Source organism: Sarcophilus harrisii, chromosome 2, assembly GCF_902635505.1.
Source record: "Sarcophilus harrisii chromosome 2, mSarHar1.11, whole genome shotgun sequence".
Lineage (NCBI taxonomy): Eukaryota > Metazoa > Chordata > Mammalia > Dasyuromorphia > Dasyuridae > Sarcophilus > Sarcophilus harrisii.
The window spans coordinates 427,535,693-427,607,781 of record NC_045427.1 but is presented as its reverse complement, the minus strand read 5'-3'; the positions used below and the strand labels follow the sequence as shown (position 1 = coordinate 427,607,781).

At 40.1% G+C, this 72,089-nt stretch overlaps 1 protein-coding gene across 1 annotated transcript; it reads right to left on the bottom strand.

Moving 5' to 3' along the window:
• Positions 1–32,501: 32,501 nt before the first annotated feature.
• MAFB (MAF bZIP transcription factor B) lies at positions 32,502–67,704 on the bottom strand. Its single transcript, XM_031954021.1, has 3 exons — positions 66,192–67,704; positions 53,009–53,062; positions 32,502–32,896 (listed from the first exon to the last, which is right to left on the bottom strand). Exons 1-2 carry the CDS (start codon positions 67,121–67,123, stop codon positions 53,059–53,061), a joined length of 936 nt encoding a protein of 311 aa, XP_031809881.1. The 5' UTR covers positions 67,124–67,704; the 3' UTR covers positions 32,502–32,896; positions 53,009–53,058.
• Between the last annotated feature and the right edge of the window lie 4,385 nt (positions 67,705–72,089).

Below are 72,089 nucleotides of genomic sequence, written 5' to 3'. Positions count from 1 at the left end.
GAGATCTCTTCCAGATCTCTATTTATGATATTAGAATAATAAAAACACCTTGTATATATTAATATGAATATATGTAAGTATGATGTTTTCCTTTTACCAGACACAGGGACTCTCTAGATGAAAGCAAATGGTATTACCTCAACGAAGTTATCAAATGTTATTAGAGCTTATTGAGAGCATATATCTATATATCAGTCCTGATGCTTTTATTTAAAAATAAGGAAATAAGGCTCAGAGAAGTTAAACAAGCTGAAGAACATCCAGAAGAATCAAAAGAGGAAAGGATCTTGAGTTAATGCCATGTAAATTTCAAAACTGTAAAATCTTCTAAAATCATTATTTCAAAATGTTTGCTCCTTTAAAAGTTAATGTTTAGAGGAAAAAATAGATTGCCTCACCCTAGGTACAACTAAGAATTTCTTTTATGATATCCCTGATAACTGATTTGGTTATTCAGCTTCTGATTAAAGACTTAGAGTGATAGGGAGCTCAATTAAAAAGAATGTTGGATCCAAATTCAGGAGGCCTAATTTTGGTCTCTCCAGGAGATTCTAATTTTGAATCCTGTCTCAGACATCACCTAGTTGTTTGACTGTGATCAAGTTACTCAACCTGTCAAATGCTGTCTCTCATCTGTAAGATGGGCATAATACTTGTGCCACTTACCTATCTTATATTGAAAGAAAAGTACTTTGGAAACTGTAAAGTCACACACATACATATACTCATATTTTTACATATATATGTGTGTGTCTATATTTATATTAATTATGTGAATGATAGTAAAAAAATCTTGTATATGTATGCATTTATAAATGTTTAACACACTATTACAAATTATTATTATAAATACATTTATGAGTTATGGGAAAGATAGCAAAAACAACTTTGTGTGTATATATATATGTATATGTGTATATATATATATATATATAAATGTATACATATATTGACATGTGTTTATTAATATGTGAAAGGACCTCAGTGTCTAGTACTTTATCCTGGCAGATGATCTTCAGAATCTTCCTAAGATAATTCAAATGGAAGTGATTCAGTTTTTTGGCATAATACTGTTATGCTGTCCAGGTTGCACAGATAGACAACAATGAGATCAGCACAATGGCTCTGCAGACCTTCAGTTTGTTAGTCAGTCTAATATCTTTCCTCTCCCACACTTTCCTGCAGAACCTACCAAATACTGAGCTAGCTCTGGTAATGTGCATATCAACCTCATTATCAATATGTATATCCTGGAAAGAATACTGCCAAAATAAAAGAACTTCTCCACAGTATTCAGAACCTCTCCATTTGCTTTCTCAAACTAAACTACCAAGCATTCCATTTCTACTACAAAGAGTGCAACTCTGTTGGGCTAGCCACATTGTCCAAATGCCTACGTATGCTTGCCAAAAAGATATTTTTATGAAGAACTCACGCAGGGCAAGCTCTCACATGGTGGTCAGAAAAAAGCAGTACAAGGACACTCTCAAAGTCTCTCTTAAGAATTTTGAGATTGATTGTGCAACATAGGAGACATTGAAACAGGACCACTTAGCATAGTGTGCCCTCATCAGAAATGGTATTGTGTTCTATAAGCAAAGAAAAATTGAAATAACTCAAAAGAAACACAAAGTGTGTAAATTTAGAGAATCCACGCCAAATGTTCACATGGATTATTTGTGTCTGATCTGTGACAGAACATTCCAAGCTCATATTGATCTGATCATCCACAGTTGGACACACTGTAATTTGACTCTTACATAGTGATGTCATTTTAGTCCTCTTCAAAAATGAAGAACAACCATTATATTAATATATGTATGAATTGTGGAAGGGATAGTAAAAACACCTTGTATATATTAATATGAATGAATTAATAACTATATATAAATTCACATGTATGAGAGGTTTTTACAATTATTATAATAGAAAAATTTTCAACTTATTTGGTATAGTGGAAATAGAACTGACTCCGGAACAATTCTATCCTGTATTATTATGTTATGTTTAATGATCTATAACTATTGAGGATAAAATAGCTGGGGAGGTGGGGTCTGTAATTGAATCAATGTTTTAGAATATAAACTCATTCTGTATTGGCTTACTGAAGTAATCCTTGGTACAATTACAGTAGCAAAAAGATTAGGGGAGAATATGTATCTTCTTTTCCTACATGATTTAGATGTTATAAACTGTCTCTATTTTCTTTTGGATTCTCCATACTTTGGAGATTATGATTATTTGGGATGGTGACAGTTATTAAAATTGTTCTAAATTGTTTTTGTGGATCTACAGTTCAGTTTATGACGATACTCATGTTTATTAGTGTTTTATTCTCATCTTTTTGCTATTGTTGGTGGTTATTGTTGATATAGAAATGAATTATCATTATCACCATTTTGAGAATCCTGTTTCACTTTTGTTTGGTACCTGTTTGGAAGATTTTTCTAACATCATGTCAAAACTTATAGAGATGTAACTTCTATTCTTGACTCCTGGTTTTGCCAGCTACGGCCAACAAGAAAAGATTTAATTCCTCTTCTGCATAACAGTCCTCCTATATTCAAAGACAGAGGTGATGTCCTCCTCTAAATTATCTCTTCTCCCAAATTAATCATGTCTAGTTTTTTAAATATTGCTTGGATTCAAGTTGCATGTACTGGAAATACTCAAGATAGAAGTCACCCATAGGATAGCTCCCAGTGCTGATGCCATCCTTCACATACTTTTCTACCACCAAAAGAGACAGAAAGATAGAAACAGAGACAGAGACCTCAGAGAGACAGACACAGACACAGACAGAGAAAGAGAGATAGAGAGAGTTCATATCCCTAACCTGAGTCCCTGCCCACATATCAGGTAAAATGAAAGTTTCCAGAGGCCCAAGAAGTAAAAGAATCCCTCCCAGCTTCATTGGTAAACATTGTCAGTCTCCCCCTTACCACTCACATAGCCCTTTACTTACTGCACTGTTAGGGTCAAAATCAGCAAAATTATCAAATTTAAGAAATTGTTTTCAGTTGTAAAAACTAAATTAGAAAGTAGAAGTTGAGGTTTCACTCTTTGAACAAAAAACGCTACCCCAGATTTTATAAACAAATTCTTCAAGCAGGAATTCTCATATCTTGGATAAATGGGAAGTAAGATGGGATAAATGAATTATGCCAGGCTAAGAACTAGATAGATTTTTAATTCCATTTGTACAAGGAACTTCATTTACCAATGAAGGACAGCATCTTCTATGCAATTTAATTTTTTTTAAACTGTCTAGAAAATGAAAAGACTAAGTGGCATCCTCAGAATTCTATAGTTATTATGGGTCAGAGGTGAGACATCAACCTAGGTCTTGCTGTTTCTGACTTGCTCCATATCCACTACTCTATGGTACCTCTCAGATAAAAGAAGAGTAAATGAACTTTAGAACACCCACTTGCTTAACTCTCTGCCCTGATACCTTTCAAACACACATCCCAACACATCCCTTTTACATATGTTTATATAATGAAAAAAGGTCATTATAGTCCCAGTGTACACTGGGGAAAAGTCTCTTTTAGGAGAGACCTTCTTCCTAGAAGAAGGAAGCATGGAGCAAAGAGGAACGTACCAAGGCTGCTTCCAGTCAGCCATGCAATGGAGCAGGAACCTCAATGGTCGATGATAATTGTTAACAGCACTAAAAATATTCATTTGATCTAGAGGGAAGAAAAAAAATTTGTGGACTCTAGAACCCAGTAGATTTCCCAAGTCATCTAGTAGAGCCCTAGCCTCCAAGAATAAGTATACAGGTACATCCAAATCAAATGTTATTCTTGTGTGTCTTCAAATCTCTTGGGAGAGAGACTTTATCTCCCATCTATTTTCCTGAAATCTTTTGCTACTGTATAGGGTGTTTCCTCAGCCTCTGGCTGCTGGCAAGATGGAAACGGATTGCGCCACAACTTCTTTAAAGGAACATACCCTTCGAGAATCCAACAGCAATCATCATCAGCCTTGCTCTAAAAGATACAACAAAGGATTTCCTATCACCCATGACACTGGACAAGTCTCCTCTAGATCTCAATTTCCTTGTTTGTAGAGTTTGGGGTAGAATTATTATTTCTATATATCTCTCAGCTCAAATGATCCATGGCTTTATAGTAAGTCCAAACTCTTTTATCTACCATTAAATGCCTTTCATTCTATCCATCATCATTTCCCACTCCTGCCCACAGCATGGTTGTTTTGCTCCAAATCAATCAATTGACTTGCCATTCCCCATAAAAGCTTCAATACTTCCCACTACTGTGCCAGATCACAGACTGTTCTTTCTATCTGGAAGGTTTTCCTACTTTCCACACCCATCTTCTTTAAAACCAAATTGAAAATTAGTCTGCTTTTTAAAGCCTTCATGAATGACTCCCATCACAATTGTTTAAATGTGCAGCATCTCTGCATTTCATAGTTTTAACATAAGACAACTATTTCCCCAGTAACTAACACATAATAAGTGACTTATAAATGTTTGCTGAATAGATATACTTAAATGAATGAAGTAATCATCAGAGCTGAAAGAGATTTTGAAGATTATTGAGTCCATTTTATCAAGGGAATAACTGAGTTCCAGAGAGTAGAGTGAATTTTTTCAGCATCACAATCAATAGGAAGATGCTATAGTTTCTTGAGTAAAAAGATAATGTTTGCCTTAGGATATTGGGAGGTTTGGTTACTTTAATGAGACTAGAGACAAATTATTTTTGCCAGAGATGGGAAACAGGCTTTTAACCTCCAACTAGACTGGAGGATCTCTAAGGAAAGGGTTTGTAGCCTCCCAGTTCTCTTCCTCTAATACTTGACTCTATGTTTTATAATTCTTCTGATGAGGAACTGAACCCAAATCAAAATAATGGCTTTTAGGGGGTAACTAGGTGGTGCAGTGGATGGAGAGGTGAACCTTGAATCAGAAAGATCTGAGTTCAGATGCAGCTTCAGACACTAACAGATCTTGAACAAGTCATTTAACTTCTGTCTACCTCAGTTTCTATAAAATAGGGACCAAAGCACATCTCTTACAAGGTTGTTATGAAATTCAAATATTTGTAAATCACCTAGCACAATGACTAGTACAGAGTAGGTACATAATGAATTATTGTTTCTTTTCCATCTTGATTTATTCTTTGTAAGAATGACTTATGAGAGGGCTTTTCAAATCTAAGGATCTATAGTACATAGTGAACCACATACCTTAGAGATATGACTTCTGAGATCAGGGTAGGGATGTGTGAACCCAATGCAAAAGACAGCCTTCAATGAATGGTGTGACTCATAGAAGATTTCAGATTTTTAAAGGACCTCCATAAGGAATAGATGAATATAAAATGATAAGATGTTATAAGAAGAGTATCATTAAGAGTATCATTGCAAATGGAGCTGAGACTTTTAGTGATGCCAGATAAAATGAAAGGCAGAGTTGCTGCTTGTTTATTTGTTTTATTTTACTTAAGTACATTGAGGAAAGAGTAAGATCAAGAAAGGGACAGTACTCTTTTTTTTGGTATGAATGGGAAGATGATAGATGTCAGAAATAGGATAGAACTAATCAATTTTTTTTCTCTCTTCTCTACCATGGAAAATTATATTCAGATTGAAAACAAAATTAAAATGGTTAACAGGAAATTTAGGCAGCACAGTGGAATAAGCACAGGATTTAGAGTCCAAAAAAAGCTGATAAAATCTTAAACCTGTGGGAGCTTTCCATCTTTGTACAAAACCTGCTCTGGTTCCCAACTCCTACTCTTACTGGCAGGCTGGGTCTCCAGGGAGCAATGACTACTTCTCCCACATAAGGAGATCATTGGTAACCCTGAGAAGAAAGAATATTCTAATGCTATCATTCATAAACTCCTATCATATGTACTCTTTCTCAACTCGTTGATATAAATTAGTTTTCATAAAGAGATATTTACTAAGAAAGTATAGCAAGGACAGAAGTATAAAATCTTCCTTCTACACCAGTATGTGCACTCTCTCGTGGGGAGAAGTATGCTCAATATTAAATGGAAGTGAAGCATCCTTCTTCAAAATGGAACATATTCTCCCTTCTACACACACACACACACACACACACACACACACACACACACACCCCACACACAGAGATCAAATTCCTTGGAAAGAGTAGACCAAACTTGAAGCACAAAGTTATTCAGAAACACATATAGGGAAGAAGTAGAGCCAGAAGATCCCTTGAGACCACTCCCGGTTAGCCTTTGGGGTCTTTTTCTCCCTCAAGGAATTCCCACAAATTTAACTTTTTGAAGGAATCAAAGGAGTTTCGCAATTGGGCTAGCTTCCTTCAGATTTTAGTGTCTTGGCCAATGGGTAAATCCAATGCAGTCAAGCAGGTCACTCCTCAAAATTAATTGCACTACACTCATTTCCTGGTTTCTGAGGAGACTTCTGAGAAGCTCAGAACACCATAATTTAGTCTCTTTGAGTCCATTCAGTCTCCAGATACTTTTTTCAACTAAATTTAAGGGGGAAAATTCAAAAAAGGTGAAGCTATCATGTACTCAGGGGCACATAGTGTCCTGGTGGAAAATAAAGTAGCTTGCTTTTTCTCTAACTACTAAAACATAGGAATGTTCCTTACTTTAGACAGGAAAGACAGAAGCATTTTTTAATCCAGGGGAGGAGAATGTTGATTTTTTTGTATTCAAACTCAGTTCTAGCTCTATCATTAAACTGTCAGGCTTTGAAGTCAGCTGGAAAACTCCTCCTCACCACAACATCATCCCATCCTCCAGTCATTCATGACCAAAAAATTGCTCTCCAAGCCTCCATATATTGGGCTGAAACCATGCAGGAAATATTGTGCATCCTCTGATTAGCTTACCAGGAAGAACAAATTCACAAATGTATTAAGGACTGGGTCCTCATTGGCCATTCTCCTATTACGTTTGTCAATTGAAAAAGATGGAGTGGATGAAATTAAAGGTTCTTTCCATCTTTAAAACCCAACTATCTCCAGGGAATGACTCATGAAAGGAGGGCAAGCATGCTGCCTTTCTGATCCCAGCTGCCCCTCCTGCTTTAGTCTCCGCCTAATAACTATGTCACTATTTCTCCCAAGTCACATTTCCCTCCCAACTCTTGTGTTACTGGCTTTAAGGCTTCTCTGTCTATGAAATGGGCTTACAGACAAAAGAAAAGGAAAAATAAAGCTTAAAAAATTATTATTGAATTTTAATTCCCAAAGGGAAATAAACAGGACATGGAAGTGAGAAGATATAATTATGTCAATCCCTCATGGATAAGCCTTCTTTTTCCCATGAAAGCAAAAACCTTTCCAACACTCAGCTCATCTTTCCTTTAGATGTACTAATGTTGTTAGGAAACAGACTAAGAGAATTCACTGGAAATTTAGTTTTTTAAGTCCTGTGTCTTTAACCTTCAGGGTAACCTTGTTTCAGTATGCTCTCATCACTGGACCACTCCTTGATGAGCTTTTGTGCATGATTAATTAGCTCTAGGAGTGGAGGCTGCTTTCTTGAGCACCCTGCATCTCCTTTGGACTAATCTGCAATCCCTCCCTGCATCTCTGAGCAGCTCCCCCACCAGTCTGTCCCCTTGCCCTCATGCTTCAAAACTGCTCCATGGGCGCTCCCCCTCGCCCTGATTGTGAAGTGGTACCCACACCAACCCATAACTTAGTCCTGGTGCAGCAGAAATACACTGGGCAGTCTGAAAAGCATTGGATTTAGAGTCAGGGGACCTAGGTTCAAATGTAAGCCTTGCTAATTATTAGCTGGGTGAACTGGAAGTTGCTTAACAAATCTGGTCCTCAGTTTCCTGATCTGCAAATAAGGGAGCTGGAATAAATAGGCCCCTTCCAGTTATAAATCTATGATCCTGTGACCCACCAGTCTGCCCTTCTCAATGTCACTTTTACCTTACCATATGGTCCTGGTCTTTAGCATTTAAAGCTAATAATATCGGGGCAGAGGGAATATAAAGAATAGAAGTGTCAAAAGTTCATTTGGAGAGCAGTGGGGCACAGCAGTAAAGAGAAGGGGAGAAATTGGATTCAGATTCAAAAGACACAGGTTGAGAACAGACTGCCATTTTGCTATTGAATGACTATGTAATATATTTCCTTTCTCTGGGGTTCAGTTTCTTTAGCTTTAAAAAAAGAAAGGATTGGAGAAGATGATCTCAAAGGTCCTTTTCAGCTTTTTATTCTATGAGTGTAGTGGACAAGTTCTTTTCCCCATTTTACAGACAAAGAAATTGAGATTCAGCTAGTTTAGTGATAAACTAAACTACTGGGTTTTTGTTAGAAAAGTGCTTTGTAAACTGTTATTTAAATGTGAGGTTTATTTATTGTTGTTCTTATTAATTATTATGATACTATTTCAGCTTTCATTAGACCCACAATACAATGTAAGCATGTTAATGAACTGCCACAGGTATGGGATTTACACTGTCCCAAGAGAACTGGAAAAGAGAACAATTTGTTCTCTCCTAAAACATAGGGATGGGGTCAGTAGTTCCTGGTAGAGATGATAGATTGGATCAGTGGTTTTTTGTTTTAACTCCAATTTGACCCCAAAAGTTCAGTTGTCATGCATTCACTAATCACACCAGGAGAGGCCTAAGTCCTAGTTGCAGATGCATTGTTCAACTAATGCCCCGAACATCCACATTCACTGGTCAAAGCTCCTCTTCACTTAAGAAACATTTCTTCAAGTAGAGGCCAGACCACTACATCTCCACCAGGGAAAAGATCTTGGGCTTTCTAGGAAATCTGAAAGGGATGCAGGAAGCTAAACACAGAAGTTGTGGCTGTTTGTTTCCAGCCCTAATCACCCTGTACCCCCACCCCCCAAATCTGGAGTGTCTGGAGAAGGTTTGGGGGAGGAGGGAGGGCCTCTATGGAGGGAACAGTGAAGGAAGGTGGGGAAAGGAAACTCCACGCCAAGCGAGCTTCTAATTAAGCAGCTCAACTGCCAGGGAAGAATGGTGTGCAAACCACACAGTGAATCATTCCTGTTGTTTTACCCAAAGCTGGAGAGTTCAGGCAGGTATTATTTTCTAAGCCCAACCTGAGCCTGAAGAATTCTGTTCTTTTAAAAAAAAATGTGGTCCACCGTGATAATTGGTACAAGCCAGAGATTTTCTGTGGCTCTCTTCTCCTGCTCACCCCAAACAGAGGTTCTTTCCCTTTTCTAATTATTCTCAGGACACTCCTATCCCTGATAGTTGGGGTGGGCCAGGAAATCACCTGCATCCCACTAGCCTCCAGGAGATGAAGGGCATAGGAAGGAGGGGCTTGGAGTCTTATCCGTCATATAATACTGAAAAATGAAGGCCAGGAAGAATTTCTGGATAGCAGGTTCATCCACTGGAGAGGGCATGATTCAGGGACCTCCTGCCAGGGAGAGAAGGCACACTGGCCTTGACCTCCTTCATCTAGGAAGCCCATCTGGCAAAGATAGGGACACTTACTAGGCAGGGATCCCCAGTGGGTCAGCCGCCAGTCTGGGCCCAGCAAGCTCCAGCTCAACAGAACAGTTACTTGAAAGTTGTATGAAGCTTGAGACAAGCCCTGGCCAACCTCCTATCCCTAACCCTCTCCATATCTTGGCCTTAATGGTGTAATCACACCCTCCAAACCTGCTAGACAGGTTCCTACTGACCCAGGCCCCGCCCAGCTTGGGCCCCTGAGGCAGGTTAAGGAGGAGCAGAACCTGGAAGGCTGAAAACATCAATTATCTCTGCAGTTGGCCTGCCTTTGCCTCCCCACCTGTCAATTACTGAACTCTGGGCTGACTCTCAGGGCCCTCGGAAAGTGGGGTTTTCTGGCAACCCTCTTTGCCATCCTTAACCCTTAGTTGAATTTAAGAGGCCCCAGTTCTCCAGGACTCCGCCTTCCACACAAAGTTCCCTGAAAGGGCTCTCCCCAGGATATTTGGAGACAAAGCATACTTTCTTCCCCTAGAGAAACCCCAATCTTGCAAAGCCCCAGGAAGTTGATCTCTCCTTTTCTCCTCCCATCTCCCTCCTCCCTGCTCACAACAAGGGGGCCAACTCTTGGGAGCCCTTTTTTTTTTTGCATTATCTCCCCTCAGAACTGGAAAGGAAGAAACTAATCCATCAATCATCAAGTATTTATTAAGATTACTATGTGCCAGGCACTCTTCTAAGCACTGTGTGCACTCGCGCGTGCACACACTCACACAGGAAACAATTTTTGTCCTCATAAAGCTTGCTCTATATTAAGGAAGATAAAGGAGCTATTAGGGGAACAATATATACATAAAAAATAAACTAAGGCCTTATGCAATAGGAATTCAACCAGGACACTGGGAAACTAACATATGGAAGCACAAGGATGCGTCCAGACCTAGTGGAAGAAGCGATCCGAGAAGCCAATGAGTCCATCATTTTGCAGAACAAGAAGCATTAGCTCAGACTGATTATGGGACAGGCAGTGGTCTCAGGCGTACGTAGTGAGCATCAGAGGCAGAATTTTACTTCGGGTTCTCTAATTGGACAGTAGGGATTCTTTTCACTCTTCCACATGTCCTGGGTTCCATCATTCCTGATGATCAGTGTTTGACCTGAAGAGGGAAGGACAGGGAAAAAGAAGAAGAGGTGACTGTGGAATCATAGTGGAGGGAGGAGGGAGAAAAAGAGGAAGAATAGCGCATAAGTCTAAAAGTTATAATGTGGTTGAGTGAAGAATGCAGATGGGTCCCTCCCCGATGCATCTAGGAAAGTTTTTGTGAGTGTGTCTGGGACTTAATGTTGGGAAATGAGTCTGAAGGGCAAGGTGCCCAATCTAACCTGGGCATTCTCTTCAGCTTAGCTGGAGAGCTCAGTACTAGCCCCTCTCAGTCCTCAACCACACAATCTGGTACTGGAAAAGATCCCAGAGAAATTTTAATAAATCTTCTCTTTAGAGAAAAGGAAAGTGAAAGAGCAGGGAGAAAAGACCTTCCTAGGGTCTTTTCCCACTAGTTAGCTGTGCCTTACCCCAACCACACACACCCCAATTCTCCAACCTCAGTGGGAAAAGGCTCTCACTTCCTCTTATGGTTTGGGGTCTGCATGAAGAAGAATAGCAGATAAGGTTACTCCGAGGCTCTTCCTTGGGTTCTGGAGAAAGCTGCGGGCTTCTGGAGGAGTATCAAGCCTACATCTTGGCTCAGCCCAAATCTCTGTGTAGGCTGAAACTTAGATTTGTTTTTCTTTCTTTTTTTACTTAGCACATAATTACTTAGGGGATTTAACATGGGATTTTTAAGGGGTCTGGGTGAGTGATTCAGTGAAGTAACTGGGGTTTCTGAATTATTGCTATTGTTTTATCTTACCTCTGTAAAGTTCTTTCCAGGATACAAGAGGGGAAATACATCTGATTTTTCATTTCTTAAAATGAACTATAAACTTCCTTTTTTTCTTCTTCTCAAAGAAATTAAGTCACAGGTCTGTATTCATCAAGTCCTAGGGAAATGATTAAAGCTGGTTAGTGATTCCAGACAATCCACAACATTGGGGATTATCAATGAATGAGTATACAAATGTACCAATGTATGAATGAGCTGGTATGTATGCTACTATGTTAGCATATGTTGTGAGTTGGAGAAGGAAATAATATTTATAAAGCATTTACTATGTGCTAGGCATTGTGCTGAGCTCTTTACAAATATTATCTCATTTGATCCTCACAACAACTCCTCAAGATAGATCTTATTACCATTGCCATTTTCCATTTAAGGAAACTGAAGCAGTCAGAGTCTAAGTCAAAACTAAGCCACTTTCCCAAGGGAGCTAAGTTTAAATCCCACCTTAGATACTTACTCCAGATCCGGCACTCTATCCACTGTGTCACCTAGCTGGGTCCTAGGCCAATGGTTATGAATATACCAGTATATGAATGCACCGGTATGAGTAAGAAAAGTGCACTGTAACCAGAATGCCATTGTATAAGTGATCCAATATGAATGAACCATTGCACGAAAGTCCCAGTGTGCAAGTGTGCAAATGCACATAAGTATGCCAGCATGCAAATCCCCCAGGGTATGACTGTGGCAGTATGTACAAGCAATGCAATGACCCAGTGTAAATGTCAACAGGTGATTATGTCAGTGTGCAAATGTACAACAATATGGAAATGCCTTCTGTATTAGTATTAAAAATGAGTGTTTCCCAGGGTGAGTATGGCAGGAGGTAAATATGCCAATGGGTCAGCATAAGTAAGTGTTTGTATTGGAATGTCAATGTGTATTGAATGTGCTTTGCCCAAAAATACAAGTATCTACCAATGGAAGAATGTAATTAGAGTTTTAATAACAGAATATATTCAGAATGCCCCAGAAGATAGATTGACTAACTGACCCGATCAGTTAGATTATGGGAATTATTGTCATGATTATTGCCTTATTGCTAGATAGATACAGATAGAGACTTAAGAGTTTGGACCAGTGAGGTTCTGAACTCCCTCATTCATCACACTGTTGACTAAAGAAAGCTACATTCAGGGCTTCTTTTCTACATGTCTCTCAGCTCCATGCTAGATGCTTCAAGGGATGAGCCTAGCTTTAAGGAGCACAGCACACAGTCTAAAGAAGACTGTCAGCCTCTCACTGTGCTCTAGCTAACAACAAAAGTCCGAGCATGTGATAGAGATATAAAGTTCTAGAGGAAGTTGGAAAGAAGGCACGGCAGTGTGGGCTGGAGTAGTTAGGCAACCTTTCTTAGGAAAAGTGGAATCTGGCGAAGACTTGTGCATAGGAAGCAAAAGGGAGAGGAAATCTGGGGAAAAGAGAGGAAAGTACCACATGCAAAGGTACTAAGGCAAGAATGAGACACAGCCTGGCAGAGAAACAGTAAAAGATAAGGCTAGAAAGGAAATTGGAAGCCTGGAATGTAATTTGGATGCATTTGGATTAGGGAAGGCAGGGTAAAATCCAAATATCCCACAAGAGCTACGATTATATGTGTAAGAGATAAACTAGATTCCTTTCCATTAAAATCAAGGAGGAAACCAGGAAGGCCATTGCCACAACTTCCACTTGACATAATAATAGAAATGCTGGCTACAGCAATACTGTAAGAAAAAGAAATTGAGGGAATAAACATAGATAGGGAAGAAACAAAACTCACTTTTTTGCAGATGACATGATGACATGTTTTAAAAAAAAACTCCAGAGTCAACTAAAAAATTAATGCAACAATTAATAACTTTAACAAACTTGTAAGATATAAAATAAATCCATTAAAGTATTCATATTTTTACATGTCAATAAAACCCAGCAGAAAGAGATTAAAAGACAAATTTCAATTAAAATATCTATAGAATATATAAAATATTTTGGAGTCTCTTTAACATGATATATACTGGACCTATATAATAAGCAAAACCACAAACCACTGTTTATGGAAAAAGGCAGAGCTAAATAATTGAGAAAACACTAATTATTCATGGGTAGGATGAGTTAATATAATAAAAATACTATTTTAATACTACTGACAATAATAATACTAATAATATAATAGGCAATGCTATCTAAACTAATTTATTTTTTAATGCCATGCTAATAACACATGCACAGGATTACTTTATAGAACCAGAAAAAAAATAACAATAAAATTCATACAGAGACACAAAGATCAAAGAACCTTAAGGGAAATAATGAAAAAAAAGTATGAAAGTAAAAAGTATCTAGCTATGCCAGATCTTAAATCACATTACAAAGCAGTAATTCTCAAAACAATTTGGTATCAGTTAAAACATAGATGAATCAGTAGAACACATTAGGTACATAACATGTAAAAAGCAAAAGTATTTAACATCCTTATATTTGATTTTTTAAAATTTCAGATATTGAGATAAGAAATCACTGAAATGGCACTTGAAAATACTTCAAATGGTATTTGCAAATTTGAATAACAGCATGAAAGAAATTAAATTTGTACCAGCAAGTATTTACTATCTTTCATCAAGATAAGTTCCAAATGGATATGTCCTATATATGAAAGGTCACATAATAAACAAATTAGAGAAATATGGGGGGAAATTACACATCATATCTACAGACAAAAGAAATTGATAACCAAACGAGGAATATAAAATTAAAAAGATTTTGCATAAACATGAGAACTAGCGTTAAAAGACAAATAGTTGAGGAGGAGGGCAGGAAATCTTAAGATGTAACAACTTTTTCTCATAAAGATTCTATCTAAGATATATATATATAGAATAGATTCAAATTTATAAGAATAAAACCAATTCTCCAATCGGTTCTCAAAGGGATTATCAAGAGAAGAAACCCAAATTTTAAAAAATGCTCCAAATCATGAATTAGAGAAAAGCAAATTGGAGCAGTTCTGAAATTCTACCTCTAGCCTATCAGAATGATAAAGTTGATTTTAAAAAAGGAAAATTATAAATGTTGGAAGGGATATGGAAAAACAGGCATATCAATGCATTGCTGGTAAAACTGTGAATGAATCCAACCATTTTGGAAAGTAATTTGGAATTTTGTATACAATTTTATTAAATGGCACATATCCTATACCCAAAAGAGGTCAAAGAAAGAAGACAACATCATATATGTACAAAAATATTAATAGCAGTTCTTTTGTGATGGCAAAAAAGGTAAAGAAAAAAAACTTACTAACGGGATGCCCACCAAAAAAGGATAGCTGACTAAATTGTGATCTATGCATGTGATAGAACAGTTTTGTGCTAAAAGAAATGAGGAAATAGATGATTTCAAAGATTTATATGAACTGAGACAGAGTGAAGTGAGAATTGGAAAATAATTTATACTATAACATCAATAATATAAAAAGAAATAATTTTGAAGACTTTTATAAACTGATGAATAATGAATTGAACAGAACCAGAACAGTTTATACAGCATCACTCTGGAGACAAATAATTGTGCAAGACTTAAGAGATTTCACCAATGCAAGGACTGAATACAGTTCTAAAGGACTCATGATGAAACATACCAATCATCTTCTAACAGAGAAGTGCAAATTTAGGGTACAGAGAAGGGTATATATGTATGTGTCATATATTTGTGAGTATATGCATATATATGTGTATAGCCAATGAGGACATTTCTTTTTCTTGATTATGCATTTTGGTATGAGAAATTTGTTTTTCTTTATTTTTTTAATGAGATAAGGAGTAGGAGTGAGAGAAAATATATTTCTGTTAAGTAAAAATACTTAACATAGGTGGAGGAGTACTTCAGATGTAGGGTGTTACATACACTTTGAGATAAGGTCTCTGTATAGTTAGTTTTGTTTAATTGTCTTATTTTTTTAACAGGAAATTTTTCAACAGAAAGGGTCATCTGTAAATGTTTGTAAACAAACAAACAAAACTCAATAAAAATTTTTGAATGTTAAAATAAGATTAAAATATTAATCACATCTTAAAGGGAAATAAAACAGGTTTCAGAACTTATTACATTCATTCATTACTTTATTCATTCCATTTCTTCACTCATTCCCCTGTGAAGACTCTACTTGACTCTTATAGTGTTATTATTTTGGGCTTTATGTTCATCACAAACAGAAAAGCCACAAGCACAGGTCCCTGACGCAAGGCCTTCCTCTTCTTTCCAGGTACAGCTCCCACTTTCTCTCTACTACCACTTCATGGATAAGCAGATCTGCTTCAACTGCTGAACTAAATAATCTTGCTAAAGCAAAGGTTCTTAATCCAAGACCCATGGACCACCAAAGGTAGTCCATTAATTTGGAAAGAAAAAAAAATTATTTTCACTAACTTTTAATTAAAATTTAGCATTTCCTTTTATTATGCTTTTCAAAATAAAGAACTCCCACTCTAAAGTTAATCCCCTAACTTTGAAACAGTCCTACACATGAATGTACACAAACATAATCAATAAACATTTGTTAAAAGCCTGCAGTGTTCCAGGCATTATCCTACATGCTGGGGATACAAAGAAAAAGGCAAAAGATAGTCCCTGACAGCAAGAATCTTACAATCTAATACAAATATATATAAATCAAGCTCTCTTCCCCTTCTTTTCCCTTTTCCTTTCCCTTTCCCTCTCCCCCCTCCTTCCCTCCCTGTCCCTCTCTCTGTCCCTGTCCTTGTCCTTGTCCCTCATCCTCTTTCCCTCTCTCTCTCCCTTTCTCTTTCCCTCCCTTCCTCTTTCCCTGTCTACTTCCCTCTCTCCCTCTGTCTCTCCCTCTGTCTGTGACTCCCCACCTCTTCCTCTCTGTCTCCACTCTCTCTGTGTGCCTGTCTGTTCTTCTGGCTTTGTCTATCTGGCTCTGGCTCTGTCTGTCTCTCCCTCTCCTTCCTCCTTCTTCTCTCAGTCTCGATGTCTCTCTCTGTCTCTGTCTTTCCCTGTCTCTCTTTGTGTCTGTCTTATCTCTCTCTCACACACACACATACACTGTCTCTCTCTTCCACTGGAACCTGGGAATGCAATACAGTAAATGTATTGCTGCTTTGTAAATGAACAATTTACATTCTGGCCATAGCCATTTGTATTACCAGGTGACCATGGGCAAGTAAAAGTCCCTCTCTGGGCCTCAACTGGTAAGATAAGTGTCTTAGATAAATGTTCTACCTGGTCTATGGTTCTCTAGCTTTGAAACTCAGCAACCAAAGATGTTATTTTGAATTTAAGAGCAGAAGCGAAGTGTCCAGACCCATGGACGGAAACACCTAAGGAGGCTACAGTTGCCAAGGACTGAGGCTTTGGCACCTAAGCAGCACTGAGACCCATCCCAGCCTGGATTCAAGTTTCTCAAATGTGGTGCTTCTCTTCCAAATCAGAGGGCGAGTGAGGACGGGTCTTGGAAGCTGGAGCTGCAAATGGCCAGAATGGCTGCAAATTGAAGGTCTCTGGCATGATTGTACTGTTATTAGCCCAGCTGGAGCAATCACTGACCAGTCTCTCATTTCTGTTAAGCTGGTCACAACACTCAGAAAGACTGGCTTAGAAACCAGCAGCCATGGGAGGTCCAGAGTAACTTGGACTCTCTTTCCCCAGCTGAACTGTGGATGATTTGGGGGAGGATCCATGAAGTAGAGGAGTCACAAGTTTGTTTATGCCATTCAAATTTTGGAAGAGTCTTCTTGTCATAGAAGTCAAATTGAATAAGCTTCCCTTCTGTCATTCTGTCCAGCTCCCTGAAGGCAGGAAATGGCCTAAAGAAGTAGGAATTATGAGATTACAATCCTACTCCCTTGATGCATTCCATACCGAACAAACCAGAACTCCATTGGGACCTCCCACTGTTTCTGCATTCTTCAAGCCCAAGTCTGGGCACCCTCCAGTGGGACCCATATCTCTATCCTCCTTCCCAATGGAGTTTTGTGCCTCTGGTTTGGAAATCTGGTAGTTCAGAAAAACAGCAGCCAATCTAAAGCCTCCTAGCAAGGTCAAGGAATCACTGTGGAGAACCTTGGCCTAAGCAGAGATTCAAAATTCATCCACGCAGTGCCTCTCCTTCCCTTACAAGAATTCTTCCCCCTCTTACACACATGCCTTTCTTCTGGAATTGGAAGAGATTCATGAAATCATAAGTTTTGGAACTTGAAAGCTTATTGGAAATCATGGCGTTTCCTCAGAGAGAAAGTACTCGTAGTTTTAGAGCTAGAAGCAACCTCAACTAGTCCAAGTCTATTATTTTACAGATGAAGAAACTAAAACTCAAAGAACATCAGTTCAATTCAATCCATTTCAGTGAATTGCCCAAGGTGATGTAGATCAAAAGCAACATCACTTAACTTAATCCCCACCCTTTTCCACAGATAGAAGCTGTGGTTCCCAATAAGTTAACAGACCTGCCCATGGTCAGTCAAGTAGAAAGCAGAACAGGTATTGCAATACAAGTCAGAGAAGAAGGAATATATTTCTTAAGAAATTTTTCATTCTGAGTCAAATATTATCCTCACATGTATTGTCACCATCAGTTCCCCAGAGAGATTTCCCATTAATTTTCCACACATGTACACACACACACACACACACACACACACACAAACTCAGCCTTTTAAATGGGTTGATTATTCAAGAAGCATTTATTAACATCTGTTAGATATAGAGCACAGAGTTAGAGATACAGAAACGAGTGAAAAAAGTCCTAATATCCTAGGGAGAGAGTGACTAGTATTGAGATTAAAAAAGACAAAATATATATGAAATAAATACAAAGTAGTTGTGTAGAGCAAGGGAGGAGGCACTGACTATTTGGGGCAATAAGCAAAGGACTCTGTAGGAAGCTGAGCCCTGAAGGGAGCTGGGGATTGATTCCAAGAGCCAGAAATGAGGGAGAATCTGATTATTCTTTCTGTCCTTTGAGAAGAGATAAGTCTATTCTCTCTTCAGCAGCCTTTAGAGCATTCCCAGATGAGTTCTGACATCATTGACATAGCATTTTCATGAAGGTGAAATGTTTTCTCAAATCCCAATTTCTCCATGGAAACATTGTTCTTACAAAGTTACAAGACCATGGTAATCTGTAGCATAGTACAGTCAACAGAGAACTGAATTCAGTCAGAGATCATTCTCTCTGTGTGTGTCTCTCTCTGTCTGTCTTTGTCTCTGTCTCTCCCTCTCTTGTGTCTCTCTCTGTGTATCTGTCTCTGTATCTCTCTGTCTCTGTCTCCCCCTCCCCTCCCCTCCTCTCACCCTCCCCCCCTCTCTGTCTCTGTCTCTCTGTCTCTGTCTCTGTCTGTCTCTTGTCTCTCTCTCTTTCTCTCCCTCTCTCTCTCTCTCTCTCTCTCTCTCTCTCTCTCTCTCTCTCTGTCTCTCTCTCTGTGTATGTGTGTGTGTGTCTCTGTCTCTCTGCCTCTCATTGTCTGTATCTGTCTTTCTGTCTCTCCCCCCCATCTCTTCTTTTTTTCTGTCTCTAATTCTCAGGGTCTCTCTCTCTAATTCTCTCTCTCTCTCTCTCTTTCTCACGCACACACACACACACACACACTTAATGCAAGGAGAAATTGAAGCCCAGAAAATCTATATGACTGATCCAAAGTTCCACAGCTAGTACTTATACAATTAGGATTTGAAACCTCCCTTTTATCCTTTTATCTACTATTCATTGGCAGGTCTAGTCCATCACTGGGCTTCAATGATGGGCTTGGCATTGAAAGCCCTGGTTCAAATCCTACCTCTCACTTTCTATCAATGTAACCCTTGGCTCAGCACTTTACCTTTATGCCCTTTGCAGCACAGTATATTTGCTTATTTATGCCTACTCATATGTGATTAGATAGATAGATATACATTCTATTGCACACAGACACAGACACAGATATACAGAATATAAGCTTCTTGAAGGCAAGGAAACTCACTTCTTTCTCTGTGCCCCCAGTACCTCACGTGTTGTCTTCAACATAGTAGGTGTTTAATAAATATTTGTTTATTGAATGATTGATGGATGATCTTACCCTTCCTACTGCCCTACTGAATACCACACTAGGGAGTTCCAGTTTTTTTGGCTCACAGTCTTCCTGGTGGCTCCCTATCACAAGTACTTCCACCTCCCCAAAAATATCTGGTCCTTTAGCTAGGAGTGACACTACCCAAATACACCCACTGTACCATCTTGCAGCCTTTATCACATTCTGTCTTGCATCATAGACATCTGAGTCCAATGGCTTATATCTCCCCAATAGACTATGAGCTCTCTGAGAGCAGAGACTTAGAGAGAGACTAATAGAGAAAAGGAGAAAAAGAAGAAAGGAAGGAGGGAAAGCGAGAAGACAGGTAAGGGAAAAGGAAAGAAGGAAGGAAGGGAGGCAGGAAAGGAGGAAAGGAAGAAGGAAGAGAGAAAAGGAAGGAAGGAAGGAAGGAGAAAAGGAAAGGAGGGAATGAAGGAAGGAGGGAAGGAAGGAAGGAGGGTAGGAGAGAAAGAAAGGAGGGAATGAAGGAAGGAAGGAGAAAAGAAAAGGAAAGAAGGAGGGAAGGAAGAAGGCCTGGAAGGAAAGAACAAAAGTACTTTCCAGTACCAGGTACAAGAATAACAAAAGAAAAAATGAAGCAGTTTCTGCTCTCAGGAAACATACATTTTTTAAGACAGATAGCACAAAGAGGGCAGCTAGATATCACTTTAGATAGAGTTTGGGACTATGAATCAGGAGGCATGAATTTAAATCTAGTCTTAAGCACTGACTAACTGTGTGATCCTGGCCAAGTCACTTAACTTCTCTGTGTCTCAGTTTCCTCATCTCTAAAAGGAGGGTAATAATGGTACCTACCTCACAGAATTGTTGTGATAATCAAATGAGACATTTGTAAAATACTTTGTAAAAACTTTTAGAGCTATATAATGCTATTATTATTATTTTATATATACATATATAAACATACACAAAATACAGGATAATTTTAGGGGTAAACATTTAACACCTGAGGGGATCATCAAAGACCTCACACATAGGAGATAGCATTTGGAAAATAGAAATTCTAACAAGCTGAGGTAAGTAGGAAATGCACCCTAGACATGGAAGATAGCTTGTGGATTGGCATGAAAATGGGAAATGGTATGTCATCTGTTTAGCTAGATTTAAGATTGTTATGAGGAGGAATAAAATATAACCAGCCTGGACAAAAAATAAGTTAGGCCCAATGTTTGAAGGATGCCAAATAGAGGCATTTGTATTTGATTATAGAGATAATAGGGATTCCCTAGAGTTTATTGAGCAAGTGAGTGACATGGAAAGATCTGTGTTTAAGGAAGATCACTTTGGCAGCTGTGTGGCAAATAGATTTGAAAGGGTAGAAACTTGAGGGAGGGAGGCAAAATAGACGGTATTGAAGTAATCTGAAAGGTGCTGAGGCCCTGGAGTAGGGTGAGGTCTGTGTGAATAAAGAAAAGGGGATAGATGGGAGTTATTTCAGAGTCTATTAAACCTGACAACTGTTTGAATACTTAAAGTGAGGGAGTGTGAGAAGCTGAGAATGATGACAATGTTACGATCGTGGGTGACTGGAGGGATGATGATGTTCTCAACAGAGAAAAGAAAATCCAAGAGAGGAGTAAGTTTGGATATGATAATGAGCTCTGTTTTGGATCTGTTGAGACTGAAATGCTCCCAAACAGTGAATGTCCAAAAAAGCAGTTCATAATATGAGCCTGCAGCTCAGGACCAAGACTAGGACTGAGTAGATAGATCTGCATGAATATAACTATTGATCCCATGGGAACTGAAATCACCAAGAGAGCCTTGACCTCAGAAAGTATCAGAATTATTTATGAGCTCTCTCTGGACATGAACTGTCATGAAAACACAACTGTCTTACATAGAAAATAGAAGGGAAAATAACTCCATAGTCTGTGTTTTCTCATTACATACATTGCCTGATTTCTGTAGGCCCGGGGGCTACTGTTTTTTCCATGACTGTAAGAAGGCGTACTCCAGTGGCCCGAAAGAGTTAATGCAATTTCCCAACTACCTCCCCTACTCTCCTAAGGGAACCGGCTCATAAAAATTACCCCTCACATGCCGGGGACCCTTTCATACTGGCCCTCTGAGGATCTGAAACAGGGAGTTCTGTTTTGCCCTGGTTTTGTCCATGGTCACGTGAAGATTTCGTGTGAAGTACCTAGTTCATGCCCACAGGTTCAGGAAAGTCACCCGGATAGGACTCCCTGTCCAGGCAGTTCAGAATCCACTCTCCTTATCCTGTCCTAAGAAAATGCTAACGCTTGCTCCCAGATCTCAAACTGTCCAGATATCTATTGTCCATGGAAGAGAGACTGTACAAACTGCTCTCCTTCCTTCAATCTCAGATATTGAAAAAACTGAGGGTAATTGCTAAAGCCACCCTGGGATTTAAGAAAGCTCAATGAGAAGAGGGTAGAGATTGCTGACGATGGGAGAGGAGAAGGACAGCGGATACTGAGCACCAACCAGCTTAGCTAGCATTCTCTCCTGCAGAAACTGAGGTCTCCTCAAGCTTGAGATGAGAGTGTTTATGTCCCAGCAGAGCCAGGAGGATGAGGGAGGGAGGAGTGGGACAGAGTCACTTGCCGAAAGTGTAAATTAAGAATTTTCTAATCATTATCCAGGAAGCCAAAGGAGCAGGACTCTAGGGAATAATTTGACCATGGTAGTGTGAAAGTATAAAGGAAAGGGTCCCTAACCAATGTTGGGGAGACTAATCTAGTTCTTGGGCTAAGTAATTCAACCCCTCCATTCCTCAAATTACTTTATCCAATTCTTAATTTTACAGATTAAACTAAGGTCTTCCTGAAGACTGAAACCACTTAATGAATCTATGAAGCCTGGGAAGAGATGAGGAGGGGGTAGTTTTGCAAAGTCTCCCCTTTCCAGGAGCCACAAATATCAACTGACATTCTCATAGTGCCTCAAATTTTGCAAAGCACTTCACAAATATCATCTTTAAGACCTGCTACAACCTTATAAAATGATTTCTTTGGGGGTGTTTGTTCCCATTTTACAGATGAGGAAAATAAGACTCAGAGAGGTAACTTAGAGGGATCACACAGCTAGTAAGTGTCAGAGGCTGGATTCAAATACAACGTCATCTTGGCTCCAAATCCAAAGCTCTATCTGCCAAAACCAGCTCTAAGGTTAGCATTCTAGCTCATATAATAGGTACCTGAGACTGCCCTAAATCTGCAATAAGTCCTCCCGTTGCGGATCAGGGTCCGTGCACAAATAAAAGGGATTTCTTGTTGGACACACTGATCTCTGAGGCCCCTTCTAGTACTGTTGGTTCTGGGGTAAAATCTACCAAGCTCGGGGACTGGGGCATGGTGAGAAAGGGGAGGGACTCGGCAGCAGGAGCCGGCACTATCTATCCTCGTATTGCCATTGACGTCTCTCGCTAAGGGACTAGCTGCACGAAGCCCAGATCCAGCTTGCCTGGAGAGCCTGGCAGAAGTCCAGCTCCTGGGTGTAGTGGGTGGCACCACAGGGTGGAAACTGGCATACCGTAAGGGAGGGGGTGCCATAATCGGTGTACAGCTGGGTGGGGGAGGGCAATAAAACCTTAATTAGAAGGGGCGAGCAGCGCATCCTTGGAAGGGAGGAGTGAGGCTCCTTTGCTGGCAGCCTGGGCCTGGGGGGCTGGGACTGGGGTTGGGGCTGGGGCTGAGCCGATCTGTTGAATTCACCAGGGAGCCTGGCCCCAAAGCTTCGGGCAAAGCCCAGCCATAGGGAGCGGAGCCTTTCTGGGTAATTTATTCCTTCAGAAAATTGGGGTTTCTCACTTCTGCCTAATTAGCAGGCTTCTTACCAATATTAGCATACAAGGAAGTTTTCTCCCTTGCAGCGGTTTCATAGCTAGATCGCCGTGTGCCCGGCGATGCTGTTTAACCGCCCCCCCCCCCCCCCCCCCCCCCCCCCCCCCCCCCCCCCCCCCCCCCCCCCCCCCCCCCCCCCCCCCCCCCCCCCCCGTGAATCGTTCTCAAACAAAACTTCCCCAAAGGCTGAATTTAGCAATAAGAAATACCCTGAACTGGGGACAGAGGTGAGGTGCTGCGCAAATGGAAAAGCAGAGACAGAGACAAAGAGAGAGAGATAAAGACAAAGACAGCTAGAGACAGACAGAGAGACAAAAGGAAAAAGAGAGACAGAGAATTCGAGAGAAGAAAACAGAGAAACAAAAAGTTAGAGACACAGAGACAGAAGCGATAGAGACAGAGAAAGAAAAACAGAATTAGAGACAGAAAGATAGAGAAACAATTAAAGACAGAGAGAGACAAGAGACAAAAAGACAGACGGGCAGAGAGTCAGAAAAATAGAGTTAGAGACAGAGACAAAGAGACAATAAAACAGACAAAGACAGGGAAACAAAGTTAGAGACAGAGAGAGAGAGAGAGAGAGAGAGAGAGAAGCAAAAAGACAAAAGTTAGAGAAACAAAGAGTTAAAGACAGAGACAGAGAGAGAAGTTAGAGACAAAGAGAGAGAGAAAGAGAATTAGAGACAGAGAGAGATAGAAAAACAGAATTAGAGACAGACAGACAAAAGTCAGAGAAACAGAACTAGAGACAGAGACTGACAGAGAAACCGACAATTAGAGACAGAGACAGAGACAAAAAGACAGTCAGAGAAACAGAGAATTAGAGACAGAGACGAAGAGACAGGAAAAAAAAAAAAAAAAAAAAACAGCCACAAAGACTGAAACAGTTAGAGACAGAGAGAGAGACAGAGATACAGACAGACAAGCAGAGATATTTTACATTATTTTCAAAGGAGAGAAGTAGGGAAATGGAACCAAGAAACCATGAAAAGAGTCCTATAAAGACAAGATCTATTTGTGATGGAGAGAGCCATCTGCATCCAAAGGACTGTGGGGACTGAGTGTGAATCACAACGTGGTATTTTCACCTTTTTGTTGTTCGCATTTTTTTTCTTTCTAATTTTATTCCTTTTTTCTTTTATTTTTCTTGTGCAGCATGATAAATGTGGAAATGTGGATAGAAGAATTGCACATGTTGAACATATATTGGATTATTTGCCATTCTAGGGGAGGGGGAGAGGGAAAGGGAAAGGGAGGGAAAATTGGAACACAAGGCTTTGCAAGGATGAATGTTGAAATTTTTCTATGCATAGGTTTTGAAAATAAAAGTCTTTTTAAAAAAGACCTAGAAAGAGAGGTAAATGGGAACTGACAGACACTAAATGATACTCTATAAGACTGAAAAAGTCTTGATAACTTTCTTCTGGGAAGCAGTATGGTGAAATGGATAAATTGCTGGACTTTAGGCCAGCTAGATATGGGTTCAAATTCTGTCTCATAGCTTGACTAACTGTATGACTACATATATAAATCACTTAATATCTTTCTCAGTTTCCTCCTCTGTAAAATGAGGATCTATCTCAGAGAGCTGTGAGAAACAAATGAGATAATATATTCAGTGTTTTGTAAACCTTAAATCCCTACATAAATTTTAGTTATGATTACCATTAAATATCTCACTAATGAATCTAATTGTCCTCAGGGAGTGATAGATGATACTCTGAAAAAATTGGCATCTACTTGTAGGAAACTTCATGGTAGAGCATACCTGTGTATGTAGTGTCATAGGATCATTGAACAAAAAGAGGGACTTTGAAGGTCATCTGTTCCAATCCATGCATTTTACTGTGGAGGAAACTGAGACACAAAATTTAAATGGTAAAGAAATCAGGCTTAAATAAGAAGCAAAGGCAGCATTCAAATCCAGATCCTCTGACTGCAAATCTGGGTTTCTTCACGCTGAAGTATGGGAGCTAGTCTTCTTCAGGATACAGAGAGATTAGAATCTTGGGATCACAAATTTAGAGCTAGAAAAGACTTAAAGATGACCAAATTCTTCATTTTACACATGAGGAAACTGAGACTTACAGAAATAATAATTTTCCCAATATCACAAACAGACTGACAGAGATCAGCAGTGAAGGCCCTAAGTCCCCAAACCCTTAATCTAGAGCTCTTTTCTCTGCATCTCACTACAAACTGGTTTGTACTTGGCACTCAGAGGAGTCAAGGATTTAACCATCAGATTTCTAAGTGCTTAGGAAGCCTCCAGATAATGATCTTAGGTGTCATGCATCACTAGGATGATAGAGTAGGTCTGTAAAAGACTTTAGAGATCATTCAGGATGTCAACTCATTTGATAGATAAGGAAACTGAGGCACACACCAGTAGTAAGTAACAGATCTGAGATTTGGACTCAGATCTTCTGATTCCATACCTAGAACTCTTTCCACTATACCATATTGTTTTTCCTGTGCCTGGTGAACTCGACCACATTCACATTAGTGCTATCTCCAAATGTTAGAGGGGCTGGAATATGGAAGAGATACTAAATTTATTCTGTATGGCTTCAGAGGGTTGTACTAGGTAAAAGGCAGAAAGACATATTTTGGTTGAATGTAAGAACAAATGAGAGATGTCCAAAAATTGACAGAATGACTTAAGAGGTGATGAGTTCTTTCTCATTGAAAATATTTAAGCTAAAACTGAATAAACTGCCATCAGGAACATTGTAGAGGAAATAGAACCTAAATGTACTTTAAGGTTTTCCCAAAACTAAGTTCCTGTGATTGCATACATACACATACACATACATACAAAATAAGCAAGAAAATATCCATACTTCACATGTGCATGGAGACACATGCAAAATAAGCATATATAATATCATACATGCATATGTGCATGTAGAATATACATATACACATGCATGCAAACAAATCTTATATAATACCATATATACATGTGTGTATGTAGACCTATATATTCACATATATACATACAAAATATGCATATCTAATACCCATACATACAGATGTGCATGTAGACATAGACACACATATATACACACATACATACAAACAAAATAAGCTTATATAATGCCCATGTGTACAAATGTCTCAGAGACGCAGATACCCACAAACATATATTACTATATCAATGCATGCATAAACATAAGACCTGGATCCAAATCTTGATTCTTTCACTCCCTAGCCCTGTGACTTTGGGTATCACTTATCTATTGTGAGGCTCGATTTCTTTATCTGTAAGATGGGGATAAAAATCTTTTCCCTGCCTCTTTCACAATATAATTCAGTTGAACAATTCAAGTCACAAATGCAATAGTGAACATTAAATTACCTTGTAAACTGTGAAATTCTACACAGAGATAAAGTTATTATTATTACATATATCATAAGCATTGCTGTGCATATATACAGAGACCCCCTCACCATTCCCTTTGGAGCATGTACACATGCATGCATACACACATTCTCACATACTGAATTGTCTCCATTTTGGGGTTTTGCTTACTGCTAAGGAACAGAAAGGGAGTGCAGGGAAACATATCACACACTGCCCTATCTGGCTCCCTGAAAGGCAGCTAATGACCTCTAGTTGCCCATTGACCTTTCATCTTTCCACAAAATTGAGAACTGTGTTTTCTTTGGCTTTAACCCAAGTGCTTTCCTTGCTTTGGAACAAGCAGGAAGCTAAAAGTTACCTTCAACTCAACAATTAGCACCTGTCAGTCTCCTACTCATGCTACTAGTTGAGATCTGTAATCATGGAGCAAGTCCTAATTCATGCAGTTAACTAGATTGCTAGATTGTACTACTTCAGGAAAGTTTTTGGTTTTTGTTTTTTGAATGTCTGAAGTGAAGAGATTAAAAAAAGACAGACTATCAGGACTAAAAAGGACCTTAGAACACAGAATCATTGGTTTTAACCTGCTAATAGACTTAGAAATCATCTAGTTCAATCCCCTTATTCTACAAATCAAGAAATGGAGGCCTAGAAAAAAATAAAGGGCACACCCAACATTACCTAGCATCCAGATTTGAACTCAGGTTGTCTGACTCCAAATCCAACATTCTATCCACTGAAATGAGTTGATTTGTTGTTCTATGATGTCCAACTCTTTATGAGCCTTTCTGGGGTCTTCTCGGTCATTTCCTTCTCCAGCTCATTTTATAGATAAGGAAACTGAGGAAAACAGGATTAAGTGATGTGTCCAAGGAGACACAGGTATTGAGAGACAAGGAACAGATGTGAACCCAAGTTCTGTAATCCAAAATCAGTGATCATATCACTCACACTGCCCATCATATGAGCACTGAAAACCTCTCTAGACCCATACGGCCCAAAATATTTATAGCAGCTCTTTTTTAATATGGCAAAGAACTAAAAATAAAGGGGATGCCCATCAGCTGGGGAATGACTGAACAAATGTGAATGTAATGAAATATGCCATCAGAAATGATCAAAGACATGTTTTCAAAGAAACTTAAGATTTGTATGAACTGGTTCAGAGTGAAGAAAGCAGAACCAGAGGAATAATTCATACAGTAACATTATCCTTATAAGGATCGATGCTAAAGCAAACCATGATTCCATAAGAGCAAAGAGTCATTCTTCACAGAGGGATGACATTCTCAGGATGCAGACTGAGACACATACTTTTTGGATATGGTTTCTTAGAGAATTTATTTTGTTTGGTTATGTACATCAGTTACAATGGTTTGGGGGTTTTTTGTTTGTTTGGAGTTGGGCAGGGTGGTGGATAAATTTATTCATGTGAAATAATAAAATTAAATTTTAAAAATTATTCACAATAACTTAATATTTTTCTGGATGTGACTAATATGGGGATTTGCTTCACTTTATTGTACATATTTGTTACAAGGCTGTTGGTTTTTAACAGAAGAAAAAGAAGTATGAGGAAAAGAAAATAGATACTTGTTAATAGAGATTTTAAAAATTTTAAGATAAGAAAAGTTTTGTTCAAAATATCTGCACTCAAAGACTGAAATGAAGAGAGAGGTGATGTGCAATCTCTGCTTGCTTTCCCAGAGTTTTTTTGCCTGCTGCCAAAAAAGCAGAAGAGGAGCTCAAAGGAGCACATCACACTTCAACCCAGATGCCTTTTGTTCTGTAATTAAGTATAAGACCTGGAAGCTGGAGACTCCAGGGAGGGGCTCCCTTCTCTCCAAACAGAAAGGAACATGGAGTCCCTCCCAGTCAGGGAGCAGGTTTGTCCTGGCCTCCTGGCTCTGTGGGAACTGGAACCAGACCTGTGGAACCCAACAAGCATGACGCTGATTAGAAAGAAAGAGTGTTTTCCTGAAGTCTGTGTTCTCTAGCACTTGGAAGAGCTTCAGGGCACATAAGGTATATGGGTCATTTGCTAGTTCCAAAAGTGTCAGAACATGTCTGTTTACAGATTTACTTAATGAGTGCTTGTTGTTGTTTTTTCCTCCGAACACTGGTGCAGTGATCAGGTGAGAGTCTCTTGGAGGGGGTGGAGAGAGAGATGTCTCTAGATGTCATCCATCTCTTTTCATCTCTCATCATATTTGGGTAAATTGCTGAAGGAGTGTCCTGCCTACAAAAGCACTTTGGGAGAAATAGACCCATAGGATCATAGATTAAGAGGAAAGGAACCTTTGAAATCATCCAGTCAAAGATTTCTTAATCTGGCATCCACAGCTCTCCTGGGTAGATGTTGAGAAGTAAGTGAATTTGAGTGGATGGAGGTGGGGGGAGAAGATTACATTTCTATATAATTTATTTTTCTGTCTAACACTATGTGGGCAGCTAAGTGACATACTGGAGTTCAAATCCAGCCTGTGTGACTCTGAGCAAGTTATTTAAGCCTATTTGCCTTAATTTCCTCATCTGTAAAATGAGCTGGAGAAGGAAATGGCAAATCATTCCACTCTCTTTGCCAAGAAAATCCTCATCCATGTTTGAAAAAAATTGGATGACTGAAACATATGAACAGTAACAATAATCTTATGTATTTTATTTTATGCACTTAAAAACATTTAAGAGTTGGTTCATAGACTTTTACGGACTGACAAAGAAGTTCATGTTACAAAAAAGATCATCATCCTCTCATTGGTCTGATCCCTTTATTTTATTGACAAAGACTTTAAGACCTAGAAAAGCTAAGTCTCACAGGTAGTGATTGACAGAATCAGGATGCAAACTCAAACCTGTTGCCTCCAAATCCAACCCTTTCTGCTAGACACAAGGCCTTCAACATGAGTAGAACAGGAATGAGTTTTAAAGACAAAATAAACCATGGTGACCTTTCCTTACGAAGGCCAATAGTTCTCCTCTGCCTCTAAATAAATGGGCAGCTCTTTATAGCTCTCCCAAGTTACCTGACATGTGCATAGGCTCTCACACTGATTTCTTCCAAAAATATTGAAGGGGACCCATGGTAAAATGTAAAGGGTGATAGATTTTAAGGCAGAGGATCTGAGTTAAAAGATCTTTACTGCCTGTGTAACATTGGACAAGTCAACAATAACAATAGTGTTTATCTAGCATTTTAAAGTTTTGGCTAATTTTCTCTCCTTTTACTTATCTGGCATATCCTTCTCGTTCTCCTTTGCTGGATCTTCATCTAGATCATGCTAATTGACCAAAAGCATCCATTTGTCAAGGGATCCCTGGCCCTCTTCTCTTTTTTCTCTTTTTTCTCCAGACCATTTCTCCTGTGATCTCATCAGTTCCCATGGATTCAAAGATCATTTCTATGTAAAGAGAGACAGACAGACAGACAGAAAGAGACAGAGAGGATACAAATTTCTGGTAGTCTCAGAGGTTCAAATTACAGTCTTGATCCTTACTACCTATGTAATCTTGGAGATATGGTAGATAGATAGATACATAGATAGATACATAGATGGATACATAGATAGATACATAAAGACAGCTATAGATATATATGCACATTTTACATATATATACAGATATATATGTACACACATATGCTTAAACACATTTATCTATATATTGTTTGTACATAGCTCTTTACATAGTGTCTCCCCCATTAATTTGTGAGTTCTATGTTTTCTTCCTTTATATCCCCAGTGCTTAACACAATTTCTGGTGCACAGAAGCTGCTTAATTAATGCTAGTTGACTTAATTTAAAGTTTTCAACTTTATTATGGACAAGACAATAATAATAATTAATGCTTACATAATACAGCTCCTTTGAGTATCATAACATACTTTTAAAATAGGTTCTACAGGCATTATAATCCCCATTTTACAGATGAAGAAACTAAGGTTCAGCATGTTCCCTCCCCCCACTTCCTCAATTTGCTTATTTGGAATATGAGGAATTTGAAGTCAATAATTTCTAAGCTTTCTTTCATTTCTAGATCTTGTGAACCTGCAAGAAACTGGACACTGAAGCCCATCTGGTATACTCTACTATCCCATAGGTTCACACATACTCCTCTCCCAATTTTAAACAAATTACACCTGATTAATAGTTGGGTCATTCACTTGGACTTCTAAACTTCCCTGAACAATATTCTATTCATAGAAAGGTCTTTTTTATTATTTGTAAAAAAAAAAAAAAAAAACTTCAAAACCTGAGGTTAAATCTTCCTGCTTTCCTCCTGACAAAGGAACCAATATGTTTCTAAAAGCTACCTTTAGTTATGGACAGAGAGGAGAAAGATTTTGCAACAGGGAATATATGATATCATTGAATCTGGAGAAAACTATTGGTGGGAAATAGCCTCTCACTTCTACATCACTGGAAATCAGACCAGTCTGAAGGCTATTTATATTTACAACCCAGCTGATTGGGATTTTCTGAGCCAAGAAATTCAAATGAGAAATCTGGTGGGAGCAAAGGAATTGATAGTAATATAAAGAGAAGAGAAATCAGGGAGAGTGGGATTGTGGGGAAAGAACTGAAAAAAGAAAGAACCTGTTCCTGCCATTATCTACAAAGCTTCTGGAGAAAGATTGGTGATGTCTGCCAGATAAATAACCTCCCTGTCCAAGGTGGGACTGAGGTTCAATGACCACAAGTATCAAATACCTCCTGGTTTACATCCCTCTAGTTGAAGGAGGATACAGAGGAGAAAGGATGCCAGCTTTGATGGAGCTACTAATAGAAACAAGAAATTTGTAAAGTGGTATGGTATAGGAACATTGCTCCCAGTTACCAAACTCAAAGCTTTGAGTCATCACTGAGTTCTTTTTTATCTTCTGTATCCAATCAGTGACCCAGTTCTGTTGATTCACCCTTCTGTAGATTCTTGCACCAATTCCTTTCTCTCCATTCCCACTGCTGCTACCCACATCTAGGCCTTCTCTTTAACTGCATAAAAAGTTACCTCTTTCCATCAATCACTCATCAAGGACCAGGGCACAGATAATAAATGCTTCTTGACTGATTGATTGGTTGAGTAAATACTTACTGTATGTACTGTATCAAACACTGGGAAAGATATAAAATTTAAAAAAGATATAGTCCCTGTCCTTATACAGTAGAGTCCAATTGGTGATTAGACACCATTACAGATAATTCCAATACATAGAGAAAGTTGTACATTGGTCGCAAATAACTTGGGACAAAAATAATTAACTTTTGATTTGCTAAATTTTCCATTTTATATCTTTAAAAAATTATAACATAGAATATATCCCCTTATTACTGCAGTTACTTGTGATACTTTATTTGGCATTTAGTTCACAAAATTTTGACACACATTTTTCATCTTGAAGCAACACTTTTATCACATCAGATATTAATTATATCTTTGATCATTGGTCCCATTTTTTCAAATCTATGCTTATAGATATGTCTATCTATTATAGCACATAATTTTTCAAAAGTGTTTAAAGCAGGATAGTTCCCATACCACTGAAATATATTTTATTTCCGTTTTTAAGTCATCATGACATATCATAATAGCAAAGTATCCCATCTCCAGCTTAAAATTTCTATAATTCCAGAACAATTCTATTTCTTGGTATATCAACAAATGTATCAGAGTTCATCATCCCTTTAATGAGACAATACTTCCAGACCTGTTAGAAGTAAAAAATGCCCCAAGCAGTTTTTGGATCATTACTTCAGAATAGCATGCAGATGTCCAAGTCTTAACAGGTTCATGTGGCCTTCTAACTGCTTTTGATATGCTTCTTGAATGCAGAAGTAGGTTTCAACATAAAATTCACCTTTTTCTAAACTTCACTTTTCTAGTAGTGAAGCATCACTTTGTCCATAACAAGTATTTTTTTTTGTTCTTAGCAATGATTAGCAGCTCTTGTTTTGTATGGTTTGTTTTTGTTTTTACTGATCTTCTTGCTGTTCTTCCATCTCCCCATCTGCCTGGTCTTTCTAAAGGTTTTTGCATTTTTCTGAAGAATAATTAAACTTTTTTTTAGCAATTATTTTCAGTTCTTGATTGTATTTTTTGAGTGCACTTTCCTTTGAACTTTGGTGCAATCGGTGATCCAGTTCCATCGTGGACTTGAATGATTCTTGAAATGCTGATATCACCACACTAACAGCCTCTGAAATAATTGTCTCTAACAGTGACTGTGATATGTTCTTTAAGAGCCATAACTTCTCTTGGAGTAATGTCCATTCTTAAAAACTGCAAAATTATAAACAAAAGAGAGCATTGAAACTAGTGTGTGTGGCATGAAGTCCAGCACAAAACTGACAGAAAACTAGCTAAAGATGGAAAAAACAACACAATCTAGTTTCATTTATTTCAAGTCAAATGTTCCAGTCAGTCTAATGTCAATAAAAGCATACACACAAGGCCATTATTATCTCAAAGTGAAACAAACCTGTCCCAAATAATTAATGGACTATTATAAAATGTCATTATTCCTTTCACAGAGAGATGGTAAACTATAGGCAGAGTATGACATATTACCTTAGTCACAGTCTTAGATTTTGAAGGTTTTACTCACCTGTTAGATTGCATTATGAAGGAGGGTATTATTGGAAGAGAGATTATTGGGGAGTGAAAAACAAAATGCATCAATTTAATTTTCAAAAAAGAAATGTGTTGTGTGAAATCTGAAGATAAAGGTTATTACCAACATAAAGAATTAAATAGGACTTCCTGGAAGCAGTGACATTTGACTTGTGCTTTAAAAAATATACAGGAATTCAACAAGCAAAGAAAGAATAGAGGATATTCAAGGCATGAGTAGAAGTCATTATCCTGGACCTGCTGTCTTGCTAGATGTTGTGGCCATTCTTTTTAATACGAAACTGATAAGACCCTTAATTCAAAAATAAAATGCCCATTTGCATGCAGCTATTTTGCATAACTATTCATAGCAGATTCAAGAGCCTCTAAGTCCAAAGTACTTAAAATATATATTAATAATTAGTGCAAGCTGCAGCAATTTTGTTCCAAGCTTCCATGTGAGAGAGGGCACATAGAGCAGATCTTTACCTCAATCACTGTGTGTATCTGTGTGAGTGTGGGTGGGTGGGTGGGGGTATATGTTTGGGTGTTTGTGCACATGCATGAGGGCATATATTTTTAAGAGTGTGGTCCCACACACATAGGAGACATGTGCCTAATGAGTTCGGACTGACACAGACTACTATGTAGTAGTCTGCTATTTAGCAAAAATAACAGGAAAGAGATAAGCTAGTATTTTAGGGTTCTGATCTTTCTGCTCCCTGAAGCAGTCAGCGGAGCTTAGCTACTCAGAAAACTTCTATAGCCATCGATTATATTTCTTAAAAGCTGACATTTGTGGCTACATATTGTTTGTATTTCCTTAATTATAGCTATCAGTAATTTCTAATTACTGGTCAAGTAAATGACAAGACAAAAATACTTTCAACCCCCCCAAAAAAAAAACTGACTAAAACCATTAGATATTTGAGGATTTTTTAATATAGTGATATCCTAATTCATTATTCTATTCATTCTTTCATTCATTTCACAAGTGTTTATTGAATGATTCTTATATTGAGAAGATGCTAAGGGTGGGGAATTAAGAAATTGATGAAGAAAATGTTAATAATGAAAAATAAACTTAAAAGTGAGTCACGTATACATTTTTGCCTAGAGGGTTGGTAGTTAAACATTTTACCACATGTTAAACATTTAAAACATGACATCCTTGAAAATAATTATCATATACTTTCCCCTTCTCTATCTCCCTCCTATTCCCCCAGAATCCAATCTAAATGCCTTATGTTCATTCAAATAACATAATTTTGACTATCATGGTCCCTTTTCATTAGATTCATTTCTGCTTATCAATTTCTTAAATATTATACAAAATCTTAAAATATTGTACCCAGAAGTGGACATAATTTTTAATATGTGATCAGACTAGGACAGAGAAGAACAGAACTATCGTTTCTTCTGTTCTGGAAATGCAACCTCTCTTAATGCTGTCTAAGATCTCATTAGCCTTTCTGATTGTCATATCACATTACTGACACATACCAAGTTTGTAGCCTATTCAAATCCCTAGAATTTCCCCCACATAAGAACAATTATTTAGCTCTCATGCTATATCCATGCCATTGTCTTTTTGAACAGAGGAGCAGCACTTTATGGTTTTCCCTAATAAGTTTAATCTTATTAGATTGGATGAACAATTCTAGCCTGTTAAAATCTTTATTTGGTAGGCACTAAAGAGCCTCTGAAGATTTCTCAGAGAAAAGTGATGTTTTGGTACTTTGGAAAAACTAGCTTAGAAGTAGTGTTTCAGGATTTCATTGTTGGAGTCTGCAATAACTGACTTCTGTGCCTTTGCTGGTATCTTGTCCTCAAGAAAGAGTTACAGTGATTGTTGTGATAAGGCAAAAGTTACTGGGGGGGAGGGGGGAACAGAGGATGATCCTTGCTGGTGAAGGGAGGAAGAAATCTGGCACAAAAGGCAAGAACTCCCCCAACCCCACCCTCTCTTCTCTCATCTCCAACCTTCAACCCCTCCTCCTCTATCTACCCTTCCAAGATCTTTTTTCAAACATTATCAGGACGTCTTTGATGATCTACTGATATTCTGTAAGCCAAGCTCAAAGAAAAAAATCTATCTAAATCATCAAGAGTTTGACTGACGCATTAATTAATGTTACAATTTAAGAGTGTCATTAGATGAATGTTTTAGAAGCACAGTGTTTCACCCATCAGCAGTCTTTCTGACATTAGAAAAAGATGAAAATTCTTTTTAAAAATATTTAGAACCACTACCCATCAAGAAAAGACACTCTTATTGTTATTATTATTATTATTAAAAATAATTCACACACTGCTATTCATTATTCTTACCAAAGGCATGGGGCTGGCTATTAAAAGTTTTTTCTACTGCGCTTACAGTATACCACAAATATGATATAAAATGTTCTAGGATGCTGATTGTTGTGAAGAATAGGCAAATGTCTTCATACCCATTTGAGTCTGTCATGTCTCATGGAGAGTGTATTTTAAAACTCAAGAAAAAATAAAAATAATTCATAGATTTATGGTGATAGTGTTATCTATTCAACAAAATACCCAACATATTTCCACTAGCAAACATGCTACTGATATATACAATGATGGCAAATTCATTGCCAAAATGATAAGAATCTATTTTGCACATTGAGTTGAAAAAAGTTCTAGTTGTTTATCAGAAGTTCTTTGACAATTGCTAATCCAACCATATCTTTCATAAATAAGAGAACTAGGAGCATATTAATCACTAAACACATGGCCAGTGCTATTCAGCTCTCTACTTTCCTTAGAAACGAAAAATATAACCTACTTCTCTCCATTGTGGAGGAAGCTATTCACTGGAATTAATAAGCTACTTCTCTCAAGGAAAGAGCTCATCTTTAAGGGGTTTTGCTCTTCTCATTAGGGTCATTAAATGATGTCTCCCTGCCAGGAAAGGAATCACACTTTAGAGCTGGTTATCAACCTTTCTCACAAATGATAATATGTTGCTTCTCTTCACCAGGGAAATTACAGCCTGACTTTCTCCACTTGGAAGGGAGATACTCACCAGGTTTAATAACAACTAGAGAAGTAACTCATTAGGACTATTAGCCCTCTTTTCTCTGCCAAAGAGGGAATGATTCACAACAGTTATTAGCCTTAGTGATAAGGACTTTTGCTATTTTCAGTCATGTCCAACTCTTCATAACTCCATTTGAGGTTTTCTTGCCAAGGATATTGGAATGGTTCGCCATTTCCTTTTCTGGTTCATTTTACAGATAAAAAACTGAGGCAAACAGGGTTAAGTAACTTGCCCAGGGTCACAAAGCTAGTAAGTGTCTGAAACCCAATTCAAACTCCAGGGCTAGTGTTCTATCTACTGTGCCACCTAGCTGTCCTAGAGATAAGGACTAATAACCCATTTCTTTCCATTGAGGAGACTTGATGCACACATCTCTCTACCAAAAAGTTAACTTTTCACTAGTTCTAATGAATAGCTTCTTCTCCAATGGAAAGATGTGGATTCTTGGCCCTAGTGAGTTACTCTGTCTTCAATAGAAAGTAGTCAGTTAATAGACCATCTCTCTCCATGATAGGAGTAAAATTGATAGAAGTAAGGTTGATAGAGGCTCAATAGATCAAATAGCCTTCGTAAAAAAAAATTCCTCCCCTGATATCCCAGTAGTCCAACAGTTTCTACTAAGGAGAGTGTTCTCTTAGTCCAGCAAAAAAGAAGAATGATCAAAGGGAAGTTTTCAAAGAATTCACAGAATCATGGATCTATAAAATTAGAAAGATCCTCAGTAACCAATTCATTAATCATTTTGCCTAATCTCTGCCTGAACAAAAATCCTCATTATAACACACCTAGTAATGCATTCGTGCAGTATCTGCTTGGAAATCTCCTAATATTGGCAAGTCTCCACCTCTGCAAAAGCACTTTGGGACAGCTCTAATTGTTTGGACATTTTTCTGGGTTTGGCTTGGTTTTGGTTTTTTCCTGTTATCAAGCTTAAAATGCATTGTAGGTAACTTGCTTCTACCTTCTGAAGTCAAACAGAGCTAAGCAAATCCCTGTTCCAGGTACAAACCCATCCAGTACTTGAAGATAACAGTTATGTGCCCCATGAGTCTTCTCTTTTCTAGACTAAGCACTCTTCTTTCCACTGCTCTTCCTGGGAAATGAACTCAAACCCCTTCATTCACCTGTGATAACTGTCCTGTGGACACTTTCCAGCTGATCAATGTCTTTCTTTAAATATGACGCCCTAAACCTGAGTTCAATTCCAGGAGGCATCTGACCAGGTCTGTATACAAAGTGACAGTCACCTCCTTGTTCCTGGACCCTTTGTCTCTACTAACATAATCAATATTACACTCATTTTTTTATTTCACCATCACATTATTTCTTTATATTGAACTTGCAGTCCATTCATATCCTAGTATCTATTTTACACAAACTACTATCTAAATCATGCTCCCCCCACTATTTATGAAGTTGATTATTTTTAACTGAAGACTTCACATTTAACACTATTAAAGTTTTATGGCATTTAGAATAAAGTTCTAGCCTGAATATTTTTGGATTTTCAGTTTGTCATCCAGTGTTTTACTTGGGATATAACTAGAGCTTATAAAGTATGCTATCTGTGTCTTTATCTACATCATTGAATAAAAATTTCAAATAGTTCAAGGCCAAACCCTGGAGCAAGCCATTGGAGATTTCTTGTCATGTTAACATCTGGACCATTAGTGATTACTCTGAGTCTGGACATTCAAATCTAAATCATCTAATCAGCTACTTTCCATTTTTCTTATAAGACTATTACTAGATACTTTACCAAATTCTTTGCTAAAATACCAGTAAACTATATCGATAATATTCCTCTAATTGATCAACAAAAAGGAAATAAAGTTAATCTGGCATGTCTTGTTCTTAATGACACCTTGTTAACTGTTTGTAATTACACTGTCCTTTTCTAGATCTCCACTGTCGATTTCTTTAATCATCTATTTGAGAATTTCACCAGCAATCAAAGTCAAACTCACTAGCCTATGGTTTAGAACAATATAAAAGTCAAGGCAGCATCTGCCCTTCTCTAATTCCATAGATTCTCTTCTACTTTTCATATTCTTTCAAATATTACTAATGTCTCAATAATCACATCTGACACTTCATACAATAATTGAAATGTAGTTCATATAGATGCATTAATTTCAAGGGTAGTTAGGTAATATTTGGGAAGGGGGGTTGTTTTTATTTTTACAATTTCCTATTTAACTTGAGTACCAACTCCCTTTTAATCATTTTTGTTCTTTCATTTTCCATAATCATTCTCAGATTCAGAGAAAGCAGAATCAAAATATCTAAATTGATATTGATATCTTCCTTCTGTCTGCTCAATCCACCTGAAGTGGCAGTACTATCCATTCTTTGATCCCCTTCTTTCTCCCAGTGTAGCTAAAAAGAATCCTTTTTTGTTATTCTTACTCAGTCAACTTCCGTTTATTAGATATTCCCAGCATAACTTTTACAAGACCATATCCATCATCTGTTAACCAAACCTTACTTCTACTTTGTGCATATTTCCTTTTAAAAACTCATTTGGTTGGTGAGTTTCTTATGTCTCCACATTAGTCTCTTCAAACAATTCCATTTTTCTCCTAATTAAGATTGTTTCTCTTTGTGGCTTCAGAATTTCATTTTTGAAAGTTCCCTAACCTCCTCTCACTCCTTTTTTTTTTTAACCTAATCTGCTTTTATTGAGTAAGACATACGTAGGGGTATGCTGATAAATGTTTAACTGGCTCCCCAACAAATGTATATGTGACACTTTTACATTTAATCTGCTTTATCAAAATTTTCTCCATTACTTTCTTAAACCTAAGCAAATAAACAAAACAATAAATCAAGCCATAACTTATAGCATTTGCTGATTTCTGAGGTGTAAATGCTGACCCTGGAAATTTAACAATCAGCTCTTCTGGGCTCCATCATATTCCTGAGTGTAGCTATGGAGAATGGGAGGAAAGGATCAATTCTAAGTGAGAATTATGAAGTCGAATTTGTCTTGTTGCATTAATACCATTATTTTCTGTTACTTGTTGCTAAAAATTGTCCTGGCACTCTTTCCATCTATCTATTGGCACATATTTGAAAGCACAAACCACTTGGGGATAAAAGGGACACTTGATTATCCCTTACATGTAGCAGTATTAAATGAATACTGGGACTCCAATAAGGTTAGTCTTACTCAAAACTATAATCCCAGAAAAATAACAATCAATTGGCAAATATTTATTAAATGATTACTACAAACTAAACACTACTGGGCATACAAAGACAAAAATAAAATTCCTGCCCTCAAGGAGCTAACATCCTATTAGAAGAGACAACACATACATATATAGATGGAATACAAAACACTCATTAAACAGAGACAAAGTCATCTTTATGGAAAGAAGAGGCCTAGTTAGTGAGGCAGCCAAGAAAGGTTTCATGAAGAATCTGACACATGAATCAGGGTTTAAAGGAACCCAGAGATTCCAAGAGGAGAGAGTACACTCCAGATTCAGGAACAAACCAGTGCAAAGGAGATAGACCTCTCTTTAAATCTCATCTGTACTATTTACTAGTTATATGGCCATAGACTTCACCTTTCCAGTCTGAAGTTTCCTTTCCCTGAGGAAGTTGGACAAGACTTGGGGTCTTTAGCCTTTTTCCGTGTCGCAAATGCCTTTGGCAGTCTGAGGTAAAACTATGAACCTTTTCTCTTAATAATGTTTTTAAACATGTAAAATAAAATGTAGAGGTTTATGATAGAAACTTATGGTTAATAAAAATTATGATTTATTTTTCCCATCCAAATTTGCAGGCATCCTGAAATATGATGAGGGACCCCAAGTTAAATAATCTCTGGTCTAGATGGTCCCTAAGGTTGCGTTCAGTCCTAATAATTTGTATGATTCTGAAGGGAGAATCTCCCTTTTCCAGGGGTGGTGTTTGGTCCCTGGGACTATAACAAATGCAAGTTCAGTCTTTGGATACTGGTGATTCTTCCCTTGAGAAAGTCTAGGGGCTAGCAAAGGATAGATTGGGTGAATAATGGGAAGAAGGGACTTCATCTTTTGGGCCGAGAGTTTACCCAGAAGAAGTAGATCATTTCCCTTGGGTTCTTCTACTTTTCCTTCATCTCTCTCAAAAGCCCCTAACCCACCTGTCACTCGAGCATATATTGCCAGGTTTCTCTCTACACTAAGACCTCCTATGAAGGAGAAAAATATATAATTCCTCCCTGTTACTTTCTGAGCCAAGAAGAATAACTCCTAAATACTTTTGTACACTGGATAAGTTATTTTTAAAAAAAGAAATAATGTCTCTAAATCTGACATTTGTGTTGTTGTTTTTTTTTAATCACAAATCAACAGCTCACTTGTTTTCAGCAATTGCGGTGGTTTGGATACCAGGCTTTTCAGTAAACACACATTCTAAGCATCAAGAAAAGATTTTATTTAGTGTCCTCAAGTCACAATCAACCTTCACTGTGATCCTCCTCTCTGTTTTATTGACACAGGAAGAGCCAGAATGAAAGAGAAACTCAGATGAATGGGAGCTTACACCATCTTTCAGAGGAATTATTTTCTTTATATTCTGTGTTGGTAAATGAGATCCATTTGTAAGCCACTGGGCCCTGTTTGAATCCTTGGTAATTATTGTAAGCACTTTATTTCATAGCTTTTGATAGACATGACTCAAATAGACCTCACCCACATATACACTCCAGGGAAGCACCAGGGCTAAACATTACAGGACCCATTTCACATCTGGATAAATGGAGATATTTCTTCCAATTCACAGAGCTAGGAAGGAATCATATTTAACAGTTAATGATCACAGATTTGAAACCAGAAGGAATCTTAGTGATTAGTGATTATTTTGTCCTTCCTTTTCGTTTTTCTGATGAAAAATTTGGGGCTTAGAGAGTGGATGATTTGCCCATACATGGTAGTAAAACTAATATTTGAACCTGGGTCCTCACGCTTTGCATTTAGGATTGTTGTCCCTGTACTATGCTGGATGAGTATACAACTTCATAGCCTGATCATTGAATGACTCCTCCCTTCCAGAGTTTCCATTCTCAGGTCCTGGAGCCACTATTTCATTTATCATAGCTTTTCTCAGGATCCTGTCCAATCAATGGATGCTCATCTTTGCCAGGAATTCCCTTATACCTCACTTTGTCTATGTCCAAAGTGAAGGGAAAGCCTGTGGGCTCAATTTATACAGCCTTCATCTGACTCCAAAAACACATTCTGATTCCATCAACTCTCACAAGCCTGATATATTTTATAAACATACAACCACATTTAGTTGGCAATGTGTCATTTTCATGAACAAATAAGAGAGGTCAGTGGGGATACTCCCTAGCTTTAGAAAGACTTCCTAGTGACACTTAATGATCCCTCCGTCCCTTCCACCCAGGCCCGCCAAACAAAAGCCAAGATCTGTAGCCCTGAGTGATCTGACTCATGTTAGATATTTCAGTCAGCCAGGAATTAATTCAGCTAAGTCCTTAAAGTATCTCAAAACAAAGTTTATTTTGGTGCAGTAGAGGTTAGTGGTCATCCATTATAACCCTTCATTTATAAAAATCAAGCAAAATAAAGACAACAACAAAGTTTTTACTAGGTGGCTGTGTGCCAGTCCCTGTGCTGGATGCTGGGGATACAAAACCACTAACTTACATTCTAATGGGAGAAATATGTGTGTATGTAAACACATGTATGTGTAATGACATATGAAAGCACACATTGACACATATAAAACACATATTAACATATATTCTAGAAAGTAATCTTGGAGGGGAAGGTACTAATAGCAACTGGAAAGGAAATCAGAGGAACCAGGAAAGGTTAGTGCAGAGAGAGGTGCTAGCCTGATCCAAGAGAAGTTTTGTTTCATTGAAAATTCAAAATAATGACTTTAAGATCAAATTACTTCAATGGATATTTCAATGACTGTGTTTTCCCATGGGTGAAGATACTCCCTCTACCAGCCTAGATTGCAACTCTGTTTTTTATTTGTTTTTTGGGATTTTTTTTGGTAGGGTAGAAGTATAGGAGTTCCGGAGAATTATCCATATGGAATTTCCCTCCAATGATGTACTTACCTGGAACTTTTGTGATTTTTCCAGGATCACATAGCTGAGGAAGGGGGAAGAGAAGGAGGAGAGAGAAAGGGAGAGGGAGGAGGATGGAGATAAATTACGAGAGAGAGAGAGAGAGAGAGAGAGAGAGAGAGAGAGAGAGAGAGAGAGAGAGAGAGAGAGAGGAGAGAGAGAGAGAGAGAGACATATAGATATATATATATATATATATATATATATATATATATATATATATATATGTATGTATATATGAACCCATATACTATACTTCTATATCTAAGACCTGACTTCTACCACTGTGAAACATTAACTACCTCCTCATACCTATCATAATATCATACTTATCATAACAGATTTATTTAGCATTTCAAGTTTAGAAAAATTCTTTCCCTGCCATTTTATCTGACCCTCTCCCAAGATCCCCATGAGTAAAAATTTATGACTGACCTATGATCAATTAAGTGAGTATTAGAAAATCAAATAAATTTAGTGTTAGTGACAAAAGGAAAAGATCACTCTTCTGATGCATATATCAGTGCTTTGGGACATTCTGTCTCTGGTGAGGTACTGATGTAGTATGAGTCAATCTCAATGAATTGATAAATATTTATTAAATACCTTCTGTGTGCCAGCATTGTGCTAAATGCCAGTGATATAAAAAGAGACAAAAAAGAGTCCCTGCTCTCAAGGAGCTTATAATCTAATGGGGGAGATAATATGCAAACAAATATATACATAGTAAACTATATACAGTATCAAAAACAAACAATTTTACAGGAGGGAAGCACTAGAACTGAGAGGATGGGGAAGACTTCCAGAAAAAGAAAAGATTTTATTTGGGACTTAAAGATAGTCAGGAAAGTCAATAGTTGGAAGGGAAAGGGTAAGCTTTCCAGGCATGGGAGCCAGCCAAAGAATAACAAAGGGGGAAAGATAATGAATTCAGTTTGGGAATGTTGAGTTTAAAATGGCTACTGATCAACAAGCTTGAAATGACTGAATGACAAATGGAAATGTAAAATGAGAGGTCAGCAGAGAGACTGGGGAAGGATAAGTGGATTTGAGAATCCTCAGCAAATAGATGGCAACTAATCCACTGGAACTGATGAGATCAAGGGAAGTAATATGGAGAAGAAAGAAGGATCCCAGGATAGAATACTGGTGAATACTTAAGGTTTACAGGTGATCTGGATGGGGATCCAGCAAAAAAGACTTTATGGAGTGGTCAAATTGGTAGGAGCAGGACCAGGAGAGCAAAGTATCCCCAAAACCTAGTGAGAAAGGAATACCAAGGAGGAGAAGGTAATAAACAATGTCAAAGGCTGCAGAGTGGTTATAGAAAATGAGGACTAAAAAAGGTCCTTTGGTCTTGGCAACTAAGAGATCACTAGTAACTTTGGGCAAAATAGTTTTGGTGGGATAATAAGGTCAGAAGTCAAATCGCTAAGAAGAAAGTAGAATTTGAGAAAGTATGGGCCTCTACTGTAGATGACCTTTTTAGGAGTTTAGCCACAATGGGCAGAAAAAATATAAGATAAAAATTTGTAGAGATGGAAGGATCAAGTAAGGTTTTTTTTAGGAAAGGGGTGACAAGAACATGTTTAGAAGTAGTAAGAAATGAACCAATAGAGAAGAGATTAAAAATAAGTGAAAGACAGGAGGTATCAAAGGGGGCAATCTGTTGGAGGAAAGGGGATGGAATAGGATCACTTGAACAAGTAGAGGGATTAGCCTTGGCAAGAAATAAGACCACTTCATCGTGAGACAGGTATGAAGAGAGACACAGAAAGCAGTGATAAGAGATGAGGAAGAGGGCTAAAGAGGGACCTCATGGTAAATGGTCTCAATTTTTTCTGTAAAATATAAAACAAAGTGCTCAGCTGAGAGAGTGGAGGGATGGGAACCATGGGAGGCTTGGGGATGAAAAGCCTGGAAAAATCTCTATAAAAACTGGGATAATGAATTAATAAGGATGGTACAATAGGATTGCCTAGCACAGTGAGGTTATATAACAAATTTGTAGTGACTCCAGTCAGAATGGTTGAATTGGTTTTTCTCTATGTTCATTCAACTGAAAGTAACTGACAATGACAAGAATGTGAGACTGTGTAGAGTTTAAATGGTTCACCAAAGGGTTAAGATGGGAAAAAATTAAAAGAGTAGTTAGCTCAGAGAAATAATTAAGGAGTCAAGTGATTGGAGGAAACAGTATGGACAAAAAATAGGAGTTTGTAAGGGAAAGAAGAGGTAGATGTGAAAAGTCAATCAATAGATTATGATCAAATAAGGTGATTTCAAAATTCTTGAATTTAGAGGTTGTAGCTTTGCAAATCTTTGTGTGCTTCAGAGATAGAACGGAAGATTAGATCATAGTAAACTAATAGGTTGAAGAACTGAGTGGTTAGAGTGTTCCGGAGCCTCTCTAAGTGTGTTGAAGTCCCTTAGACAGGAGTTGGGCAAAAGAAAAAAAAAAGTAAACTACAGCCCCAGGGGTCTGGCTACCAGAATTTTGATTGGATGGTATATATAAACAACATGAACCTCAATAAAAGAGAGATTACCAAGTAATGGAAGGTGGAGGAGAACCTGAAACTGGTAATGGGGATTAAGAAGTGTTCCAACTCCCCAATGAGCTGAAGAAAATGAGTGAAAATGCAACCAGTACTGGGTTCCTTTTTGGTTTCCTCTCCTCTTGGGTTCCTATCTGCTACCAGAAACCCATGATTCAGTCTTTCTCCCTTCCCCCACCTTTCATTCTGGATATGGCTTATGTTAACCACAACTACATCTAACCTTCCTGGCAGAAAATCAGATTTCCTCTGAAGGCAATCTCTGACAGCAGAGTTCAGCCTATCTCACTACAGCTCTGCATGGGAGTCCATTTTAGCATTGTATCATCAGAAGGGCGCCAGGTCTCAGTAATTGTTACTAGATGAGAGGAATGAAAAAGAAAATGTCTAAGTTGAAATTTGGTACTTATGGAACAAGCATTCCAGAAGGCACTATGGAAAGGCTAGGGAGTGTTTGGGAGAAACTTTGAGGTGGAAGGGTGGAGGGGATGAGACTGAAAAACTGGGTGATAGCAGGTATGGAATGGGGTCTGGATGAGGATCTGCAGGAGGTCAGAGTCAGTGACAGGTGAAGGTTATGATCATAATTGAGTGGATGATGTCACTCTTCTTCCCTACAGAGGTTGCAGATAGGACTGAAAGCAAGTGCAATACAAGATAAGAAGCACACAGTCAGATGGTTGGTGGGAACCCTGACTTCTCAAGGCTTCTTCTCTACAAAGGATGGAGATTAGGTAGGTAAACGCTGTAGCTAGAGATGGCAGTTGATCCCAGGGAAACCAATAATGAGGTAGCTGCAGAAGTGATGGACTCCCTGTGCAGAGGGAAGTCTTTCGGAGCAAATGGCTCCTTGAAGACTTTCCTCAGGGGAACATGCTGTAGCCAGCAGGAGAGAGAACAAACACAATGGCTCCTCTTCTCACAAATCTAAGGGGGATTGGAGATTACCATGAATCTAGGACGTTCAGCATCTTTCACAGCCCCTCTATGTTGCATTTTGCAAACACTGATGAAAAACTGGCAGTCCAGGATTTGCATTTCCCCTTGTATCAGCCAAAGGAGCAAGGGGACACATTCTGGAACCTCCTGTGAATGGATATTGTGCTTTTAATGGATAGATTGAGAGAGAAGGAAGGAGTTCATTTAGGAGTTCGATGGCTGAAGCCTAAAAATGTGTTGTTTTGTTTTTACCTTGGAAACCAGCATGTCAAGCATCATGAAACTCAGAGACTAAGGTGCTTTCTAAGATCAATATAGGGTTATCAGTTGTAATAATAAGCAACATATATTGAACATTGCCACTGTACAGGACTCCATTCAAAGCACTAGGGTTAGCTGTATGATTGATCTAGAGTACTGACACCTGGAAATAGCAAACATAGCTACCTTTTATAAGATTTTAGAGGTTTAAGAGGGCATTGAAAAATTATCCTTTGCAACCTCCTCTCTTTATATATGAAGAAATGATAGCCCAAGGTAACACAGTTAAAAGTAACTAAGCCAGGATTTGAACCCTACTCTTCTTTCTCTGAATTCATTGCTCCTGACCCCTATTGTCTTTTGAAATATTCTTTCTTTGCCACTTCCTAACACAAAGCATCCACAGCTAGCTCCTGGGCTTTCTATCAACTCTGAAACAATATAAATATAATAAAAGTATCATTCCTTTTGCACAATATCATGTTGTCAGTATGGCCAGGTATAAGGTGAGGAAGAGAGTCTGGAGCTGAGTAGAGTGAAGGGATGCTTCTTCTGCCTCTACAATTCAATTGCAAACATTAGCAAGATAAATTCTTCAAAACAATGGTGACCCAAACCAAGCATGTCTTGCTTACTTTCATGTATTTAAAATTCTGATTTTATGAATTTGGGATTTTGTAAAAAATAAATAAATAAATAAACAAATCACATGTTTATGTATACATCACAACCCCTACTTGACTATAAGTTCCATGAGGGCATGGGCCATTATCTGATCTAGATTTTGTAAGTCTCTCAAGGATTCTATTTAAGTAGGTGTTTAATAAATGTTAATGGAATTGAATTGACTTCATCTAGAAGTATAAAAGGTACATAATAAAGTAATTCTTCTCATGAGTAGCAAATATCTCAGGTAGAAAAATATTTCCTGAAACTTTGGGGTGCTTCTGAAACATAGACAATCCATCATTCCACTGGATGCCTTTACTCCATCCCGGGATGCCTTTACTAAAGACAGAAGCACTCCTTCAGCACAAATGATATAAGAACATTACTTTCAGCTGTGTTGGCCAGTCACTGGATAACAAAGGATCCTTCAAAAGATTAAAAACTTCAATTAAAGGTCTTGGCTAATTGACAAAAAAAAATGTTGGAAGAATGGGGATAATATCATAATGAGCAGGTTTCACTCTGTAGATAGGTCTACACAGTCATAATTACTCAGGTAATTCAGATAAAAAGTCCTGCTAATTAAGGGAAGCATATTTAATTACAATAATTGAGGGAAACCTGATGATTATGGAAAGTTACTTTTTTGGTGGCTCAAAGTATCCAGATACTTGCCCCAGCTTCTCTTCCATTCTGTACCATGTGGATGTGGCCTTTGGTAACCACAATGACATCTGACCTTCCTGGCAGAAAATCAAATTTCTTCTGAAGAGGTTTCTGGCAGCAGAGAACGCCCTATCTGTCCACGGTTCCACATTGGAGTGCATTTTAGTGCTAATCTCTCTGACACCTTCTTCTCCAAAAGCTATCAGCTCTCTTTTTCTCAAGAAATAAAGGTCACCAATTCAGACCAATGCCCCAAAATTGATTCAAATCTGAAATAAGATTTGCACGATTAAAAAAATTAGGCTCAAGCTCTAAAACAATCCTAGTATTTTTTCTGGTCCTAGCTGTAGAATAGAAGAAATAATTTTTAAACTCATTTCTATAACCTTTGAAGCTTATGGATCTATGAAGCAGTACTTGATTATGAATTTTGTTTAACAGAGAAAGTAAGTTTGAGTCAGTAAGCCTATAGGAGAGCCTAAGTATTAGCACTCTATATTAATGCTTCTTAAATATTTTCCACTCATGACCCCTTTTCTCACCCAAGAAATTTTTATGTGATCCCATATATTATAGGTTTATAAAATAGGTCTACAAGTCAATAATTTACTGATAATGAATCAAAATTTTATGATCCCCACATTCAATTATGAGACCCCATATGTGGCTGCAAACCAAAGTTTAAGGAGCTGGGCTCTTTATTGTCACCTGAGAAATACTGGAGAAGGATGAAAGTAAAGGAAAAGACTGTGCTGGGGGTTTTTGGAATTAGAAAAGAATCTGAGAGCAGAGCTGTGACTAGGTTTTGGTAAATGAAGTTTTGTTCTAGGGTACCAAATTTAGGAAATACTTTTTAAAAAGCCATACATTGAAATAAACAAGAGAGCTTCCTAGTCATTAGCAAGAAAAACTAGGAAGCCACCAAATAGCCTATGTCTTCCCCTTCTACCCACCCCATGCTGGAAGCTATAGCCCCAATAAATTCCTCCACTGCACCAGCCTGATCCTATGGTGTATCCTAGTGTGCAAAATCTCCCCAACAGAAGTCTCTCCATCTCCTAAGGGCTTGAAACTACACCTCTTAACTCAAAATTGCAATAGGTAACAAATCTTCAAGCAACAAAGCATCATCCCCCAGACTTCTTTTTAGAAGCTATATTGATAAGTTCAGAATTGACACAAAAGTTTATCTTCAGCTGACCAAACTACAGGATAACACCCAAATCACATGGAAACTTCACTTCCACTTTCTGAGGACCCAGTTTTGACTGACTCAGAGGCTGCTCCCAAGAAGCCCAAACTACACAGGCTCAGCCAAATAGTAGGTGATCCACATTCTGTAGGAGAGTAATGTTTTATAATAAGATGGATCAAAGGAACTTCCAAATGGACCAATCTAGAATCAAGTGCTTTTTAAAATATATATATATAAGATAATATTAAGCATAGGGATTGGTAGAATGCCCTTTCAATCAGGAGCTACATTCGTAGATCCATCAGTCATTCTTGAAAACTTTGCATGTCTCTTCTCTGAATAGAAAGACCTAATCTAACCAGTCTACCTGAAGGACATTTTATTTAATACTATTTAGTATCTTTCCAGCTTCCTTCCTGGAGTCCTTCACATTGCTTACACCAGCAGCAAAACTTAGACATTTCATACACACACACACACACACACACACACACACACATTACAGAGTTCAGTTTGTTTTTTTTTTCAGTGTAGTTCAGAATCTTCAAACCAATAAAGTGTGACATGTGGTTAACTTTCATGTAGCATGATACTTAGAAAAGAGATGGAATAAGGGAACTTAATTCTTTTTGACTAATGATTCCAGTCCAACTTCTTATTCTGTTTATGCCTATTTTCCAGTTTGAAAAGAGTTGCAAATCACTTCAAGAGGATATCACAGCCAATTGTCTCTCTATCTGTAGTGTCAAGGAAATAATAGTGTGCTTATCACCCTACTGTCCATATTCTTTGACTTCATCAAAGTCTTCCTGGTGTAGGCTCTCTCCACGTTTCTGAGTTTTTATAGTCCCAAAGCCAGGTCACAACATGTCTCCAAGCTAGGCACTTCTAAGACACCTTCTTCCTGCTGCCTAGGGCATTTGTCCTGAAATACACTCCCTCCTCACCTCTGCTTGTTAAAATTCTTCTTTTCCTTCAAAGTTGTAGCGCCACCTCTTCCATGAAGTCTTCCCTGATTCCCCACCCATCATTCCCAACTACATATGGCCTTAGATATAAGGGTTCTTCCTCCCTCATATTTTTCTACAACCATTTTTTCTCACATATTTCTTTAGTAGCTTCTACTTTATGAATCAAGATAGTGTCCAGATATATACCCCTCTCCACTCCAGACTCCAAGCTCCTTATGTGAAAATGTTATGTTTTTTGTTCTTTTTGTATTGCCCAGCATCCAACATTGGTGGAGTGAGGGAGAGAGCACTACACCTGACATCAGGATGATCTGGATTCAAATATGGCCTCAAACACTTCCTAGCCATGTAATTTTAGGGTTGCTGTGAGGACAAAATGAGATCATATTTTTAAAGAACTTTGCAAACCTCTAAGTGCTGAAAAATGCTATCTATTATAAATTATGTAGTCTCATATACAATAGATATTTAATAAATATTATTGCATGGATGGATAAATAAATGGATGCATGGAAAAGAATGAATAGATGGAAGATGGATGGATAGGTGAATGAATGGGTGGATGAATTTCAATTGTTAATTACATTGACTTTATCGAGAAAATTGGTGAGAAAAATGAGCTTTTTAGGATTAGGGTTAGTAGTAAAGTGACTTGCCCAATGTCAGAGCTATCACTTCAATCCCTCAATCAAAGTTCTATGCTATTTCCACTACACTAAAGGTTGACTAAACCAGAAGTACATTGAGTCAGGGATAAAAACGAATTATTTTTTAATATTAAGTTCTTTTCACTATGTTCTAATATGTCATTTTGTCCCTGACTGAAAAACCCTTCTTCCATCAGCTGTCATATTCCACAATGAGGTGTGAAACTTCAATTCTTACCAGCAACCCTAGGCCACTCATCTTAAGCTAGAAAGATTATCTGAGAAGGGTGGGGTGGCACATCTTGGGCTGGCAGAGCTGTGATTTTAATTCTGGAAGAAGCCAAAAAGAACCAACTTGTTCTATCTAGAGCATAATAGGTTTTTCTTAGAATTTCTTTCCCTTTATGGTTTCCTTCTTTGTCCAGCCTAATCCATGGAAAGTGAAGACAACAAAGCTTTGTGACACTTGGGCTTCTCTGATCCCAGCTTTGCTTATTGGAAGTGTTTTAAAATGAGGAGAAAAATTCAGGTAAGATGCCAGGTTTTTCTTCAGGTCTGATCTGCAGGTCTATTGGGGGTGAGAAAAATCCCACAGAAGAATTCTGGAGCTTTTCTTTTATTCCTCAAAAAAAGTATATGCCAAGAGCTCTGAAAAATAAGTTACCAGATAGTATTCTATCCTCTACATAATTCAAACTACATTGCTCACCCAGGACCTAGAGAATTGTAACTTCCTTCAATTCAATTTAACAAACATTTGTCTTCAGATTTATCCAGGACAGAGCATAATTCTCTGAAGATATAGGCAGTCAATAAATAAAAAATCAATCCCTACTCCATTTGGACTAATAATCTAATGGAGGGAATAAATGCAATCAATTCATAAGAATTTAAGTACCTACCATGTGCCACACACTATGCTGAGCTCTGGGGATATGGGAAAAAAGGGTTAAATAATTTCTACTACTAAGGACCTTACATTCTAATGGAGAAGCTGACAAACATATATATATATATATAAGTACACACACAGTAAACATAAAGTGAATAAATTAAAATATATTTAAAATTGTTAAATGCAAGGTAGGTTGGGAAGGAGGTCACTAGTAACTGGGGCCATGGGAAAAGACTTCATGCAGTGGATAAGTCCCTCTCTTCCTTTAAAAATAAACTGATAAAGGAAGAGAGGGACTCTATGAGGTGGAGGTAAAACAGGCATGTGGAATGCTTATTTCAAAAGCACAGAGAAGGAAAATGTTGTGTCATAAGTGGTACAGAAAGAAAACTAGTTGCTATAATATGACAAGAAATAAAAGATATTAACTGCCTAAGAAATTTACAAAGTGCTATTTAACCTCCCATGGAAGGAGACATCATTTGGGGATTAGGAAAGTCTTAGAAGAAGAGATGGCTTTTGAGCTGTCTTGAAGGATAACTAATAATATAACAACAATAATAATACTTATATCATGTTTTCTATGTACCAGGTTCTATGCTAAGTGCTTTTAAATTATCTCATTTGATCTTCACAACAACCCTGAGAATTAGGTGATTTTTATTGCCATCTTACAGATGAGGAAATTGAGGCAAACAGAGGTTAAGTTACTACCCCAGGATCACACAATTAATAAGCATCTGAGGTCACATCCAAACTCAGGTCTTCCTGATTGCAGTCCTCAAACTCTACCCGCTGCCCCGCCCAGGGACTCTAGAATATCATAAGTGAACATGAGTATGGGAATTGGGAGGGTGCATTCCAGGCAGAGGGGACAGTATACACAGGAGATTCAGAGAGGAGGAGGAGATGAATAGGGGACTAGCTAATAAGTCCAATGTAGAGGTATGCAAATGCAAAGGTATGATGAACCAGATTGTAAGGATTCTTAAATACCAGGCTAAGGAATCTGGACTCATTTCAATGGGCTGTAATGGAATTTCAAGCTAATCTGTATCTAGAATAGAGCCATGCATATAGAATAATCTGGTAACATATGCAGAATGGATTGAAGGAAGAAAGATTAGTGGGAGGAGGACTGGTTAGGAGACTATTGCCATAGGACAGGTGTCATTCAATTGTGTCTGATTCTTTGTGACCCAATCTGGGGTTTTCTTGGCAGAGATACTGAGGTGTTTTGCCATTTCTTTCTCAAGCTCATTTTACAGATGAGGAAACTGAGGCAAACTGAGTGCAATGACTTGCCAGGGTCCCACAGCTAGGAAGTGTCTGAGGCCAGATTTGAATTTAAGAAGATGAATCTTTCTGACTCCAGACTCAGCTCTCTGTGCACTATAGCACATCATAGCTGCCAATGGGACAGGTAGGTAGCTACAAGGACTTGGGGAAAGCTAGTGACTGAAAATGAGAAGAAAGAAGCAGACATGAGAGATATTGAGGAAGAAGAAAAGAGAAGACATAATGTACTCCTAAGGGAATCAACAGAAAGCATTCAATTCAGGGACTCATTTTTCCAATTTGTTTTGTCCAAATCTGACTTCAGCTACTTATTAACTGTGTGACCCTGGGCAAACCATATAAGCCCAATTGCTTCTTCCTCCCTTCCTTCCCCTTCCCCCACCAAAAAAAAAACTTAATTTCTAGGTAGGAAAGGTATCCCAGGTCTGCTCATGTAATTGGAGTTGGCTAAAAAGGTTACCTGGTATGTTGGGAGGTGGTTTGGTATAACTAGATGTAGACTCAGAAAATTGACTGAATCCTACCTCTGCAACTTGTTATCTCTGCCACTTAACCTCCTTTGGCTTCAGTTTTCTCATCTGTAAAAAAAAAAATGTGGGTTAGAACATATCGGCCAATCACATTTCAAGGATGAGAGATGACCGACCATTAGACAAAATGCAACATGGTCAGAATGTCAGTAACAATCACAAAAGACTTTCAAGTCAGAGGGTAAACAGCCTTACTGGTCTTAGGGGAGCACATGAAAAAGTTGCATATCATGGGCAAGCAGGATTAGGTTGCAATCTGCATTTTGTAGAGCAAAGCCAAATAAATGAGAGTGCACATATATTTCAGTACTTGATTTTTTCCAGTACCAAAGACCCCTTCCTATAGTAAAGCACCTAGTAAATATGGAACTGAATGAACTGTGTGATCATCTCTGGTCCCCTCCACACAGGGACTCCATATCCAATTATGTCCCATACATCTCTATGATCCTCTATACTCAGGGCTAAATCCTAACTTGTTTCTTTGTAGACCTTAAGGGTACTTTGGGGAAGGTCAGTCTTATGGAATCATAGGATTTAGAGTTGAATGGAATCTTAGAGATCTAGTTTCCTAATATTCAAACTGATCTGTGATCTTGATTCACAAGTTCCCTCCAGCAGTACAATCATATTCCCTATGTGCCTGCCTATCCTGTGTGACTGTTATTGATGCCCTCTCATCATTTAGGGAGCCACTGAGTGAGCTGGAGTTCTTCCTCAATATCTCCAGACACCTTGAGAATACCACTGTACTCTAATTATCCATTTGTCCTCCTATGCCCTGACCACCTGAACACAGCTCATCCATCGCTTTTTTTCTAAAATGTTTTTATTTCTTATCTTATCCATTAATGATATCTTTGTTGTTATTCTTCAATATTTCCCATTGACAATATTCTATTGTCCGATCACACCACAGTCATGGTCCTCAAGGAACTTTGAATATAATGAATGTAACATGAACACAAGCAAGTATAATGCAAGTTTAAATGTGAGAGAGACAACAAAAGGAACTAAAAGTGCTAGATAAATATTTGAAGGAGAAAACACTGTATATGGTCTAGGTCAAGAATGTGGGAAGGAATAGCTTGGAGAAACTTTCAAGCTACCAGAGCCCCCCTTTCTTTCTCCTTTTGGGGCTCTGTGTTAAGGCCACACAAATAAAACACACTCCCATGCTAACACCTTCACACAGGGCAACAAAGTGGTGCAATGGATAGAGCAATGAGCTTAGAATTAGGAAGACTCATGTCCCTGCATTCAAATCTGGCCTCAGATTTTCTAGTTGTCTGACCTTGGATAAGTCACTTCTCCCTATTTGCCTCAATTTCTTCTTCTGTAAAATGAGCCAGAAAAGGAAATAGCAAATCAGTCCAGTATCTTTGCCAAGAAAACCCCAAAAGGGGTCACAAAAGTCAGACTGAAACAACTCAACAATAATAACAAAAATGTCAGTTATTAATTATTCAAGCCTACATAAATCATTTATGCTGAGACTCAGTTTCTTCTTTAAAAATAAAAATAATCATACTTGCAAAAATTTCCTGACAATATTATTTTATTAAATATCACCTTGGGAAAATGGATTAATCTTTTCAAGCCTCTGTTCCTTCACCTGCAATGCCTCTTTCACAAAGTTTCTGAAAGGGAAGCAACGTCAAACCTTAAAGAGTTCCACAAAAATGCATCATTATTTTAAAAGCCTGGCTCATTTTATCATGGCTGTTTCTGTGGTGCTAAAATACTTCTTTCTCTTTATGTCTAAGTCCCTAAGAAGTCAGAATCAGGATAAGCATTTGCACAACTTCCTTTGATTGCCTGCTGAATCCCGTGAGCTGCAAGTCTGCAGATTAATGTAGCCATACTAGTGAAGACAGTTCTGGTCTGCCTGGCCCCAGCATCTGCCAGATCCATAAAGCCCCATCGTTTACACTGCCTTTGAAGAAGACGATTTTGTCTCTAACTCTGAACATTCCATATAAATATTTACTGGGGTATGGGATCTTAACCAGGCTGGCCCCACATTCACCTTAGCATGTGGAATGTGCAGGTATAAGCTGCTGTACATGAGGGCTTCTGTTGGTTTTACTCGGCATGTGTGTGTGTGTGTGTTTCTGTCCATGTGTATTTTAAAAGCTGCAAAACCTTCTTTGAGAATGCCCTTGATTAAGCGGCAAATGATTAAAACAAAATGGCTTCACCTACTCACTGCTTCATCTATAAACACTTTACTCTGGTAATTATGATATATTTACTGTAAAGTTCAATGGGAAACAGATTAAGGGTGAAAGAGTTCTTTTAAAGGATACAAAATTCCATTGATTTATTAGAAACAGGATTTACAGACTCCAAGTTGGTGGCAAGGAAACTATATTTCCAACATGTTTCTAGAAGTTTAAGCCCAGTTTCCCCATGAATTATTGAGTCGAATGGTGATGCCATGCTTCTGCCCAGAGTCTGGAACTTAGCTGTGTGACAGATGCCCTCCCTTTTCAAGGTGGCCTTATTTTGTTTCTAAACAGTATCTCATGCAATCCCTTCACTCCTACCAAAGCAGAGCAAGCATGCTGTAAACAATCCCACCAGAAAAAATGATTTGGAGTTTTATTTTTTTTTCTTTTTTGGTTTGGCTTTTTATTTTGTTTTGTTTAAAATGGGAAGTAAAGGGACAGACATGAATTAGGGGTTGGGTCAAAATTACCTCTGAAGTGGTCCAATAGAAATGTGATTTTCTCTTTCAGCATCAGGATCAGGCAGCTTTTCTGCACTGATTTTCTCTGTATGATTTTCAGCAGCTTCACTGAAGGACTCAACAGCCTTACCCTGAGAGGCTGTACTTGGGAATGATTTCATGATTTCCCTCCACTCCAGGAAGTGATGGATGAGAAAACACACAACAAAAGCCAGTTTGCCAATTGTAATAGAAAGCAGCATAATATGGTGGATAGAGGTTGGTTCTGTAAGATGGGAAGACCAAGTTTCTGGCTGCTCCACATACAAGCTGTGGGACCACAGACAAGTCATTTCATTTCTCAGTAACTCAGGTAAATGTTCTTAAGATTATTGTTAGAGAGAAAGCATGAGAAGAGACTTTCACTTAGAGTTAGGCAGCTCTGGGTTCAAATCCTATATCAGACACTAAAAGTGTGACACTGGGTGAGTAACTTCAGCTCACTACCTCATCCACATAATTGGAGACTGGGATTTGATAGGATTCATTCCAGTTCTAAACCTATGGTTCTATACCATAGATTACAGTGAAGTAACCAGATTGGAATCTAGGGAAATGTCAGAAAAAACTTCTGAAATTCCAGGCCCAGAAAAAAAAAATAACAATATGACAAAAACAATGATGAGGTCCTTTGGTTAGATAGGGGTGTGTATGTTGAGAAAACTGAAATCATAGACTTCAGGAAAGATGGAAGATCTTAGATCTTTAGGCTTAGCAACATTTGCTTACAACTGATAACCATTCAGAGTAAGAAAACAGGGGAGTTATGGGGGAAGAAAAATCAGTGCTTGTTTAGAAACTCCCCCAGATTTTTAAAAGTTCATTCTATTTCACTAGTGCTTAAGATTTCAGGAAAACAAAGCAACCACACACACACACACACACACACACACACATACACACACACACATATATTCCTTGAGCACCATCCAGGAAGGTTACCCATCCCAGGCTTCAGTTTGGTTTTAAGGAAAACATACCCTCTTATCCTGCTGGCAGTGAAATGATCACAAAACTTCAGATACAGGGGTGAGCTAGCTCCTTACAGAAACAAAGCTAAAGAGACAGCCTGCATCTCCCTCTAGCAATACTTCAGCAGGAAACCTCTTCTTCCTGCCTGTCACTCAGAATCAAGGGACTGCTGCATGTAAAGAGCCATCTCCCCAGACAAATGACCAGGAAGAGCCAGGTCATGTTGACACAATCATGAAGGTGAGAGAACAAAAACTCAAGGTGATCTAATGATAAGCATAGTGTATGTAGAAGAAATGGGAAGCTGGGAAGGATTCAGTGAGAATTTAGGCACTGACCATATAATCTACTTGTGAGGTCTCATGGCCTAAGACTTTCAGTCTTAAAGTGGGCTTCACTTTCTTTGTCATGGATATGGACAGGAAGAATTTTTAAAATTTAATAAGTTTTTCATTGATTAATCACTTGGTGAGAAGAAAAATAAAACACAAACAGTAAGCAAAAGGGAGAAGGAATCAGTTTCAAACCAGGCAGGAAAAGTGAATGAAGAAAAGAACAAAGAAAGATTCAGACACTTCTCCTATCTTGATTTCTTGATCCTTAATCTTCATGTTCAAGGATACCATAATTGTTTTTCTGACAATAAAACAATGTTTAATGGACTGCCATTTTACATTTAAGTGACTTTCAATGACTAAGCAGACATATCTCAAATTGAGTCTTATCTTAGAACAAATGCTGATGATTAAATCCAAATTTTACATTCTCAGATATTTAATTTCTTTCAATGAAGTCAGATAGCACTGACTTCCTCATCCAAATATATGACAGCTATCATAGGTAGCAAGAGGAAATGGACAATAGGAGTCTCTGCCTTTAAAACAAACAAGGAAGCATTCCAGAGGATGTAGGGATCCCTCTTCCTTTAGAATGTACCCCAGCATTAGCCAACCAACCCTGAACTTCCTTCCCTGGCTATGGAAAACTTCCTTCAAAGAAGCCCAAGATTCTTGGTGAAAGGAATTACAGATCTTGCCAGCTGTCCCTCAAAAATCCTACCAAGTGGCACAAAAAAGGCCTTTAGAGACCTTGGTTTGGGATTGGGGAGTTTACAAAATCGAGTTCCTTCCGTGGCTAAATGTCTAGAAAAGACGAATGTGTCTAGAAACAGTTAAATGACAGCAATTCCCTATCCCTGCCCAGTCGGTCTAGATTTTCCGGGGCCCGATGGCCACTTAAGACTAGGGATTGAGGTAACATTTCCAGGAGGAAAACTGAACTGTTTGGGTTGGTTATGTAAGAAAGGAAGCATAAACACAGACCTCTCTAAGTCCAGAGGTTGAGTCCTGTGAATGCTGCAGGATTCAGGATGGTGCAATAAGGTTCTTTTCCCACCGCCCCTCCCCCTTCTCTCTTTTAAAAATAACAGTATTTTATACGTAGCTTAAATGGTCTAAAATAGAATTACTTCCCTCAAAACAAAGCTCTATCAAAATAGAGTGGAAATGGTTCAGTTTGTAATGATGGGGTCTTTTAATGTTGGGGTGGGAAACCTTGTCTTTCTTTCCTTTGAGTGCTGCCTGTGTAAAAAAAAAAAAAAAAAAAAAAAAAAAAAAAAAAAAAAAAAAAAAAAAGTCCCCCTCCAATCTAAGGGAAAAAAACTATTTTCAGGGACACAGTCTTATTTAGGTGTTCCTGTGATCTTAGTTTGAAAAGTGCTAAAGCTTGAAAACTAAGGGGCGCTGGGTTACAGAAGATCGGCATCAGCATTGTTTCCCTGAGTTTCTTGTGCACCCAGAAAAACTCAGGTTGTTTTGTTGCTCGGCGCATCTGCCCGCCAGTGTCCTTGGGTTTCCAGCAAGATGCCTCAGCCAAGTGGCCCTTTTGCAGGAAGAGTGGGAGTTTGAGTCGGACTCGGCCTCAGGATGCAGCCGACTCGCCGGCAGAGAAGCGTTCTCTTGGCCCAAAGCTCACCTCCTGTGCTCTCCGCTAGGCTCGGCTCCGCCTAGCCCTGAGCCTTTCTCCTCTCCGAAAGCTGACACCTACAACCGTCTGCAAAGCCTGTGACCTTGTCCTCGGACACTAACTAGTTCGCTGGAACAAGGCAGGCTCTTGTCCAATTAAAAGAATGGAAACCTTCAGCAGCTGGGAAGAGTTAACTAGCAAGACAGGGTCGATCAGAAAAGTCTTAGCGCCTCTCCCCTCTCCAGGATTGAACTGTCCGTGCCACTAAGTCGCGGCAGGCAGGCTAAGGAGCAGTGTACTGGCGCACTCCTCGCTCTGGAAGCGCGCGGGGCTCTCACTCTTCGTCTTTCATTTACTCTCCCTCGTTATCGAGACTTATACATTTTTTCTACAGACCTCTGCAGGAAAGCGAAGAAAGAAAGGAAGAAAGGAAATTAAAGGAAGAAAAGAAGGAAGGAAGGAAGGAAGGAAGGAAGGAAGGAAGGAAGGAAGGAAGGAAGGAAGGAAGGAAGGAAGGAAGGAAGGAAGGAAGGAAGGAAGGAAGGAAGGAAGGAAGGAAGGAAGGAAGGAGAGGGAGAGAGAGAAGGAAGGAAGGGAGAGAGGGAAGGAATGAAGGGAGAGAGGGAAGGAATGAAGGGAGAGAGGGAAGGAAGGAAGGAAGGAAGGAAGGAAGGAAGGAAGGAAGGAAGGAAGGAAGGAAGGAAGGAAGGAAGGAAGGAAGGAAGGAAGGAAGGGAGAGGGAGAGAGAGAAGGAAGGAAGGGAGAGAGGGAAGGAATGAAGGGAGAGAGGGAAGGAATGAAGGGAGAGAGGGAAGGAAGGAAGGAAGGAAGGAAGGAAGGAAGGAAGGAAGGAAGGAAGGAAGGAAGGAAGGAAGGAAGGAAGGAAGGAAGGAAGGAAGCACTGGATTTAAAATAACCTTTTGAGAGCACAGATCCTCCCCAGCTTCTAGGTCTTTGCCTGGTGCTCTGGTTCGCTCGAGACGGAAGATTTTGTAAAACCGAAAGATTAAAGAACAGTAGGTTTTTCCTCCTTAGGAAGATGTCTCCCCTAGGGCTCTTCCCCTCTCCTTACCTCCACCCCCACCCACCCACCCGCGGCTCCATACAAACTTCCTAGTTAGTTCTCTTCAGTCCCCGACTACAGCTAGCGTCCAACTTGCTCTTGTTGCCTTAAAAAAGAACTAGTCCCTAATGACAAAGAACTAAGCAGGAACAAATTGGAGGGACCATTAAAAAAAAAAAAAAAAAAAAAAAAAAAAAAAAAAACATCGTGTTTGAAAAAAAGCTCTTCAGAGGAGGGAGTGATCAGTCTGTTGGCTCCCAGTTCTACACTGGACGGGGGCGGGGCAGGAGCTGGAAGAGGAAAGGAAGCAGCCCCAGAGGCAGAATTGTAAACTTGGGGCCGGCGCCGCAGAATCTGCAGAAGCAGTAACTGAAGACAAGTTGGGAACAACCAGTTGGAGAAAGTATTAGTGACGGAAATAAAGGGAGACCTTTTACCAGGGAAGGGGAGATGGGGTGGTGGGTGACGAGATCTCTTCTTCGGACCAAAGATTGCACCGCAGACCTGTCATTTGGAGTTGGCAAGAGAGCATGTATGTGTCGATGTGTGTCCGAAAACGCTGGTTCGTATGTGCCTGCGTCTCTGCGTGTCACTGGAATGGGGAACGCAATGGGAGAGGAAAGGGGCATAGAAATTCAGGCTTTCTTGCTTCCTCCAAAGTAACTGGGATAGGAGGAAGAGAAGCAATACTTCTTTTTAAATTGTCTTCCGCCTTTGTCCAGGGCTCCTGGGCCCACTCCAGAGGACAGAAGCAAAGAAATTTCTTTAAGTTTCGTCTTACTTCTATCCCCTTAATCGAGCTTCCTAAATCTTTTAAATGCTGCCTCTTGAGGGAGACTGTTAGTGTAAATGTGTGCTTGTGTAAGTACAAGTGTGTGTAATAAGTGAGTATTTATTATTCTGTATAGATGAGGAAGAAGAGAATACCTGTTTTGTCCAAGAAATATAAGCACCCGTATAATTTCTTATAAATATGTTTATTTCGGAGGCAAAATAAATGGTTTGGTGGTCAGTAAACAAAGTGCCAAGTGATTGAAACCAACCTACAGATTCCTAAAAAGCATCTTCCACCTTAACACCACTTAACACTCTAAGAAAGTATATTTAGGTGCCTATACCTTCAAGTTAGGTCCAAGCCCCAGAGGGTAAAAAAAGGCCCAAATTAAGAAAGTTATTTTGGAGTCCCAGCCATCTATCATGCCACTTATACTTATGTCAACAGCCTTATGAATCAGTAATGAACTGGAGACAAAGTTAACCGTGGGGGATTTCATTCAGCGTTCCTCAACCAAAACGGAGAGAGTGGTTAACTCTTCACTGACTAAAGAGGAGCCAGGTACAGGTGAGAGAAGCCTCCCTCCTTCAAGGAGGAACCAGTGTTGCAATGCAACTTCCTCATTCAGGAAAATCCGTTCTGGCCAAATCATGGAAGGAAGGGGAAGAGAAATTTCAGCTCTGCTGAATTCTCTGGAAACACTTACTCAACCTTTGGGTAGATATACACCTGAATGTGTGTTCACATACATATCAACCATTGGGTAAGGAATTTTAGTATTAATAGCCACAACCAAGTTTAGCCCCAAACATCTTTGTGTTATTATAGTGTTTTATTTTTGTTTTTGAAAAAGAAAATTATTCCCACTTTGACCCAAGAACTCAGGTATGGACACTTACCCTTGGCCCTCCCTTAACTTCAGGTTCCAGTCCTAAATCTAATTAGTTTACAAAATAACCTATTCTATTTTTTTTTAATTTCCGAACGGAGAACTGGAGAGGAGCTGCTTTATCCCCCTCTATTCAAAGCTTTTGCCAAGCTCTATTTAGTTATTTTTCTCAGCTGGATTGGCTTCTATCACCTTTCCCAAATGGCTCTCTTGGATGCAGAAAGTAAACCTCTAAGACTTAGGAATCTAGAATGTTAGGGGCTATTATTCTAAACCCTAAGGAAACGGGGAGTCCCATAGAAGTCGGGGGTTAGGGGACTATGTGAGTAAGAGCATGGGTAAATGAGACTGGACTGGGAGGACTGGGAGCCTGGATTCTAGAGGATTAGAGTCAAGAGACTGGAAATTATTGTGCCAAAATGAGGTAAAGTGGTCCTCTATTTAGGTAGGTAAGGAACTCTTCTGTCTGCTGTGTGAGCCACTTTGAGCTGTTTTTTCAATAAGGTTGCTGGGCTTTTTTGTGATTTTTTTTCTTTACACCAAATCCAAAGGTATCTGAGTAGTTAGCTCTCCTACCCTTGCACTCACTTTTTTCTAGCTTCTCTATGAGTGCCCAGCCCTGTGGACTGTTGCAAGAAGTCGTTAGTAATATGGTGGTCCTGGACTTTCAGGGAACTGGATAAGTCTGGTTGGTGGTTAGCTCCCCGACTGCTTTCTCCACTGAAAGTTTTCTTATTTAAATCAAAATTCTTTAAAGTGACCAGCATGATTCTCTTCCTCTTTCCACTGTCCACTAATGATCTTAGGCAGAATTGAACTGAGTGGGAGTTGGGGGAGCGGGGGAAGTATGAAGAATATTTCAAGAAACTCAGAGTCTCAGCTTTCCACAGGACTGAATTGTTGAATTAGCTGCAGTGATGTATTCTGTGCATGCAGGAGGGGCCATTAATATGCAGCGGCAGTTCCCACAAACAATATTCCTCTCAGCCTTTCTGTGGCCCTAGCATCCACCCATCCCCGGGCCAAGAAAGAGGAGATACAGAAAAATAATGCTTCCCAGACTTCAGGCTGGCCACAACTTCTTTCTAAGGAAACACCTTCCACTCTCTGCCCAGGACCCAATGCCTAGGGTCGCTGGGCCTTCAGAAGTTCCTGTCCCCAGTTCAGTCAAAGGCTCTAAGGGCAAAGAAATGTGGGTCTATTTATATAAGGTTTCTGCCCCCCCCCTTTTTTTTAACATCCTCAGGTTGAGATGAAAGAAAAGCAGAAGGTTAAGGAGAAATGGTGTAGGTTATAGAACAATTTGTTTTTCATTCTTTTTGTACTGCCTTTACCTGGATTTTTGCATAGTGATTAATATGGGGTTTCCCAAAAGGCCTGCACTCATGGCCACAAGGTAGGACTGGGGACTTTGTTATCCAGCCTATTTTCATTCTTCCTGGATAAAAGTATTCAATTATACTTAAGCCTCAAGCAGTACTCTACCAGCTCCCTCCTTCAAGAATGATGTGTCTCCTGCAGCTGGGCTGGGGATCCGTAATACAACCAAGGCTTGGAGCAGGGGCTCAGATGCAGCTGTATTCCCTGTAAGGCAAGGCAGGAACTGTCTAACAGGCCAATCCTTAGCTCAAGGGAAACCTGCATCGAATTCTGAGTAGTATGGGAGAGGCCCCCAGCCAGGGTCAGTTTCTGAAGGCAGAGGGTACAAGCCTCCCAAGCAACCCTGGTGGGAGGCCCTGTAGCTGCCTGGCCCTATGGACACTGAGGCAGTTCGTGAAAAAGCAATGGAGTTTGTAGGCAAGTCATTCCCTTCCTTGATTCTTGACCTAGCCACAGACCTGTCTCTCAGGTCACTGAGTAGGGCCAACCAGAAGACTGGAAAAGGATGAGTTTATCTTGCATAGAAACTGGATGATGGTGACCTCAGGATCAGTAGCTTCCTGTAGTTAAGTGAAGGAATAGAAGGTGAAGGGTGCTGAAAGCCACTTCCTTTCTGTTTTTTAAGTTAATTTTCTTTCATCCATCCAGCACCCCTTATTCCCCACCCTTTGGGCTATCTTTATCTCTCAAAGTCAGCTGTGAAATGGTTCAGTCAAAAACCCAGCCTAGGGTTTTCCTTGGAAAAAGTCAACTCTCTGGGTATATGTCCTCAGCTCCCTGGGGTGTGGGGGAAACAATGTGTTCAGCTTGGGGTGTTCAGAGCATTCCTGGAACAGAGACCAGGTGTCTGGGGTCCTAGTGGCCAGCTTAAGGTGTGAAGGTAAAAAACCGAATCAAAGAATCAAATTTCAAAAGTTGTTCCTCAAAATTGGCCAGGGCTGTCATGTGTAAAGAGTTAAGGGGAAAGATCCAGAGAAGCAGGAAAGGACAAGTGTGGAATTTGAACATCTCACTTGGATATTTTTCGCAATGTGTTAGTTTGAGGTTTTCCCAAAAAAATCAAGAAGGGAAGAGATGTGAGGAACTGTTCCCCTGTTAACAGAAGTTGTTGCTGCAACTTTGCAAGGGGCAAGAAAAGACGCGGGAGAACCAAGTTCTCAAAATAAATGCCATTTCAATGATTTTAATAAGCAAAATAGGAAACAATTTTAATAACAAAAAACAGAAACCAGTCTGAATAAAACTACAATAGACTAGGTTTTAATATTTTCATATCATAAGCAGGATTTGAAATTGATCCCTTATTTTACATGAAATAAAAACAATTTCGCTGTTGCATGTTTGATTTCAACACAGTTGAATCAGTAAAAACCAAAGATCGTTTTTGATGCATGACTAATACCCACGATATTTAAAACTGCAAGCACCATGCTGTTCATACAATCCTGATATTACTGTTAATTTATAAACTAATACAAACTTAAAATGCATCCGGCCAGCAGTGCCAGCATATTCTAAAGAGAAATAAAAAATACGTTTTCATTTTGGTATTTTTGTCAGTGCAACTTAAATCCTTTTACTGACCTGCAGGAAAAAAAAAAGTAATAAAAACACCCAGAGACGCCTAATGACTACTGTACAACTGAGAAGAAGCTCACTTGCTGCCCGAGCAAAGAAAGAAACAGAGAACATGTTTCACCAAAAAACGCACTTAAAAGTTGCGATCTTTCTCATCAACATTTTCGTTGCCGATACATTCAGAATGTGTCCCCTTCCGTGGCCACAGGCTAAACCCAAATGAAGGTCAGAACGGGACAAATCGCCTTTTACAAGCGAGTCTAAACTAACCCCAGGAAGAGAGCATCCTGGGCATTGCTACCACTGATTCGTGCCTGGATTTTTAGCCGGGGCTGGGGGTGGGGTGGTAGAAGGATGGAGAAACAGAGACAGAGACAGACAGAATCAGAGAGAGAGAGAGAGAGAGAGAGAGAGAGAGAGAGAGAGAGAGAGAGAGAGAGAGAGAGAGAGAGCCAAGAAGAGGTTTTGGTTACAATGGAGAAGCGTACAATAAATCATTGTGGATCTTTTTTTTTTTCTTCCTCCCTTCTTCTTCCTGAGTGTATAACATTTCAGATATAAAGAGGTGAAAATAAAATGTCCAATGACTGTTAAATTACCCTCCTCCTTTTCCCAGGCACCGGTATACTCCAGGCAGACACTCGCTGTCTCTATCGCTTTAAATTCTGGAGTCGCCAGAATCCATTGCCAAGGGATAGCTGTCTCTCCGCCGCCACCCCCTTCCCTGGTTTGTTTCCCTCTGTGACCTCGAGCAGTTCTCAATCCCCAACAAAGAAAAACCAAAATGAAAACTACTGGGGGGTGGGTGGGGTAGGGATATAGAAAGGAAAACACAACTCCAAAGTGCGCCCAAATATTAAAAAAAAAAAAAAAAAAAAAGTTGCTTTCTGAATGCAGATGCAAATGCCCGTAACTTTATTTCTTTACTTTAAAAAAAAAAAAAAAAAAAAAACACACACCAAACCCAGACACAGCCTGCCAGCCTGCTGAGCCGCCTCTGTGCGGTTTCCTGGGGGCAGATATTTACAAGCTAACAACCAGAACAGAAAAGATCACTGCCCGCCCAGCAGTCCAAGGGTTAGAACTGCGACACCTTCTTACCCAGAGAAACAAACCAAAAGCGATGATCCGTGATCAACAACATGCTAACGTTAAACAGGAAAATGGTACAAAATAGAAGTTATTACCATACATGTCCAGCATGCAGGATTAATATTTTTGATGCAGATTTTCGTGTTTTTTTTCTATATAATCAAGCAGGCAAAACTTATGATATTTCGCATTGACCGTCCCATTTGAGTCCTCGGTCATAGGTCTCAAAGGAGGCATTATATGAACACTTTACACACACTGTCTCTCTCCCCTCCTCTTGCATTTTCCATCCTGAGCAGCAGGTTAAGTCCTGCGCGAGGCGCTGGCTGCTCATTCGCAAGGTCCTTCCTTCCTTTCTTTCCTCGCCAGCGGGCGGGCTCTTAGGGACGGCTTGGTCAATGTCCCTTCTCTCAGTCCACAGAGTTCAGGAAGCAAGAGACATAAAAACCGCTCTCCTCACCCACCTCGTCCTGCGCCTCTCTCCCTAAGGCTGTGAGGCTCCTTCCTACCTTCGGAAAAGTTGAGTTTGGTGCCTCCCCTCCCTACTTTTCCATAGCGAGTCTAGGAAGATTGGAAAGAGCACGCTGCTCTGCCCAAAGGTTCCTTTTTACTCAACTTTCTCATCTTCACCCCCCCTTTCCTATTTCTCTATTTCCAGTAGGAGGATGGATGGAGATGTCAGAGATGGGAAAGGGGTGGGGAGGGGAATGGGGGCAGGGGGTTCGCACTCACATGAAGAACTCTGGAGAGGAGGGGTTGTCGCTGGTGGAGCCGGCCTCCCTGAAGCCATTGCTGGCAAGTTTCTCGCATTTCAGCTTGTAAGCATCTCTCTCGCGGGCCAGCCGGGACACCTCCTGCTTGAGCTGTTCCACCTGCTGGATGAGTTGGGTCTTCTCGTTTTCCAGGTGGTGTTTCTGCTGGACTCGTTTATACCTGCAGGACTGGGCGTAGCCCCTGTTCTTCAAGGTCCTCCTCTTCTGCTTGAGGCGGATCACCTCGTCCTTGGTGAAGCCTCGCAGGTGCCGGTTCAGCTCCCTTACCGACATGGACACCAGCTGGTCGTCCGAGAAGCGGTCTTCCACGCTGCTAGAGGCTGGGTGCGCCGCCGGGTGGTTATTGGGCAGCTGCTGGGATGAAGTGGAGGAAGTCGAAGGGGTGGGGGACGCTTGGTGATGATGATGATGATGGTGAGGGTGTCCTCCGTTAGTCAGGTCTTCGTGGCTGACTCCAGGGTATTGATGGTGATGGTGCTGATGTTGGTGATGGTGGTGGTGGTGGGCCCGGAAGTTCTCGAAGCCCTGCAGCTGCTGGGGGACCTGGTGGGAACCAATCAGAGCCTCCACCGCATCCTCGGGGGTCAGGTTGAGAGCCTCCGGGTTCATCTGCTGGTAGCTGTTGGCCATCCAGTACAGGTCTTCCAGGTGCGTCTTCTGCTCAGTGGGGCTGAAGCTGGGCGACGAGGGTACAGAGCTGCAAGGAGTGCTGATGGGGGTGGACGACACCGACCCCGCAGGCTGCAGGCGAGTGCAGTGACGTCCAGGGCGCTCTGCCCGGCTTAGGGGCTCCTTTTTCACATCAAACTTCATGAGGTCGAAGTCGTTCACATACTCCATGGCCAGCGGGCTGGTGGGCAGCTCTGGGCCGATGCTCAGCTCTCCAGCCATGTCGATCGCCGGCGACTCTACCGAGTGCTGCTCACTCCAGGCTCGGCGCCTCCACTCTCACCCGCAGAGAAACTTTCAGCTCCTGCCCCGGAGCGGCCGAGGAAGAAGCTGGGGAGAGGGAGAGAAGGAGGGAGGGGGCGGGGGCGCTGCAGTGCAATATGGGGAGCGGCGGCTGCGGCAGCCCCGGCCCCGCCGGCACGGCAGGGCAGCGGAACAGCAGTTTGGGGGCGGAGAGGGGGGTGCTGTTTGCCTTTTGCAAAGTCTTTGTCTGTCGGACGATGAAGCTCTCGCTCGCTCTCGCTTGCTCGCTCGCTCTCGACTCGCTCGCAGGATATTTGCAAAGTCCTGATTCTCCCCACCCCGCCACCACCCCTCTTCCCTGCCTAGCGATCAGGCTGCAAAGGAGCCGCAGCTATTGCAACTTTGTCGGGGTCCGAGAGCGGCCGAGGAGTTTGGGGTGGAGGGGGGTGGGCTGTGGCAGAAAGAAAGAGAAGAGGAGGGGAGGAGAGAAAAAGGAGGAGGAGGAGGGGGAAAAAAGCCGATCTCGAGTAGCTGCTTTCAGCCCCAGTTGTGCAGCTGTGATTTGCAAAGCCTCCCCCTCCGCCTTATATCCCTTTCCTGATGTCACCCGCCGGCCAATGGCTGAGCAGCAGCCCGGGCCGGAGGCTGCGGGGGAGGGGCCCAGAGCAATGTGACAGCTCTCACGTCAGCTGACTCGCAGCTGGAGAATCAGACTAGGCAGGGACTCCAAACTAGAGTCTCTCTCTCTCTCTCTCTCTCTCTCTCTCTCTCTCTCTCTCTCTCTCTCTCTCCTCTCATGCTCGCTCGCTCTCTCTTGCTCGCTCGCTCTTGCTCTCATCTCGCTCTCTCTCTCTTGCTCGCTCGCTCTTGCTCTCATCTCTCTCGCTTTCTCGCTCTCTCGCTCTCTCTTTTTCTCCTTTTTTTCCTGCCTTTTACATTCCCCCTTCATTATCTCCTCTCCCTCCACCCCAGTCTGGGGTCACCTCGAAGGAGGAGAAGAGTAAGACTCTCTTTGTTCTGCACATCACGCACAAGTCCCATTCACTCTACTGGCATGGGGGGAGGGGGAGGAGAGAAAGACGGGGGGATATGGAGAAGAGTGAGTGAGCTACCTTGCCCTTGTTCTCCTTAAATGGGACTTGGATGGAATTTGGTGGCTCAGTGGCACCCCGAGAACCAGCAGGGACCCAGACTGAGACCGCCCCGCTCCCAGGGCTCACCCCTTCTCTCTGAGCTCCCTAGATGGAGAGTTTGTGAGGATTGAAATGGGGGGGAGGGAGCTGAGAGAGGGGCGTTTACTCCCGCCCCCTTCCCCACTCCCCACTTCCCAGATGTGGCCGGTGGTAGTTCCACTGAAAGGAAGAGCATTCCAGTGGGAGACGGTGCCCAGACCAGGAACCCCGTTCCCAGCCGGTCCAGGTTCCCCAACCATTCTCCATGTAAAGACGGACTCGGGATTCGTCTTCTGTACTGTTTTTCTTGTCCAGGAACAGGACTGTGTTTTTGTTTGAACATTTTGTAACGATTAAGAGAGATTAGGTCTTTTCTCCCCTCCCCCTTCCGCTTTCAGACTCAAACAGGCATAAAGTGCGACCCCAAGTGGCCGCTTTGGGGAAAAGCCGTGGCGAGAAAAAAGCGCTGGAGAGAATGGTAGCGGAAGGGACCAGGGCACCCTGCTGGCAAGAGGTGCTGGCACCAAAATACGGCTTAGAGACTAGGAGTGAAGCACGTCAACCCACAGAAACAGTGGAGCCCACAGGTCCCGGCCCTCTCCGTCCTTCAGAGTATCTTTCCCAGAGCCACCTGTCCAAGCAACCCTCCCTCCACCTGAGCCAGCGCCGGCTACTTTTACTTTCCCACACTTTGGGGATATTTCGTGGCGTGCAGCTCAGCCTCGGCCACACACCGCCCTTCAGTCCGCTTAAGAAAATTACTCGGAGTCCGGTCTCTCCTGAAACGTTCTCCTTCAAGGACTCCTTTACACCTTTTTGTCCCTTGTTTGGGGTTTTTACATCTTTTAACTTTCCCCCATTTCCCCTTCATTGTAAATCCGATTTCGCTTCAGAAAATCCAGAGCAAGGGGTTCACTGGGGTCTAAGAGATCTAGGGAAAGACTTAGCCACAAGTAAACTCTCAGTTTTCAACCTGCTCACCGGACTGGCCCTCGGTACCCAGACTTCCTTTTCAAGAGATCTTAGCTCCCTAGGCGCAGAGACCTGGGAAAAATGCACAGTTCCATCCAGAGCCTAGGACCCGGGCGAGTTCACCCCCTCCATTCCCGAGAAGTCTGATTCAGCAGCCAACGCGTCCTGAGCAATTATGTGCGTGTCATATAATGTGTCCGAAGCGGTGTGCCACAATGTGGACTAAACAAATGCGTGTCAGACGAGCTCGGAGCGAGTGTGTCATGTACACAAGATGAATACATGCGCCAGACAATCCGTACAGGGAGTGTGTAACAGACCGAGTGTACAGAGCGAGTGTGCATCACAACGTGTAAAGGGTGAGTGTGTTTCAGATAATGCGTCCTGAGTGAACGTGCATTACAGAATGTACAAAGCGAGTGTGTTTTAGGTAAGGGAAAGTGTGTAATCATAACTCGTTCGAGGTGAGCGCATACATAACACGGTGTGTACAGAGAGTGGACGTCAAACGAAGTGTATAGTGAATGTATCAGACTTTCAGGTATCTGAATGTGGACTCCCCAGAAGAATCTGATAAGTTACAAAATGCCATCGTATCACGAAGTTACACAGCGATGGATACGCGAAGTGCCATAGCTCTAGCAGGACTCTTGCAGTAGGAATGAAGTGTGATGGGATATCTGGGGGTGTTCATTGTAATCAAAATGGCCAATTGGCCCTGAAAAGTTCCGGATCGATATCTTGGTTATTTCGAGAGATCTTACGCAGTCTCTTCCAAAACTCGTTCTTCATGCAGAAACCTTTGTCTCTCGCTCAGCTTCTAATATTTTCCAACTAAGAGATAAAAGCCTGTGCTAGACAAAAGCCCTCCAAACGCCCGCTGGGCGATGCTGTGGGCAGAACTCACCCACAACCCCGCAGCCCTGGCCCTCGGCCCGCGGCGGTACAGGAAAGTAACGCATTTCCCCAGTTTGTTCTGCCGCGGGATCAGGTCCACATCTCCCCTACTCAGAGTCTACCAAACCCTGTTGCAGTCCGCTCTCTAGTTTCGGGGAGCTTTGGCTCTGCAGCCACTATCCTCTGCTTCAGAAGTATGAGCACCGCAGTAGCGCCCAGAGACTACGCCCGCCGAGAGACACAGACTGTTGAGGCCTTAGACCCGCGTGCGGCTTCCAGTTCCTCTTCTCGGGGCTGCAGGGAAGCCCCGACTGTACTTCTGTGCACAAAAGGGCTACTTTCTCTCCTTTTTGAAAAGCTAATCCTGCTGCCCCTTCCATGAGAGCTCGCTGAATTGCGGGTCCTCCGTTAACAGAAACCGGTTCGACAGGCGATTATCTGTATTTGCCCACCAAAAAAGCTGGAAATTGGATATTTGGGCTTCATTTCTGTCGTACTGCACTGGAAACCCACTAGCCCAGAGCTGATCTTCTGTCCCAGTCTAATATCTGCTTAGTGATCCAAAACACTAGTATCCGGTTGTCTCTGTCCAACTAGCCAGTACTTAGTCGGAAAATTTTATACTTCTTCCTTTCCCCCTTTTCAACCATTCCTTATCGTTCTACCTATCCACAAAAGCGTGCCCATTTTGCCTGTCGCAAAACCCAGTGACTTTAAACGATGAGTCGCTGTGCCGGCTCTCAGCCAGAGTGCAACAGTCTGGGGATACTGGGTTAGGCTTTATTTTGTCTTTATACTAGTCACAAATGCTTAATCAAGGTATGGCTGAAAAATTAGAAAGAAGGACATTGTTTCCTTCACACTTCCGGCTTACACACAAATACCCACGTACACTTTAGAGTACACACACTCACTAGTACACGCCCTAGCCCCCTTTGAGAATTCAGTCTCTGAGCTGCGGACTAATGGGGTAATCCTGTCCGCAGCCTAAACAGGATCTAAATTCTGTACTATTGGCAGGCACACTTAGAAAGTTGGGAAAAGAGAGAGTTTCCAGTGAAATTTTAATTTCAATCAACTATAGGTTTCATTTTAAATCCCTATCCATGTGTCTTTTACCAGAGAACGTCCTGATTCAAAAAAAAAAAAAAAGTGTCACCTCTCACCCCACTCTCAGATTTGTCTTTCTATGTGTACCAGCTGCAGTTTTTACCCCAGGGACGTCTCTTTATGCTACTCAAGGTTTAAGAATTGCCTTTTTCTTCTGTTCGTCTTTGCAGATGCCAGAATGCACAATTCCGAGGAGAGAGGGACTGGCGGGGGTGGGGGGGAGAGGAAGACAGAGAGAGGGAGAGAGAGAGAGAGAGAGAGAGAGAGAGAGAGAGAGAGAGAGAGAGAGAGAGAGAGAGAGAATATTATAATATTAAAACAGGAGAAAAGGAGTGACAGAACAGGAAAACCTTCGTTAGGGGGGCAAATAGGGGTGGAAAGAAAAGCGTCTCCACTTTTGGTAACCCAGGACCCCCGGTACACAACTGTTAAACACATTTCTCTACTAATTTCTCTACTAACCCCCATTCTCTTGCCTGCTCCAAACCCTACCAAATCCTTAAGGTGTAAATGTATTTCACTAGGACATATAAATAGTTTCCAGACTGAGCATGAGTTTGCTGCTGATTTCTGATCCCCTTTTCATTTTTTAAACGCCAGGTTTACAGGTTCATTTACAACAGGAATCAAGTTTGCTAAAATTAGTTCCGCTACTCTCAGTCTTCCACGTATCTCTCTTTCCAGGGACTTTCTTCCCAGAGAAGGAGAAAAAAGACTTGCAACCCTATAAGTTAGAACCCTCATAATACCGCGGCGGGTGAGAAATCTGGTAGCCAGAGATAGTCTGAGCTAGC

Coding starts and splice junctions, on each gene's coding strand:
- MAFB (XM_031954021.1), bottom strand. CDS start 67,123: ATGGCTGGAGAGCTGAGCATCGGCCCAGAGCTGCCCACCAGCCCGCTG.